At 36.3% G+C, this 72,089-nt stretch overlaps 1 long non-coding RNA gene across 1 annotated transcript; it reads right to left on the bottom strand.

Annotated features, from left to right (window-relative positions):
• Window positions 1-2,193: 2,193 nt before the first annotated feature.
• Window positions 2,194-28,322, bottom strand: LOC118593764. Its single transcript, XR_004946304.1, has 3 exons — window positions 28,229-28,322; window positions 14,583-14,639; window positions 2,194-2,334 (listed from the first exon to the last, which is right to left on the bottom strand). It is a non-coding gene; the product is annotated as an uncharacterized LOC118593764 (long non-coding RNA).
• Window positions 28,323-72,089: the final 43,767 nt, after the last annotated feature.

Below are 72,089 nucleotides of genomic sequence, written 5' to 3' on the forward strand. Positions count from 1 at the left end.
GAGCTAGGTTCTGTGATGCTGTATTGCACTTTATTTTGTTGTGTATACTTCTGCCTTGATGTCTTCCCATCTCCTTGTGGTTTTGTTCTTTGTCTTACCAGCACTCTTGGTCCAGACAGAGCTAACAGATTCAGGCGTTTCAGGAAGCCTCTCTTGGTTCAATGATAGGTGGGCAGATTCTGTTTCTCTTGTTTTGTTTGTTTGTTTGTTTTCTTTTCTTTTGTTTTGTTTTTCGAGACAGGGTTTCTCTATGTAGCTTTTTGCCTTTCCTGGATCTCGCTTGGTAGACCAGGCTGGCCTCTAACTCACAAAGATCTGCCTGGCTCTACCTCCTGAGTGCTGGGATTAAAGGCATGTGCCACCACCACCTGGTGACACTCTTGTTTTAATCAGGGCTGGCAGATTCTTTATCTCTTGAGTTAACTCTTGGTCCAATGATGCTTCTTTGTCCAATGAGAGCTCTCTCTTTCTCTGGGCCAGGTGGGAGCTCTCTGGGCCAGATGGCAGCTGTGGGCCAGATGGCAGCTGGGGGGTGGTCACTAAGTCTCTGGAAGTGGGGGAGTGGGGGTGTATGTCTCAGGTGGATGGGTGTGGGGGCAGGGCACATAGATTGCAGGGTCTGCCAGGGGTCTTGGAGAAGGGGAACCTTCCAGAGGGGGCCCTGCCTGATGGCCAGAAACTGGGGCCAAGATGGGCGGGTCTTTCCCAGGAATGGCTGGTGCCCAGGGATGGGACCTAGGGGCAGGCCTCCCAGGTTATGTCCCTAGGTACTCACCTCTGGTCCAGATGGGCACTCAGCTCAAGTTTCTTTTTTGTGCTCAAACATATAATCTTTCAGAAAAAAAAATATTAAAAATTACATACTTCAGCAAGGTAACAACTCAATAAAAAGTGACAATACTGAGAACAAGGACATCAGAGATATCCAAAACCTTCCTTTTTAAAGTTAATATGAAATTTTGACAAGTAAGTTTTCATGTTTGTTCTGAATGGATATCACAAATTTATCTTTTTTGTATATTGACTTTGTTCACTTTGATAAACAGCTAAAATGCCAAGATATGACACAATTATTTTAAACTAGATTAAACACTGCTATCTTATCCACCACTATCTCAAGACAATACCACAGGTATATTTATAACAGCAGCATCCATACATGAGATCAAGACCATGATGGTGGCTACTGCCCCTGAGTTACGAGAAAATTAGCAGCTTCTTTGTAATAATATACTATGGTTCATCACTGATGGAAATATTCTAAATAGTCCATAGTACTATGGATAAATACACTGATTAACTCATAGTGTTTCTATAAATGAAACTTGGAAATAAAAATAATGATTTTATTTAAACATACTGGATTTCCACACACGTGAATAGATCTACCAAATCTCATTTTTTTTCTATTTAATCCCTATGTGTTAAATCTATCAACTTTGAATATTTCTCTTCTTATCCTCCTTAAAGTTGTGGATACAACATTCTATTACCACTAATATATTTTCATTTAGACAGAAAATTTAAAAATTGCTCTAAGAAAATTGGTTGACTATCTAACCCTGTTATAAGGCTAGAGTGTGGTTTTCTTTATAAAATATTGTAGGGCTGGAGAGATGGCTCAGCCGTTAAAGGCTAGGCTCACAACCAGAAATATAAAATATTTTATAAATATTTACTATACATAATATGTGTTGTATATTAACTGTAGATTGATAGATAATAGACAGATGATATTCCTTAGATAACCAAAGTTTGCCTCTCTAAACTCAAGTTTCAACCCTTACTCTATTTTATTCATCATATTCATGCATCTACTAGTATATCTCTACCACCTCAGGAGGCAGAAGGCATGAAAAGAGGAGAAGGAGAAATGAGATATGTGAAAAGAAAATACAAAGAAAACATGTTTTCAACTGCAAAACATTAGTGAATGGTTATCTTAGTCTATCCTAGATTTAATTTTTTATTATCTTTGGATTTCTCAGATCAGCTAAAATTATGCTATACATGTACCCAATGAAGCATCTATTTGGGGAATGAATTAATATGTTGCTTATTTAATTTATAAATTTAGATTGTTATTGTTTAGGTTTTTATTGAACTAATTTGACATAGAATGTATTATTTGCAAACAAAAGAACAATAAAGAGAGATGTGACAAACTTGAAGCATGTAAAATATGAATTATCTTTGCCATCTTGTGTGTTCTTAGATAACATTAGCTTCTCCGTCAGAAGGTCTTCACTGGAAACATCTGTCCTGGGCCTTCTTGGTAACTCTGCACCTCCACAATTCTATGCAGTTTTCTCCTTCAGCACCAACAGCATACATCTGTGTGGGCAGCATTTAATTAACTGTTATTAATGATTGTAGCTATTGTTGCTGTTTTGAGTCTCACTAAGGCAATGCAGATGACAGCCTCAACTCTTCTGTGACCTTAAATACCTCGCTCGGGAGATTGCTTCATCATGAAGCTTTATATCATCCCCCGATGAAGTCCTGCCTTCCCATATCTGTCAAAATGTACAGCATCTCTGTGTTTGAGATTGGGAAAGAGTTCGCTTGAACTGTTGAATCAAAATTAAGCACACCTGTCCCCTGAGCCTGGGATGACCACCAACTTTGCCTCAAGTCACTCACTTTATCAGTTCTAGCTTTGTCACGCCTCTGTTTAGTTCTTATAGATTTCTCTTGAATATACTTCCTAATTTTATTTTCCAAAATCTGTATTCATGTTTAATATGCAGGTACAGTGATTTCTTGGTGAGTGAATCCAAATTATAATTATGAAAATTAAAGGGATGGGGTTAGAGTTGTATGTATACACACAGGGGATCTTCAGTGATCTCTGTCTCTTTGCTCACTTAATCAGTGATATACTTGTATGTATAACTTCCATTGCCATATTTTGAGGTAATTTTATAGGATACCTAGAAATGCCACTTTTTGATTCAATTATCTGTATTAAAATGCTACCACCAGCTTGAGTCAGATGTCTCTGCTTTTCTCCATAATAATCTTAACCTCACATGCTCCTGCCTGTGATCCCTCCTCCCTCTTTAACTGGAGTCTTAGAGCTCAACCAGTACTTGGTGGTCGATCATTGCATCTGTATGTTCTATGATGACAATTAAGGTAGTCACCAATCTGATTATAGGGAAGGTAAGTTCAGGCACCCTCTTCATTATTGCTAGGAGTCTTAGAGAGGAGTCATCCTTGTGGATTCTTTAGGATTTCCCTTGCATCAGCTTTCTCCTTAACCTCTTCATGGTTCCCTTTACTAATATATCTCTTTCATTGTTCTCCCTCTCTGTTCCTTCTTCCACTGGACCATCTCAGCACATCCTGCTTCCATTTCCCATCCTGCCGTTCTACCCCCACATCCCAGTTTAACTAGGAGATCTTAACTATCTTCCCTTCCTGGGTCCCTCCATGTGTGACCCTCTTAGGGACCTCCTTTTTTATCTAGCTTCTTTGGAGTTGTGAATTGTAGCCTGGTTATCTTTTGCTTTGCATCTAATATGCATTTAACAGTGAGTACATATCAAGTTTGTGTTTCTGGGTCTGGGTTCTTTCTAGTTCCAACTATTGCTTACAAATTTCATGATGTCATTTTTTTAAACCTCTGAGTAATACTCCATTGTGTAAATGTACCATATTTTCCTTATCCATTCTTTAGTTGAGGGGCATCTAGGTTGTTTCCAGGTTCTGGCTATTACAAACAATGCTGCTGTGATCATGGCTGAGCAAATGACTTTGTGGTATGATTGAGCATCTTTTGGGTTCATGCCCAATGGTGGTATTGCTGGCTCTTGTGGTAGGTTGATTCTCAGTTTTCTGATAAACTGTCATACTGATTTCTGGAATGGCTGTACAAGTTTGCACTCCCACCATGGGTGACTGTTGTGTGACTAGATCTGTTTGGCGAATCTCTGGCAGAACTCATCCTGGTGTATGAAATGGCTTTTTTGAGCATATTCCCCATGATGAGATATCTTGCTCAGCCTTGACACAGAGGGGTGGTGATTGGTCCTGCCTCAACTTAGTGTGCCAGACTTCATTGACTCCCCAGGGGAGGCCTTAACCTCTCTGAGGAGTGGATGGGGAGTGGGATTGGGAGACATGTGGGGGATGGGAGAAGGGGAGGGAGGGAGAACTGGGATTGGTATATAAAATGAAGAAAAAAAAAACTTTTAAAAACTAAATTAAAAATATATACTATAAAAAGGAATTTAAAAAGTACTACTTACCTTATAATTTATCTAATATATTAAAAAGTAAATACTTGCCATGATAATGTTCTCTTTTTAATTATGTAAACTGTTGTGTTGTTTATATTCATTGTCGTTGTTTTTAAAACAGATCTGGAAATGATTTCACTTCTACCTCCTATTCCCCTGCTCACTCAAATGTAAGTTTTCTTACAAAATGTTTAAATTTGCACAAGACAGCATTCTAAATCATTGCAACAATAAATTATCAGTTTGAACAACAGGGCATTAGGACATATATCATGTTCCCATTAAAGCAGAAATCTTAGTTCATCTAGCCACCCAAGAAGTTTTAATATAATTTGTTTCCTAAATTTATTATATGTGTCCCAAAGTTTTTATCAGGCATGTTTACATTATAAATAAGCCATTTTTCTTACCAAATAAAATAAATTTTTTAAATGATAGATCTCTAATAATTCATCTGAATTAAATCCTTTGCACATCTAAGATCCATTCTAGATCTATCCTGTGTTTATTGATCTCTCTTACAGAATACACACTGAATATAATATGCCAGGACTAGTGCCTAATAACAATATACCAGGAAGTGAGGTTGAGTTCCTGTGAAGGAATTCAATAAAGTATGGTTGACAAGGATTTTGTGTCAACTGGTTTTTATACCATGAGGGCAAACACTCCCTCCAAAACCTCCCATAAAGCGACTTTGACTCATGGGACAGCCTCTTAGCCTTTGCTCTCAGTTTCCTCTGTCTTCATCTGGGGAAGACACAAGAACACAAAAGCTACACTGATTATCAGGCTACAGGGAGAGACAAGAGCTTTCATTGTCCTCATAGAAGATGATTATCTGAAAGGGAATGCCTGTGTGAATCCTTGGTAGTCATATGAATTCAACCCTCACATACCACAAATCTCACAAGAAAATGATCTGGAGAGGCACGTTCAGCTTATGTATTGATCATGTATTTCCAGCTTGTTTTAGAGATAACAAATGAGGATCATTTACTCTGTTAATGCTTTCGTTGTCTGTCCTCTGCCATCCAGTTTCACAAGTAAAGCACTGTGAAATCGCAAATTGAACCTTTCTTTATTCCTTCCTTCCTTTCTTCCTTCCTTCCTTCCTTCCTTCCTTCCTTCCTTCCTCCTTCTTTCCTTCCTTCCTTCCTCCTTCCTTCCTTCCTTCCTTCCTTCCTTCCTCCCTCCCTCCCTCCCTCCCTCCCTCCCTCCCTCCTCTCTCTCTCTCTCTCTCTCTCTTTCTTTCTTTCTTTCTTTCTTTCTTTCTTTCTTTCTTTCTTGTTATTTGAGTCCTAAGACTCTGAGTGTATAGTCAGCAAATTGATGTTGAAATCTTAAAGCTAATGTTCAAGGTAGGAATAAATCATGTTACCTGTATCCAGCTACAAAGAACTAGCATTTAATCTCTCATTATTTACTGGACAAGTCTAAATTACAAGTTAATAAAGAATGCTATAACTAATATTATTTACTAGAAAAGTTAAAGGCAATAAATAATACTGTGACCTGTGTATTAGACAGTAGACCATACTGAAAATAGTTACTGGTGAACACTAAGTTAAACTAGATTTTGTTACAGAAATTTCTGAGATGGTAGAATTAGCCATGATAGAAGGGTATTGCTGACAAAAAAGTTAAAATTCATTAATTGACTAATAAAAGCACTCACAGTCATCCAATACTAATAGCTTATATGCAGAATGGGCATCTTTAGCTGCATGGTATTTATCCACTCTATTTGTCCTACTTCCATCCAGCTTCTCAATGATTTACGAGTATATTATCCAATACTGTTGTCCCATCTGCCTCAGTACCATTAACACAAATCAGCTGACTACACTACTCGATGGTTTTCTTAATAAGAGAGATTTTTATAAAACTACAAATAAATATATATGTATGGACACACAAACAACCCTACTGGACAACTTACGGGGATTATTATTTCCCTTCTTCACAACATGGAGCAGAAACTTATTGTGACTTCCTCCTTATATTACATATCGAATTTTATTACTTGTTCTTCAAGCCTACAGTTTTTAGAGATTTTTAGTAATCATTTCAAGGTTTCAGTTGTGAACTTCCTTACCAAACACAGTCATTTCCTTAGGTTTGCTTATCAAATTATCGTAAATTGCATTAAGAGAATCAGAGACTGATCTGGAGACAGAAATTCCAAGAATCATCAGGGTCATTCTGATCCCAGGAGCATGAGGAGGGGAAGCCATTCTGCACTCTTTCGGCTTCTAGTGGGAGAGAACCCATCACTCAATTCTCTCTTCATTGTTCCTCTGCTGTCTCCTCTTTTGTAGGTGTCTCTAACAGATTAACACACACTTGCATTTATCAAAATGTTTACCTTAATTACAACCAAAATGATCTTTTGTCCAAGTAAGTGAACTTGCACTGGTTCCTTGGTTTTGATGCAGTTGTCTTGGAGGGGGTGTTACATCACTGACCACATCAATAGGACACCATTGAACAATGTTTTACTTGCTCTATATCAAAGGAAAGATATTAAATTAAAACTAGTGTTACATTGGAAAAGGTCACATTAGTACTCCAGACCTTTCTCAGGGATATAATTAAAATATTTATGGAATAGACACTAAGGACTAGGATCAGGTCATGGGAAACTAGCCAACCACAAAGCCTTTTCCACTTATGAGAATCATGTGATCCACTGCAACTATCTTTGTGAAGTCTGAATTGGTTTCCTACTAGGTAGAACTGAATGTTTGTAGACACAGGATGCAAAGTTAAGGAGAATGAAAATGAAATATGAACATATATGAAAATTGTCTCCAATAAACAGATACTGTCAAGTGCACTGGGGAATTTTATAATAAAGGTTTAAGTAAACTGTAAATATGTAGACAAGCATTCATAGATTACTAACATCACATCTCTATTCTCTTTCCAGGTTTATATCTGATTTTATATGTAATATTTTTCAGTCCTAAATGCAACATGGATCAAGAATCTCTACTTAATTAAGTACCTATACTTTTGAGATAACTTTTAGCTTTGGATATTGTAATATTTTTTTCCCATTTGGTATTTTACAATTCTTAATTATACTAAGAAGCAATATTAGGATAAATGAGCCTTTGATTCTGACAAGCTGTTCCTTGGCAAATTTTTGAAGAAAAAATTACACTAACAGTAGTTTTAGACATTTCTTTTTTCTCCTTTCAGGGATGACATAAATTAAACACACATTATTTTGTTTCTTAACTTTTTCCCTCAGGGATTTCCATTTAACACTACTAATACAATTTTTTTGTGTTTATGTATAGGTATATACATATGATTTTACATATATGCAAATATGTGTATCATACAGTATTATTACTGTCAGAAATCATGTATTAGACAATTTAATTAAAATATTTTGTATCTTCTCTTCCTTTATTCATGTTATCACATTTACTTTAGATTAGCCTTTTTTCTAAATGTCCAAATTAGGAAAGATGACTGATTACACTTCTGGGCCAGAGAAACAACAAAACACATTGATCATAAGCAGTTATCAAATTGTACTTTTATAGGAGAAATGTTTTTCAGTGTACAGGTGGCACAAGAATAATCTGAGCTTGAAAACATACTAATGTGGTAAGTGATAATTTGATTAATCTTGGGAAACAGCTGGGGGTTCTGTATTCTCTACCATTTTCATGCAGCTCAGAAGCAAAACCTGATATTCAGACAGCTATTGCCTGTGTGAATAAATATTATTTCTGTCTTTGTTCAGTTCCTGCTATTACAGGGTTCTCAGAATATTGAGACTCTGCGTGAATGGCTTCGAAAAGTGTTATTTTGGCTTTTCATCCAACAGTTTCAACTAGATAATGTATGGCTGTGAGAATATCACATTAGCATTCAAATTATCCATCAAATCACTTTTTCATAGATCAAGATTTTTAACTGCCAGCAATCGTCTTGTATCTTTGGAGTGATGGACATGTTGATTTTAATGAGTAATTTAAGAAACAATCTTCTTGAGCTCATTGTGGGAGGTAATCTCATCAGCTTCCTAGCAGCTCTTATTTGATAGAGATTATTCTTGTTCCTCCAAAAATGACCAATTAAATCAATGAGATGGTGTTCAATTTCAAGTTTATTTTAAGGAGTAGCAATGAAATAAGAAGTGGTATTGAGTACTCAGTTTAAATATTAAATACTTATTATTTCATTGGTCTGCTAAATCCAAAGACTGTTGCTTTCCATGTTTCCTATCTTACAGATCCTGTATGGATAGGTTTTCTGGAAAAATGAAAAATTCTAGCCTTGTTTACATTAGGTAATCATTTCTTCTCCCAAAGTAGGATTAACACCATCTTGGTCACGTTTGCTTCAATACTCCCGTGTGAAGGGCTGAATAAACAGTACAAACATGAGCTACAGTGTCTTCTGTATCATTTAAAATAAAGCATGTGAGAATCTCTAAAGTGACTTTGAGAAGCAAGCAGGAAACACCTGCAAGTGTAGAAACCAAAGTGTCATGAAACAATATTCACGTGTAGATCCAGCTCCTTCACTGCCACCCACACCAATCATCTCCTAAGATGCAGCTCCAGTGAGGTTTCTCATTTGGATTCCAGACCCCTTGGTGTCTTGGAAGAGCTTTTTCATGTAGCCTTAATCTGTGTTTGCTTAGAACCACACATGCCTTTCCTACTAACACTGCAGAAATGACTAGGTTCTCCCCCTGCTGTTAAGTTTCCATACTTACTGAATTTTGAGATGAGCAAGCCTAATATACTTCCTAGGTTCTTTACTGTACTTATACAATATTGAGTAAATTTTAGTGAACCTAAATTTAGAGTCTGCAAGAGTGTGTCAAATTGGTTACTGAATGGAATATGAGTTAAAGCTGTTATTTAACTTTGTGTCTTAGTTTACCAACCTTTGGAGTGTGTTTAATAACATCAACTGTGTATCTTCACTATTTTGAGGCTTAGAGGTAATGAACTCTGGACCTTGAATTTATTGAAGCTGTTATTATTAGCATTACATATTATGAAGTGACAACCTGTTTTAATAGGGGAATAACTATTCATTTTTATTTTCTGTTCTATGATGTGCTTGAACTGTATAAATACTTCATTTTACCAACTGGGAAACTCTGAATATTAATCACTGCTATGCTCTTGAATTAATATGCTCTCACATTTGATTTTGAATATGAAAAAGAGAAGAAGTAGCATTTGAGGACAATAAGGTTTAGTGTCCTCTTTGGACACTGATATAGAATGGACTCTGGAGAAACAAGAAATTTTAGCCAGAAGAAAATGCAGGAATCATGAAAGCAAAATAGCATACAAGTAGTCATGGGAAGATGGGTTGTAACTCTGCTGGATTCCCTTCTGAAAAATTTAGTTCATTTAAAATTGTGTGTGTGCTTGTGTGTGTGTGTGTGTGTGTGTGTGTGTGTGTGTGTGTGTGTGTGCAGGTACCTATGGAGTTCAGAGTTCTCTGATCTCTATGAAGCACTAGCCATAAGCTAGTGTGGGTTACCTGAGTGGGTGCTGGGAATAGAACTTGAATCTTCTGTAGAGCAGTAGATACTCTTAAGCAATGAGCTGGATTACTTAACCTAGTTAGAATCAGTGGAATTATTCTAGGCTATCCCCAAGTCCTATCTAGCTACGGTCTCAAAGATCCTCCATATACCCAAATCCCCTCATTTCTTTCTTTGCTATGCCCAGCATTGACAATTGAATGTCTGAGTGGACAAGCTTCTGTCAGTTCTGATCCCAATTGCTGTACTAGTGACATGGACCTTGTAATATGCATTTCAGCATGCCTTCTCTGTCTCTGTGGGGAATTCTCCATATGTGTCCAGAAGGGACCAAGCCAGGTAGTAATGGAGGAAGACTATAATTATATGGGTACTTGGGAAGCAGCTTAACCATTCATGAACCCCTGAAAGGGGAGAGAAATAAGTGGTGACACTCTAAGGACTTTTATGTTATTAGTAATTCTGCATTTCCGCTTTGATTATGTATTCTCTGATTTATTTTTTTAAAGAATAGGTCTGTTGGTTTAATGGACCACTTTTGTTTCCAGGGGTACAAATTCAGTGACCTTCTTGGAATCTCTGTCCTTTAGACTGCTCTGCCCTGCTTATAGAGCAGAGAATTCCTGGCCTCATTGGTTCAACAGTTTTGGCATATTGATGTCTGAAATTGGTTGAAAGTGAAACAGCGGTAAGTCATAAGTTATAGAAAGCAGTTAGCATAGATCAGAGCGAGTCATAGGTAATCAATAAGACTGTGCATGTACCTTTGTGACCAATTCTGACCTCATCTTGATTTTATAATTTTGGACTCTTAATGATGTAATAATTCCCAATTAGCATACCAGGCTGAGTTCAAACTCAGGGTAAGAACATAAAATTCATAATGTTCCTTTCTTTTCTTTTTATTTTTTATTTTTTTTGAAGCTGTGATCATTAAGTGAAAGCATTTAATTTTTTTCATGCTCATGCTTTGTGAGTGACAGGAATGCCATATTTAATCACTTTTAACTCTGTAAAACACAAAGCACATCTAAGTTGGTCTTTTTTCACCATTTTTGGCATAGCAATAGGATGCTCACAATCTCTTCATACCTGTGTTGATTGTATTGAAGATACAGGAACTGAGAAGACCCTGGGAAACTCCTTTTGTTACTCTTGTGAGATGTGACAATGACAATTAACATTTTTAGTTCACCCTTTATAAGCTACTGATGCAATAGACTCAGCCTACAAGCTGCTTTTTGTTACTACAATCTGATTTTTTGTTTTTTACCTTACAAACAATTTGTCCTTCCACAGTGGGTGGAGGGGGGCAAAAACAAAACAAAATAAAACAAAACACAAAGCCTTAATTCAGAGAAAGGATATGTAAATTTGAGGCTTCAATGTCTGTATTTAGATATCGACCAAGTTTTTTATTTTGAAAGTAAATTTGATGTTGATGTCTCATTTTTCTTTTCTTTTCTATTGGTAATTGTCAAGGTATGCCCTGGTTTTGGAGATCTAACTTTGCTTGAAATTTATCAAGACAAAAATCCTATATTCACATAAAGAAAATGTATAAGTAGATACTCACATCTGCATTCAGTTTCATGGATAACAGAGTCTAGGTGACTGAGAAGACTAGCCCAAAGAAAGGCTGAATTGTCAAGTCTAAGTTAAGCAGAGCAGCCCTAAGTTTTGTTTTGTTTTGTTTTTTTTCATTGTTTGCTATTATGGGAGTTTTGATAAACATAGAAATATTTTTAAAATACTCATTAATTTTAAAATTGTATTTGACTTAAATTTTTGTTTTTCTTTTTTCAACCTTTCTGCAGATAGACCAAGAGCGATAGGATAATGAATGTTTTAAAAAGCAATAAAAAGGTCCATCAACTTCTCCAGTGTGTACTACTTACATTCCAGGCGGGCATAGGGAGACTGGGAACTTTCATATTTCTAGGAGCCATTTTTATATGATCCTGGTTCACTTTAATTGACCTTTTCTTTTATTTTTTAAACCTCAAAAGTTATTTTATTCATTTGACTTTAGTTAATGTTCAACATTTATACTGTTATTGCTATTACACATTTTTATAAGTTTTTTTTTATAATTTAATTTAATTTTACACATCAGCCATTTTCAACTTATTTAAATGAAGCTTCTGAATAGCACATAGACACTTGGTTTTATTATTGCAATTTAATTTCTACCTGCATTCCTTGGTAATTTTCTGTGATAAAATGTGATCCCATCTCTTCCATAGCTTAAAATCTTAGAGCAGAATAGAGATATCACAATAAAAAATTTCCATTGCTTGGTGAGATGAATCAGGGAGTAAAGCCACTCTAGCCATTGAGTTCAATCCCCAGAAAACACATATAGGAAAAGGAGAGTCAGCTTCTATAAGTTGTCCCATGACTTCCACAAGCATACCATGGCACACATACTCACACACACACACACACACACACACACACACACACACACACACACACACACACACACACACACACACACACACACACACACACTAAACAAATAGTTATTATAAAAATATAAAATGCTCCAGTGGTCCCTACACATAAGGAAAACATAAAAGAAAGAGGCAGGCTTCTTGTAAAGGAAGTCTGCAGTGGAGGAGGAGGAGGAGGATGAAAGAGGAATAGAGGGTAAAAACAGCTAAGCTCATTATGGAACTTGTTCTAGCTTGCTTCCCTAATGCTATAATGCAGTACTCTGCCCAAAACCCACATTGGGGAGGACAACGCTGTTGCAGCTTCCACTTTTGGGTCACTCTCCATCACCCAGGTAAGGCAGGGTAAGTACTCAAGCAATAGCAAAAGCCAAAACTATGGAGGAACAAAGCTGGCCAGCTCATTAACTGGTTCATGCTGAGATAACCTTCTCATTCATCCTAGATCCATCTGACAGAGGATGGCATTCTACACAGAGAAATGTGTCCTCTCAGTTTAATTATGAGTCAAGACAATCTCTCACAGACGTAATGAAAGGTCAGTCCCACTCGGGAAACTAGTCAATTAAGGTTCCTTCTTGCAAGGTGAGTTGGGGTGGTATCAGGTTGATGATAAATCTAGCCTGTACACTCATGTAGGAAAACACCCAGCAGTTGAAAAAAATATTCCTGAAATAGTGTACAGTTAAGTGACACTAATTATGCCAGATTTTGGAATCTGATAATTTTTTAGCAGTTTAATATGTAGAAGTAGTTTGATAATATACATTTTTAAAGTGTAGAGGAAGACAGAGATCATTTGAAAAGTTGTTGATGTAAATAAAGGACAGCTAAGCAAAATGAGTCAATAGCCAAATGAGTGATTTTATTCAAATGTACACAGTGGTAAAGAATGAACAGCCAATGAGAGAAGAACATGGATCAAATGGTTGCTTTCTCCTCATATTGCCTCATGACTATTACTCCAAACATCATTCTGACTTTTCAAACAATTTCATTCATTTCAAATAAATTAAATGCTATATGTATTGCAGTTGAGGAGACAACTCAGTTTGGCGTGTCATATGTGTCTAGGGGACACAGAGGTATTTGGACTCACAGAAATGCAGTAGGGGAACCTGGAGTGTTAAGGTCACCTTTGCAATGTGTCTGGCTAGAAACTTACCAGTACCAGATTCTCCTCCCAATCCTTCTTATAAACTTATTTTTCCATCATTCAATATATAAAACTCATCTTGTGGAAAGTGTCATGTCTTCTATATTTAGTTTGCTTTGTTCCTCAAAGATATTTAAGTACACTTTACTGTGCACAGGGGTTTGGGACAATCATCACAAAAACAGTATTCACCAAGTTGTGTTGTGTTTAAATAGGTCAAAATTAAAACACTGGGAGTCAGACTCCTGAAGTTTGAACTGACTCTGGCTGCTGAATCATGTGCTGAAGTGACTTCCTGTCTCCCACACTCATTGCTCTGCTCTTTGTGAAGGTGGCAAAGACCTGTACATATGTGCACATGTATACAGGAACACTTGTACACATGCAAACACATGTACACATATAAGTCGCCTTTATAATTACACATGTATGTACAGACATTTCTCCTTTTGCTCTGTAATTTTCAGTAAACCCATTATAAATTTAGAATATTTAACTTGAAAATACATTTTTTTTCAAGACAGGGTTTCTCTGTGTAGCTTTGCACCTTTCCTGGAACTCGTTTTGGAGACCAGGCTGGCCTTGAACTCACAAAGATCCGCCTGCCTCTGCCTCCCAAGTGCTGGGATTAAAGGCGGCGTGTGCCACCAACGCCCGGCTTGAAAATACGTTTTATAGACAATACATTAAATGTGCTACCTCACTTTAGGCTACTTCAAACATACTCAGAAAACTTACAATAGCCAACAATTGGACAAAACTATTTAAGACATATTTCAAGTTCTAATGATGTATTGAATATCTCCTGTAACATATGGAATACAGCTCTGAAAGTGGAAAGCAAAATGGTAATAACGGCACACTTTTGTAAACAGATGAATAATTGTCATTTAGGGACAGCTTGAATATGTATGTACTCAAGTACACACACACACACAGACACACACACACACACACACACACACACACACAGTTATGTAGTAGTAGGAATTGTGTTAAGCTCCTTGCTCCTCCCTCTCAACTACACTAGCATGTTGTCTTTAGAAATCACTATTTTAATTACTTTTTAAATGTTTACATATAAAGTTCCTACTAAACTGTTATCTTATTTCTCTTGTTTAAATTCATTTATACACTTCTTATTCTCCCTCATAGAATTTATAACTACATTCTTGTGAGTCAGAGGTTCTTACCCATGGGCAGTGATCTCCTTGGGGTTCAAATGATCCTTCCACAGGGGTTTCCTAAGACTATTGGAAAACACAGATATTTACATTATGATTCTTAACAAAAGCAAAATTACAGTTATGAAGTAGCAATGAAAATACATTTATGGTTTGTAATCACCACAACATGAGAAACTGTATTAAATGGTCACAGCATGAGGATGTACAGTTGAGAACCATTGTTGTTAGAAATTGCTAACACAAGTCAAGAACCTTTCTCTCACCTGTGAATTTCTTCGGGGTATATGTATTCTCTTAATGAAAGAAATGGAATACTAAACTTTCTTTCCATTCCCCCACTGTAGTATTTCCGTATGACTTTCTACACGGACCTGTTAGCCATTCCCCACTGGATCTCTCTCCTGAATTGTTTCATTTGACTCTTTATATTACAGACTCTGCTTTTGATCTTCTATTTCTTTGCACCTATCTGGGGTATAATATCTTCAGATATGAATCCCATGTATGTCTTCATGTCTTGTTAACTGACAGATGGCACAAACTAATAGAACAGTATAAGTAGGTTCCTGAGAAGGATGCTGGCTTTCTTGCCTCAGGTGAGCAATAGCTCTGGAGGGAGGAGGGCTGGGATAACAAAATTAAAGTCCACTAATGATACCTAGGATCAAAGGCTGCCATTTCCCTTTTCTGAGAAACTCGAGAGATGAAAGGTGAGTTTTTAGCAGTTTCTTGCAGGTTCATAGGTGAAAGCTGAAGAAATGGGAAGCAGGCAGCTCTCCTGTATGGCAAGAGCCTATGTGAAGAAAAAGAAAGCCACTGGGATCATTGTCTGAACTTAACATGGAGTTAGGAGTTGAGGCATGCAGGGCAGGGTGGTCTGGACAGTCCAGTTGGCTCATCCATGGGAATTCGAACGTTCCTTATTATCCAAGGCATGTGGAACGGAGTTTGGGTCACACTCTCATATATAGTTTTCAAGTAGCTGTGTCAAGTGGGAAGAAATATAACATGAAAACAGGTCAGGGGTCAGAGCCCTCAAATGTTTTTGTCTTTTGGCCTCTAATCAGGACAGAAGCAATGATAAAATCAAGGTTTCTACCCTTGAACTGACTGGCTAATGTATTCCTTCTGTTCTCATGATAAAACTCTCATGTGTTTTAGTGGCTTTATAAAGGAAAGATCATTTCACACCTACTTCATGAGTTGATCTTTCTGGGTTGTGGGGAATGGCTGCAGATTTCCAGATTCCTTCACAGAATTTTCTGCTCCTGCTAGGCAGCCATATATGACAGACTATAGAAGACATTGGCTTCCTGTAAGCCAGATGTGTGAGTTCATACTGTCTGCTTTTATGGACTTGTGTCTTGTCTTTCTTGTTGCTGCTTCCTTTTCTGTTTATTCCCACATCCACTGAACTTCAGAACTTTGGAGTTTCTACTTCATTGCAATTCGGCAACAAGTATTGTTTTAATATCCTTGATGATTCTTGGATTCTTTATGTAAACATATTATTTTGTACTTTTTATCATGAATGTGAATTACTGTGCAACTTTAGCACTTGAGACTTGGTGTTAATTATGAATTATTAGGAGTTTTCCTGTGCAAATTGAGAAACGATGACCCTACTGGCTGATGGTCAGTCATAGGATATTCTGGGCTGTAACAGCCAGAGTGACTCCCAACGTTTCTTGTTTCTTAAGCCACAAAATCATCTCCCATTGAAAGCTACTGATGCAGAGACACCATATTTAGTAATTATCCTTGCTGCTGTACTTTGCAATGGTTTCCTATGTTGTAGATAGGTTGAGTGGGTTTTCTCTTGGTTTCTTTTTTAAATTGCTGTTGAAAGGAACACCATCATTAAATTATCCTGAGAAACATAAACATTTATGCTATTATTGTAAATTATAATCCAGCTCTTAAGATTTACTGTTTGAGGTTGGAGAGATGGGACAGTGGTTAAGAGTAATGTCTGCTCTTCCAGAGGACTGGCATTCACCCCTTAGCAACCACACAATAGCTTACAACGAACTTTAATGCCATATCCTGGAGATCTTATACCTTCTTCTGGCCTACACAGGTATTCCATTTATGTGTTCTCCAGGCAGACTTGCACGCAGAGCACTCTTATACAAAAATTAAAAATATTCCTTAAAATTGATATGTTCTACAGAGTTCTCAAAGAATTATTAAAAATATTGCATTGCATTTTTTTCATTTAAAGTTTTCAAGATATCTTTATTTATACCAAGAATCCCTTCATACATTTTTTTCTATTCCCATGGGCACTTACAGTTCTAGTGCAACATTTATAATTATTTTAATTTAAAAATAATTTCATTAAATTGCTCTTTTTGAAAAGAATGACCTTGGTTCTCATAATCAACATTCTTATGCTCTTTTGTATACTGTTTAAATACATTGATTTGCTAATGTTGTTTTAGTTCACCTATTATTAGACAAATGTGTTGCTTCATTCATATGGAAATATGCATATAAGCATACTCAGTTGAGTTTATTTGTATTTGGGTAGATTCTTGAAGACTATATGATCTGTAACACTATGAATTTGAAAAGATATAAAGATGTTTTAGTCTGTTTTATCTCAGAACATATATTGTACACATATTTAGTGACTGTGCTAGAATTTAACTGAATAGAAACTGTCACTAGGCATGTAATTTGTATTCATTTCCACTGTTTTCTTTATTTTAATGACTTTTTAAATTTTAATATGTACAAAACATGAACATATATAAAGCTTTACATTTTAAAACACTTTATATTTAAAATACTTTAAAAAATTTTTAACTTGCAAATTAGGATTATTCCAAGAATCTACTTTATACAATACTTCTGCTTTCTCTACTCCCTTTGCTATTCCATTTTATTACAGTTACTCCACTTTTCTACTTTTTAAAATAACATAAGTATGGATACATTTACATGTGCTCTCCTTCTAAGTGTCCTGTTATTTATATTCCCAATCCTTTTTATATCACACATGTCAGAAATTATTCATAGCAGTCTATGGAAGTCACTTCTTTGTTGTCTTAACACTAAACTGTGTGGAGCTCTTGGTGCACTGAACAAACTGAAAAATAGAATTTCCTTTCTAAAAATAATTTTAAGCAGAAATTAGACATTATAAACATCAACAAACTAATCATCAAAACATGTGAAAAAAGAATGTCTAAATCCAAGGACTTCATGAAGTCCTTCTAAGAAGGTAGAAATAGAAAGAATTGAGTAAGGATGATGGAAGCCAAATCATGCCATCATTGCTGTGTTAACAAGGGCAAAGTTTCTCCTCCAAGTAGAGGAAATAGGAAGAATGATGAATGTTTACTAATGTGCTCATCATATTTAAAGGAAAAAGAGTTGATCAGTTTGCTTAATTGCCAATATACCCCATTAATTAAGTTTAATTTGTGAATCAAATTGACTAATTAGAAGTTTAATTATAAGAATAGATAGTATCCTTCAATATTGTCTACTATAATTATGTCAATATTTATAGCATATGATAAATAAATTGAAGTTCTGATTTAGAAATCTGCAGATGTTAAAGAAAGCGGTCATTTACAGACATTTTAAATTGTGATTGCATCAAACTGATATGCAGATCATGCTATAAAACATTTTCTCAATAATATATATTGGTAGTATAAATTGGAGTATGGGTAGCAACAAAATAAAAATGCTACTGCTTTTCCTATCTCCTAATTTCATAACATGTTATATTTATAAGGTAGATTCATTGGTGTACTAGCTATCAGCTTGTGTGAAGCTGGCAAAGCTTAACATATACACATAAATTATCAGACATGGGTTTATTATTGGTTTGGAGACAGCCAGGATAGTGATCCAGTCCACTTTGACTTATCAAAGCTACTCAGATTGCTGAGACACATCTACTCACACTGCATCAGAGGAATGATAGGAAATAGTCCACACCAGGGGCCACAGGGCATTCATATTTCTAGTGAGGAAGAGAGCCCAAGATCTTGCAGTTTGTCCTTCCTGCTTTCAGTAAACAATATTGCATTTCTGGCAGCTCTGCAGTTAACTCATGAGAACAAGTGGAAAATGGAGGTCAGCTGATTCTTTCTGAGTCCACCTAGACAGGACCAAAACACTCTGCACTGTCCACAAGTTCCTTGCCCTGATGTTAGCACTCTTTTAAGTACCATCTTCCCTCTGCTCTTGAAATACTTTTCTGGACACTTTTGATTCTATGGTCTTGCCAGAAGCACTTCAATTTTAGTCTTAAATATTTAGCTTTAAGAATTGTTTTGTTATTCTTCTTTTTTTTTTTTTTTTTCCGATTTTCGAGACAGGGTTTCTCTGTGTAGCTTTGTGCCTTTCCTGGATCTTGCTCCATAGACCAGGCTGGCCTCGAACTCACAAAGATCTGCCTGGTTCTGCCTCCGGAGTGCTGGGATTAAAGGTGTGCACCACCACCGCCCAGCTGTTTTGTTATTCTTTTAAGCATCACATCAGCAGAACACTGGTGCTTAATTATATTTCATTATAGAAAGCAAGTCGATTATTTAAAAAGTTTTCTTTACTGAAAGAGCAAGTGAAAACTTTGAACCAATATTAAATCTACATATACATGTACATAGTATAATTTACCTATATTTAGCTGTTACAAATCCATAAGCTGTGTCCCACTAGAAAAACAATAAAGAATATAAAACTTCTTGGTTGGAAAAAGTCATTTGTTTCTCAAGTATATCGAAAGACATTCAACTTCATAAGTTACCAAGGAAATGAAAATGAAACATGATATCTTGATTCATATCAAAACATTAGTATGATTCAAATGATGAGAAGACCCTCAGAAAAGGTTGGAAATTTTTCCTACAGGGCTTGATGGGATTGTGTGTGAGCAAGATAATCTAAATTGATATTTGTAAGAACGTTCTAAAATCCTGAATTCTGTTAATTTTCAGCAAATACTTATCTTAGTCAAAAGACTCGAAGCAAAAAATAACTGACATCAGAAAAAAAATACATATAAAAGGAAATAGTTAAAATTGCTCCCTATGGTCCACTTCCTGCATTTCAAAACTCATATCACTTCCATTTATGTGTTTACTGGACATAATTATCTGATTCTAATAATAGAATAGTAATGGTTTTGGATTCTGAAATTAGATTTTGAAAAACTGTGACTTCCTCTCTTTTCACACTTTTTCTCTGGCTTTCATGCTGTGTGGCTCAGATGAAGCAAGATACCAGCATTCTGCTGCTCATAGGCAAGGAACTGAAGGTAACAGCCAGCAGACAGCCAACAACTCAAGCTCTCAGCTTAATAACTCATGAAAGATAATCCTGCTGAGAATGATTAAGGAAGCATGTATGAAATCTTCCTTTTAGTTAATCTTGTAGGTGACTGGAGCCAAGGTTTTGAGTGGCACCCCAATTTGAAGAGTCCCATTCCTAGATTCCTGAGCTATATAAGAATACAAAGGATTCATACTTAGTAACACATGTAGAGTACCTGAAGCTGCTAATTTTAATGTAGGAATAGATAATTAATAAACTTGGAAAACTGATGGGTGATGTTGCTCTATATGCTGTGAATGTGTTCCTCTGATTGGTTGATAAATAAAATGCTGATTGGCCAGTAGCCACGTAGGAAGTATAGGCAGGTTAAACAGACCAGGAAAATTCTTGGAAGTGGATGGCTGAGTTAGAAGATGCTAGCCCTGTCCAGAGAGCAGCATGTAATGGTACACAAGTAAAGCCACAGACCACGTGGCAACATGTAGATTAACAGAAATAGGCTGAGTTTAAATGTAAGAGCTAGTCAATGGTAGGCCTGAGCTAATGTCCAAGCAGTTTGAAATAAAACAAGCCTCTGTATGTTCATTTGGGTCTGAGTACCTGCAGTGTCTGTGGGGCTGGGTAGGACCGGAACAAACTTCAGCTACAAAAATGATCTTGCTGTAAAATCCACTGAGGAGAACATGCTTAAGTAACAACAAGAAAAAGCATTATTTGAATTTAAGTATAAACACACACCCCCCCACACACACACACAACACATGCTTTGCAAACAGCCACAAGAACAATACTGATTATTACTATTTGTACAATAATAAAACAGTTCATTTCAAATTACTTTTCAGGTACTTTGATCTCTTATAATTTTAATAATGGATTGATTTAAGTTGCTACAGTAAAGGAAGACAAGATAGAGAAAGCAAATCTTCTGCAGTCCAGCTCAGCAGTGAGCACACATTTGGAGCTTGGTAAATCGAGGGCAATATTTTGTTGTTGTTGTATGAATTTACACAAATTCCCAGGAGTTTCTTTAGACCAGTGCAGTGTTTGAGTGCAGCTATTTCATCTGTGTCAGAACATTGTTCTGTGTTTCACATTTTAACTTTAATTTTTTTCCAGATAGAGTAAGCCAAAAGAGCATTTATATCTCAATCTAGGCAACAGTAGCAGAAACGTTTACCCAAAGAATGTCTCTCTGTGATTTACATAAGAATGAAGCACATTATCCCAAGAGGGAAATGATCCCTGTAAGCTCTGAAGATGAAAGGATGTGAAGGAAGTTCCTTGGAGGAAAGGCAACACCAGAGAGGGGTTGCTCATGTATAGCAGAAAGGGCACTTTCCAGTGCTGATTAGTGTAATATGCCAAACCTATTTCACCTTTTAGTTACATTCAGCTTCCTTAAAGGTCTATATTATGAATCATTTGGTACACTCTAAGCACACTATCTTGAGACTGTGGAAGAGACAACTTACCTTGGAGGCAATGCTTAACTTAGACAATTCATCTCTTTAATATATCTAATAATGCAGTAGTCAGCCATAATGAATTACACAGCTTTATGTATTTGTAAAACTACAGACTAATTTGTGCATGGTATTCACTCCTGTGGATTCTGTTTTTTCCAGCCTCTCTGCTTGGTGAATTCGAATGTGGCATGCCCTGAAGACATGCTGTGAAAACATAAGATGCTGCCTTGTATACGTTATTAACATAGAACCTCAAGAATTGTTTCTTTTGATGATTTCAATGAAAAATTGATTAAATTAAGAATTGAAATAAAGGAAGACAATTTAGTTCAGTGGTTACAACTTTCTGCTTCCAAGTTAGGAGCCATGGATTATTTGAAGAGGATTTGGGTTGCATTTTTTTGTTTGTTTGTTTCTTTTGGTTTTGAAATCAGACAAGGGCAAGCTATGAAGTTCATACTAGCTCTACATTTCTACTCCTCTTGCATCAGCCTCCCAAGTGCTGACATTACACAAGTTCAATACTATACCTAGGCTCTTTACAGTGCATTTAAAGCTAACACAGTAAGCGGCAGAGTGCTTGATGGGCATCAATGTTAGATGCATCTATTTACCCAACTCTGTGTATATTACACACACTCATTGTTGTACTGATTTTGTTTAGCTTCTTTTTCTGATACTTATTGAAACACCCACCAACTGCCTACCACCAAGTCACAAGCTAAAATTATCTCTTCACAAATGACTGTACTTACTTTAATTATATAGCTTAATGTGACTCTAAACATTGCAAATTGTTTTTATTCTGATTTCAAAGATTCTGTTTACGTGATATGTGTCTGACTTGATTTGTTTGTAGGGATTTCTTGGCATTGGTTTTACATTCCAGCTATGTTCTTAGGACATCGGTAAGCTGAACTGCCAAAGTTTTTTTGCCTCTAGAATAACATAGAACATTTGAAAAATGTATCTCCTATACTATTTATGTGCCTCTGTTACCAAAGCACCCTTACTTGAAACAGTGCCAGCAGCAATTTTGCACTTTCTTTTAAGATCTTCTGATAAGCACTAAATAAATTATAGGAAAGTAATGAAGGTGCCTGCTATTCTCCTTTCTACTGCGAAATCCAGTGAATGCAGGGTGTCTGTATTTGGGAAAACTCCTGATGGTCCACCTGTCTTCTCGCTGTATTTATTCCAGGGCATAAGACAAGCACACTTTTTAAAAGTATCTACCCTTGAGTCGCTTTTCTGGTGTGCAGAAGACACAACTTTTATTTTCTTTTCTTTTTTTTTTTTTTAAGCAAAGTCTATCTTTTGCAAAGATGCTTCTTAAGTACCTTATTCCTTTGACCTAAATCATAAATGAACCAGAGATCTGAGTTTGAATAGAGATGCTGCACACCAACACAAACTTTTGTTGTTTCATAAAAATCCCATTCCAGATCACCTGTCTTGAGAGACATAGAAAGGAAAGACCACCCTGCCTGCCATTGCCCTAACGCTTAAAGAGCAGGTTGTGGGAGGGATGCCTAGAAGTCATAGACACTTTCATGTACAGAGACTGCCCAGGTGGTTTGGTAAGAACACTTGATTAGGGCAGCGCACCTGGCCTCCAGTCTGAACTCTGCCATTACCTGGTTCCATCAGTTCTGCTGTCTAGGCTCGTAAGCTTTGTTCTCACAATATAAGATAAAGAAGTAGGGTAAGAGTTTAGTTTCCTTACTCTACTCTCTCCCCCCCCCCATGTGTTTAAAGCCAATACTGTTTGTCTCAGTCTTTATTTAAGAAGAAGATGCTGAGCAGCTCACGATTTTATCCGTTCTTCCTGGAAGTCAGATAAGCTTTGCAGGCTGCCTCAAGGGCCCTACCTGTGGCAGAAACTCCCTTGTGGCAGTTTCAGGTTCTTTTCAGGTTTCTGTTGGCATCCCTACAGGTTTCCCCTCCTCTCTTGGCATTGCTCTGTATTTACAGAAACTCTCAGTAGGAGTTTTATTGCCTAACAGATCACCTTTACATACTCCTGTGAGCTTAGTGAAAGCTGATACACACTCAGTATACTGATGGTCCCTCTCCCAACACACCATGCTTACCGATTTGTAAGTGCATGTCAAAAGTCACTATACCCTTGTTGCTTGGATTGTATTAGCCCTACAACCTCACTGTTTAGACAGACATAATAATGACCATGTTGTGTGCCCTGTAGTGGTATTATGGGCACTTTATTGGAAAATACATACAATTTTAAGTAGAAGATAATTCAAAATTTTGGGAAAACCTCTAGGTCTTTTATCCCACATCATATTACCCCAATAGTAATCATAACTTTACATTTTGGAAAGGATCCTAACAAAATGACTATCAAGAGCTTCAAATACCCACTGAGGATCAAGGAAAATGTCTGGCTTTACTGGGGACGTCATCAGCTTGGGTGCACAGATCTCAGTGAACATGGCAGATGTAGTGACTTTGAACATTCTCAGGAAGGATATGCTAGCCGTTCTAGTAAAACCAAAGACACTTTTAGGGAGTTATCTGTAGTTTCTGGAAGCAGGGAGTAGAATGCACTAGCAACTTCAAAGAAAATTATGCCCTTTCAAATTAGGAATTGGATAATCAGTTTTCTGACATTGTAACGAAAAAGAACTTCATATACACTGAGATGGCATGAGTATGTTATAAAACATTAAATGTTTTACAAATATTCAGAGGTTTTAAAATGTAAAATGAGAAGAGCTTGTACCTTATTAGAGGTTCACAAAAATATCAAATGTAACAGAGAAAGATATATCAGAGTTGAAAATAGTAACCTCTTCTTTTCACATTGCATCACATTTTGCAAATTATGTAGCTTGTCTTGAGAAAAACAGTTTTACCAAAACTAACCACAAAGGGAAGGAAATTCTTAGAAGATACTGTCAATGATAGGAAAGTTAGTAATGAACTTGTAGCATAATTATGATATAAACACAGCACTCATGTGTGAAATTATCAAAAAACAACTAAATCAAAAATGTATGGGAGTGAATATATGTGTGTTTCTGTTATGTTTTTTTTGTTTTGTTTTGTTTTGTTTTTTGAGACAGAGTTTCTCTGTGTAGCTTTGAATCCTTTCCTGGAACTCACTCTGTAGCTCAGGCTGGCCTCAGTTTCACAGAGATCCACCTGCATCTGCCTCTGCCTCCCAAGTGCTGGGATAAAAAGTGTGTGCTTTTTTTTTTATTTAAGTGGAGACTATATGATCCTGCAAAATCTTTATACACAGTAATGTTTTATTTTTTGATCTATAATGCATTGCTTATAATGTAGATGCACTCAGCACTCAGCTTGGTAATACTAATCAAAGTCAAACTCTCATTGGCAACATATGAAAAGCAATATTAATTAAATACATTTTAATGTGTTAGTGCTTTGGATACATGTGTACATAATTATTAGCATGTATTCATGTGTTCACATGCTTGTGGGGGATGGATATTGACACTGTAATTCCTTTTTTTTTTTTTTCTTATACAGGGTTCCTCTATGTAGCTCTAGTGCCTATCCTGGAATTCGCTCTGTAGACCAGGCTGGCCTCGACCTCATAGAGATCCTTCTGCCTCTGCCTCCAAAGTGTTGGGATTAAAGGCATGTACCACCACTGCCCAGCTTGGAATTTCTTCTTGATCTTTGAATTTCTGTTCACTTTAGAGACTGAAGCAATGTCTCTTAGCTGCATCCAGAGCTCACCAATACAGAAAGTCTGGCAAACTAGCCTGTTGAATGGAATTTCATCTCTGTCTTTGCAAAACAAGAATTAAGTTAAGTTAAGCCATCATACCTATCAGGCTTCTATGTAGGCCAAGGAGATCAGAACGCTGCTTCTCATGTGCATACATTAAGAGCTTTAGCCATTGAAACATATTTCTAGTCATATTCAAGTTTTAAATTTTCTTTTAGAAAGCATACAGTTGAAATATTTTGTCCTTTGATGATTACTGTGTGGCATCGTAAGTTGGAAAATGAATAGGTGAATGAATTAATTAATGAATACGTAAATAAGATATCAAATATTACCCCTTATCTCTTGTATTTCTCAAACAGTAATTTTCCCATGACACTTGCCTTTGATTTTGGAAGATAAAGATGAGCCTTCAAATTAGTGATCATGATTAAAACAAAGTCCCACTACACTACACAACTGAGCTATATCTTAGTTCTGTTTTTCTAATTTCAATGCTTAAACAGATAATAGTTATATTTTTCTGCGTTACCGTCTGTGGGATTGAATGAAATGTAAATTACAGTCTTTCAACACTATAAAGAAGTCAAAGCTTAATTCATTCACAGTTTTAATCACTTCAGGTGCCAAGACATTAAAAAGGAATCAAACATCTTCAAAGTGAGACAAGAAAAAGTTCAAACTTTTCCCCCCAGGGCCTAACGATTCAAAACAAGTGGAGGATAGAGAAATACTTTCCCATCACAACAGTATAGCTTGAGTCATGCTCACAACCATTTCAGGATGAGCCTGGACACATTTCTCATTTCTTATTTTTTCTTGGTTCATATGTATCTTATTTCTTTAATTTATCAAATAGCTGAGCATAGAAACATATCTGTGCCCTGGTACTTTGTCTTACCTAATTTAAAAGGCATTAATTTCTACAGAGAAAATTTTAAGCAACAACCAAGCACACCATCTTAGAATATTGTGAACTTATAAATTACTACATGGTAGATCTATGTTTGATTTTTTTTTCTAGGTTGGGAAATGGTAAGGTAGCTGCCAGCTTTTATATATTACATTTTCCCAGGTTTCTTAGACATCCTTGGAGACTCCTGTCTTATTGACAACTTACTTATTTTTCATTTTAAGGCTAGAGTTTTTTTCTAACCTAAAGTGTTCAGTAGAATAAAATGTCATAATTTCTGTCACTTGAATTGGCTAGTTACATGTTTGAGACCACCAGAATGGATAATACTCTATTACATATATGGGTAGGCTCAGTTCAAAATAATTTTTAAAAATTTAAATAAGAAACATTTTGAGCAACTACTACATGCCAGATACCCCCAAACCTCTGGGCCACAAAATGCATGACAGCCAAGGACTTGACCCTTTAACAGTCTGTGATGATTGGGAGGCAGATGTATAAAGTCAACAGTTAAAACACTGGACCATGGTGCTATTGGAGTGCATTTCTAGCTTCTTATGGACAGAGAAGTGGTAATAACTCAGGAAGATCAAAGCTCTTTGAAAATGATTTGAAAAATGAAATGTTAGAGGGACAGAATGAAAGCAGATTTTATTGAGGACCTTCTCTGTCATAAATGTTATACATGTATTGCTTTTGTTCTTAACTTTATTCATGACAAAAATATGAAGATTGTTGTGGGATAATCCTTTTGTACACTGTGAAGATGTGTCTCTGCTAAGGCACCTTCTGATTGGTTTAATAAAGAGCTGAATGACCAATAGCTAGGCAGGAGAGGATAGGTGGGACTTCTGGAGAGAGTTAGGAACGGTAGGAGGAATGTGGGGCAGGAGATTTGCCAGTGAGACATGGAAGAAGTAGGACATGTAATGAGCCATTAAGCAATGAAGCAGAAAGTATATAACTTTTATATATGTATGTATATGTATATATATATATGATATACATATATATGATATCCATATGTGTGTGCATGTGTGTGTTAATTTAAGATGATTAATTTAAGATATAAGAGCCAGCTAGGAATAAGCCTAAACTAAGACCAAGCTTTCATAATTAATAAAAAGTCTCCATGTTATTATTTGGGAGCCAACAGTCCAAAGAATGTCTAACTACAAAGATTCATGAAAACACAAAGGTCAGAGAGTTAATTTCCTCTGAGTTCCTCCTGGATCCTCTTGGTTACTTTGTTGATAATGTTTTCACATTATTTACAGAATAGATATTTTTATTACTGTTTTATAAAAACTATAATACATTATTGTTTTATGTGTATGTGAAATATATATGTAAGTGCAGACTTGAAATATGACACAGTGCAAGTGTGGTGATCTGAAGACATGTTTTTGGATTTGGTTCTGTCCTTCCATTGAGAGATCCAGGAATCAAACATAGAAGGTCAGGCTTGTGAGACAAGGACTCTGGCCCATTAACCTATCCTGATGGTCTGAGAGAACTTATTTTTGCATACAGTTAAGGAAGTTCAGTCTGAAATAAAAATAACTACTGTGATGTTTTTGAGTTGTTTCACATAATATAGGATGAAAAGAACTATCTTACATTTTAATTACAATAACTAGCTGACAATTAGAAAGAAAAGTTAAAAACTGTATTAGAGCTCTAGAAATCCCAAGTGTCACATTGAAGTAAACACAAGTATTTTATTTTTAGTGTTTCATCATTTAACCAGGTCAGGAATGTTTTTATACTATTAAAAAGTTATTTTTAAATATTTTGTGTCTATATCTACTATCATCATATTTGTTCATGCATAAGTGTACAAACCAAGGAAACTATGCTGGCTCCACGTGTGTGTGTGTGTGTGTGTGTGTGTGTGTGTGTGTGTGTGTGGTCTGAAGGCTTCAGATGAAATATCAAATTCAAGTTTTTTAGCTGATACATTCACTGTGTGGATCTGACTGGCCTGGAACCGGGATATCAGCCTATCTCTGCCTATGGAGTGTTGGAATTAAAGGTAGATGCTGCCAATGCCCAGTTAGCTCCCAATATTTTTAGCAAGGACATCAATACCCTTTTAAGGCAATTTACAGCTCCTAAACCTGGCCTTTGGAGCCACAACAGTTTCTATGGTATCCATAGATCAAGGCTGGAGTAAAATTTATATTAGACTGTGAACAATCGTTGTAGGGAATAGCACATTTTGGAGCTTTAGACCTTTTCATTTACTTACATTCTTGCCATGGTGCTCATGCAGTCTTTCTGCCCTGACAGTGGCTTTTTCCAGTGAGTTAGTGACAGGAGTGGAGATGACTGGCATCCCAGAAGCTAGGTTTCACAGCTCCAGATTGAAGTGAATGTCTGAACATTTGGCCACAGCATACACTGGTCGACTCATGCTCACAAGGCACTCTTTGTGTCCTTCTCCTCCTTCTCTTTCACAAATGGCATTACCTCATTCCTAATTATAACCACAGCATTTTTAACTCTTATCATTCTGGGTATTGCTATCTGGGTACCATTTCCCACTATTAATTCTCAAAAGTTTATCAGCCAAAAGACATTAATTTGCGGTTGAGCTGAAGCCTTCAGAACACAAAGTTGAAATCATATTGCATAAGGTGATTAAAAGTAAATAAGGTAAGGTCTTTCAATGTTATGGTTGAACCTTGCACACTGCTGCAAGGAGAGCACATATGCATTGGGGTATGATAGTAAAAAGAAGACTTACTTTGTGCAATGGTCTCTTCTTGGATGAGAAGCAGTTTCTACTATCAATTTATTTAGCTGAAATTATTGTTGTCATTTATTATTTTCATGTTTAGGTACAATACCACGCTTTTGTAAAGGAGAAGGAAATGCTTGGAAGGTTCTAGAAGACAAATCAGCAACAGGATACATTCCCCTTAAATTCCCCACAATTGTGGGCTTCCTTTTTATGTTTCAAGTGGTAAACACCTTGGGAAATTACCTTTTTACCATAAAATAATTTTTTCTGTGGCTCAGAGACTTCTTGTGGGGCTAGATAAAAGATACGAATGCATTCTTTGAAGTCAAGGCCTGTAACCTGGTGAAATGTTAAAGAGTTCACTAAGTGTATGCTTTCCATTATCTTTTAACAAGGAATTTAGTTTGTTTTCTGTTTTGTTTTGTTTTGTTTTTATTTTTTTATTTTTATGATGCAAGCTTAACAGCAATTACACACTCACATCAACTTTGTTTCTTTTTTTTTTCCTTTCTGCTTTCACTGTTCAGATGTTTTCCCATAGGGCTATAATAGCTGAAAGCTGTTAGATATCATTTGAAGACAAAGGTAATTAAAGGTTTTGCCTTCCTGTAAGAAGCAACACTCCAGGTTCATTGCAAGGGAAATTCCTCAGATAAAACCCCCTGTCAACAAGCCACTAAACATTTCATGCTGTACTAATGAAATGCTTATTTTTTTTCTCTTTAAGAACAATGGCAGACAGATAGATAGATAAATAGGGTGATAGATAAATAGGTTGGTAGACAGACAGAATATGTAACCTTGTGAGTTTATTGAAGGAGATACAAGATGCATAACACATATTATTTTGATCATCTACTGTTAGATTCCTCTAGAAAAATTGAAATACATCTATGAAAATTAGGTGTGGCTCTAGGTTCTATCACATAAATAAGCCATGGTAGCATAGTAGAGCTTATACTCTAACAAGAAACTGAAAATGAAAAAGAAAAAAGAAAAAAAAAAGAATCCTTATTAAAATATGAAAAAGAAAAAGCTTGACGACGTCCAGGAAATATCATCACTAATATAAAATAATATTCATTTCTTCTGTCTCTTAGAAATAATAATTCTCCAATTCTCTCCTTGAGTGTAGCTCTTTACCATACTTCTCTACAGGGCAGAATATTTTCATAAACCGTCCTAAAAAATTCTGTCTGCCATTCCTGCAACCATATCTTCCCTGCTTTCCTTCACTTTCTGACAATTCCTTTCCAGTTTTTACCTTCTATATGTGTGAGACATTGCTCTCTTTGAATCGTAAGCAGCAATTTCTAGTTCTTTAGTCTTGGCATTCAGCCTACAAGGCATATTCCCCCCGAGGGTTAGTGCTTTGTTTAGTGGGGGAAGAAGACCATTTCTTCTACATGCCACTCTTTTCTCTGCATAGCTCTGCTGGGGCAACTCGCCCACTCCTTTGGTCTACAGTGCAATACCCTTGGGTGGTTGCCATTGAAGATTTCTCCCAAAGAGCCAATTTCCCAGGGGGAACTGTGCCTGGGAAAGAAGCAGCAACAGGGTTCCCTTTAGTTCAAAGTTGTGAGTTTTAATTTTTTCAAAGACACACTGCCAACCTGCACCTTTATCTTTCTTCTATTTTAAGGCTAAAACACTTGCAGATATAATGGAAGATCCCTTTCGTTGGCAATGAGAAACTCAGGCTTCCCTGGTTAAGCTGGTCATGAGGGATGTCAGTGTGATATTCTGCACTTTCGCTATGAACAAAGTTTGCCTCTCACAAATGCTGCCTAGAATAGGAAATAAGTGGGGATCAGGGACAGCCAGGTTTGCACAAACCAGAAATTCAACACACTGACTTACTAATTGTCTACATCTCCCCATTTTCTCTTTGTGACTTACTTGAAAGTTCTGTAAAATTTAAACTTCATAGGACACATACATAAAATTGGTCTATCTACCCACATTTAAATGGACAAGAAAATAAAGAAAATACATATTCAAAGATATACATGCATATCCCTGTATTCACACCATTTTTTTCCAGTTTTGCTTTGGTACATAATTTTATATTGGATTTTACCTTAATAATGTATATATACAAACAGAGGAAAAAATTTAAATTACATATATCACACTGTAAACATCAAGCTACTTGATTTTTTATAGTTTGCCATAAATATTAAAAAATACCTATATGAAACCTGTCATGGTGACATGCTTATTATTTCAAAATACAGAAGGTGAATGCAGGAAGGTCAATTTTTGAAACATAAAACATTTAAAGCCAAATGGTGTTATATGAACAACTCTGAAATTTAAAAAAAATAAGCAAGAAAGACATGTATGTTCCTTATTCTCTTACTCCATATATGGAAAGAACATAGAGAACCTATTATTCTCTTTGCTTTATTTGCATATTATCATTTCTCTTTCTTTTTTCTATTTATTGTTTATCCTTGTTGCTTTATCTACTGTAATTCTAGATAACTTGAAAATTCTTTAGTAGCTTGGATTATTTCTATAGGATGCACAAACTTTTCAGAAATTCCTCTTGATTATTTTTGCTGTTAACCATGGTTATAGACATCTCTATGTAATTTCCTTTCTTATTTTTTATTTTATTTATTTCTTTATTAAGAAATGTTTTATTCACTTTTACACACTAACCACAGATCCCGCCCCCCTTTCTTATTCCCATACCCCCAACTTTCCCCCCCACCCATCACCCATTCCCTCCTCCAACAAGGTAAGGCCTCCCATGGGAAGTCAGCAGTGCCTGGAACATTCATTTGAGGCAGGTTCAAGCCCCTCCCACTGCATCAAGGTTGTGTAAGGTGTCCTACCATAGGTAATTGGCTTTAAAAAGCCAGTTCATGCACCAGGGTGGATTCTGATCCTACTGCCAGGGGACCCTTAGCAGATGAAGCTACACAACTGTCTCACTTATGCAGAGGGTCTAAGTCCAGTCCCATGAAGGCTCCATAGCTGTTGGTCTAAAGTTCATGAGTTCCCACTAGTTTGGTTTGGTTGTCTCTGTAGGTTTCCCCATCATGATCTTGATGCCCCTTTCTCATAGACTCCTTCTTCTCTCTGTTCGACTGGACTCTTGGCTGTGGATCTCTGTATCTGCTCCCATCAGTTACTGAATGAAGGTTCTGTGATGACAAGTTATTCCCCAATCAGATGACCTGGGTAAGCCAGTTCAAGTACTCTCTCCACAAAGCTACTTCATCGGTTCAAAACAATAGAAAAAACAAACATAAAGGGTATTAACATAACAAAAGCACAAAAGTCAAACTGCTTTGTAATCACTTTCTCTCTCAGACTTAAAAGTGTGTGTTTATGTGTTTGTGTGTGTTTGTATGTGTGTGTGTGAGTGTGTGTGTGTATGTGTGTGTGTGAGTGTGTGTGTGTGTGTGTGTGTGTGTGTGTGTGTGTGTATGTGTGTGTGTGTGTGTGTGTGTGTGTGAGTGCGTGTGTGTGTGTGTGTGTGTGTGTGTGTGTGTGAGAGAGAGAGAGAGAGAGAGAGAGAGAGAGAGAGAGAGAGAGAGAGTTTGTTACTAAAATGCGAAACCTTTAGGGAATTTTGAATGCTTTAAAATGATAGTTGATGGACCTTTTGTAGTACAGAGACATTAAAAATGTCAGTGAATAATTAAAAATATATTTTTTAAATTAAACATTGTCTCACTACAACAAAATTTTTATTTCATATAAACATGGGTAGTTTGCACTTAATAAACATTTATTAAATTCCTACTACTTCAGGCATAGTGTTATAAGTAGCATATATAATGTCATCATAATACATTTTAAGTTTCACAGTTTAAAGGGAAGAAAAGTATATTTATTTTAAATGTTATGGATGTGAAAATATAAAAATATCCAAATAAATTCTAAATCCAGATGAGTAAGATTTGAGACAATGGGATGTCATAAGATTGCAGAGGATTTGGTAAGTTTTGTAGCTCTGTGCTTACTAAATGTACAATAACAAATTGTACAACATCAAGACTTGTAATCATGTGAACTTCAGACTTGTAGGGATATACTCTTGTCCCTGGATCAGGAGCCTTATAAGGTCAAACTCAGAGAATTGTAACTGGATCTGTTAGTAGCAAATGTTACTCCATTGAATGAATGAGATTATCATTAAATAAAAAAAGTTAGAAGGAAGAACATTTAAAAATAATTTAAAAATCCATATATGTAAGTGTTTTCATCTCTACAGTTGTCCATAGACATCAAACTCCTGATCTGCCAGCCTTCAAAATCAAGCTTGTACCAGTAACAGTGCAGGAAGTTTTGACACCTTTGGCCTTTGACTAGGACTGTATCACACCAACCTCTTTTTCTGAGAATTCAAATTCATCTTAACAGAACTGAGACTGTTTTACTCAGTTCTCCAACCTGCAAACTGACTGTGGGGCAGTCCGCCTTTGATCATGTGAGCCAATCTAATAATTATATATGGATTATCTATTTTATTTTTATCTGGAGAATCAAGCAATAATTATAATAAACCATATCTTCTGGATGCTTTTAAAGTTTATGATTATATTAAAACATTTTGCAGAAAAAACATATAAAATGACTAAATGGTAAGTGTTCAAAGATGTATACTTCTGTGTAATTCCCATCTAGACCAATAATTGTTATTTCTAATACCCATAATTTTCTTATAACCCAACACAAAGATGATACTCGTATCATTGGATGTGGTGGTAGTTTAATTTTTATCACTACACCAAATTTTTGTATGAATATACAATTCATTTGTTCTTACCACTGTGCACAAACTCTTGTTGCTTCTGTACTTGGGTTTACTCTATATAATTCAGTTATACATATTCTTTGGCTCACTTTTTTCAATTCTAGTTCTTTAGACCCATGTGGCTGGGTTTTCCTCATGTGTGTTGACTGAGCTGGATTATCAGCTGGAGATTCTGAGGGGGATGTTTTCTCTGAAACTTACTGCTGTTAATATCAGTCCCTTGTTGGCTGTCAGTTGAGAGCTGCTCTGAACCTACAGACTTCCTGTATTCTCTGCCATCTTGCTTCATCCATTTTTAAACTGCCTTGTCAACGTCTTCTATTTGAATCTGTGGCTTCTCAAGTCCCTCTAAAGCCAGGTTTAAAGGACTCTTGTTGTTTAGTGAGGCCCACAGACTCGAGTTCCATGCCTTAATCTCATTTTAATTTTGATATTAATTATAACTGCAAACTCATTTGTCACATAAATTAAAAAATAATTCCTGAGAATTGTATCTCACAATATATTCAAGTTCAGGCTACATTCCAGGGGAAGAAATTGTAGAGAGATGAGAATCAATTTAGAATTCTGAAACAATATTCTCAAATACTTCATATTTGTCTAGTGAGATGATCTCATTATATATTCCTCTTTTTGTGATTAATCCAATTGACATTCTTAAAATAGACAGCTTCCATTCAAAATCCATTACGCTTGTTGTAGCTTGATGAATTTAGGTTGCTATGTTATTTAGAATATTTTCATCTCATGAATATAGTCCAACAGTAGTTCCCTTGGACATTGGAAAGGTGTTCTGAGACCCCAAGTAGATGCCTGAACTGTGGCTAATGTCTAACCTAATATATACTATGTTTTTTCATATATATTAAAAGCCAGGAATCATAATATACAAGAAAAATAGCAATGAAATTTAAAAGTGATGACAAAAGCAATATGAGCAAAAAAAATGTATAAAAACACCATTGAGTTTGTTTTGTGTTGACCATTTATTATCAGGCATGAAACCTACCCTTAAGTGTGGTTTATATCCAGTGTGACTCAGATGGAGAAACTAATCTTTTGTAAGAGGTTGTCAATGCTGAGACCCCATCCAGCTTGAACTGGTACAGGTTTTCTGCATGCACATGCCACAGTCTCTGAGTGGAGATGTGCATCAGTTTTTGTACAAAAATTCTTACAGATATACTCATATCATTTGTAACTTTGGCACAGTAATATATTAATAAGAGTAAAAAACCTAGCAAGATGTGTGTTAATATTCTTTGAATATTATTAAATATTTACTTCTGGAATTTTCCATTCAGTATTTTTAAATTACTCTTGACTATGAGCAACTGGCACTATAGATTATAAGATTACAAACAGGGGAAGGCTGCCATATTCATTCCTTATAATAACTGGTCAAGCTTTGCTATCACAATCTACAGTTTTCCTTTCTTTGTGTGTGTAGTGTGCATGTGTGTATGATGACATACTGTTTGTTTCCATGTTTGTGTGAAAGTGTGCATGCAGAGGCCTGAAGTTGATGTTGGGTGTTCTCCTCAACTGCTCTCCACTTTATTTATTGAGGCAGGGTCTTTCACTGAACCTGCAGTTCTGTGTTATCTGCTTATCCAGCTTGCTTTGTCTTTACCCCTGCGTACAGGGATTATAAGATGATACCACTGTCTTCCTGGGGTTTATTTGGTGCTGGGGACCTAAGTCCTATCCAAACCATAAGCATATTTTCCTTGGAGCTGTCTCTGCAGCCTGTATACTGCTAAAGAAGAGGAATTGGGTTGGCTTTCTGATTTTGTTTCTCATGAAACATTTTGTACAGGATTTCTGATATGATTTTTTTAACCTTTATAAATAATTAAGTAAAACAATGCACTATATAGGAGAATTACTTGAAAGGAAGAAGGGGGCAAGTGAGAGGGAACTGGGGTAGAGGTGGGAAGGTTGAGTAAGAGCAATGTCAAACTAGAGATACACACCTATGTATGAAAACACCATAGGGACAGCTGTCATTCTGTATGCCAGCTGCCCAATATTGAATAATATGAGGACTTTGACTTAATCAAAAGCACCACAAACAATAGGAGAATGGATTTATATTTTTAAACAAATATAGTCCCTGTATATCTTTAAAGATAATAGGTTTGCCCTGTTCAGATGTGCTGTTTTTTTTTTTTTTGTTTGTTTATTGTTTTTTCAAGATAGGGTTTCTCTGTGTAGCCTTGACTGTCCTAAAACATACTCTATAGAACAAGCTGGCCTCAAACTCAGAGATCTGCCTGTCTCTACTTCCTGAGTGCTAGGATTAAAGGTGTGCATGTTTAACAATTAAAAAGGTGGCTTTTTATTTTATTGTTCCTAATATTGGCCGAAGTGTATTCTTTCAAAAAATTTTTATTATCATCTATTTTTTAAGATGTAAAGTTAGGTTGTTTATAGTGGTCTTATTCCCTATGTATGCCTATACAATCTGTTGAAATCTCTTATTTCCCAGTCCCAATTGCATTAATTTTTTCTTTCTATCTTGATTAGAAAAATCATTCTTTTATTTATTATGAATTTTTCTTCATTATTGTTTCAATTTTACTTATTTCCTTTATAGACAAGATGCCCTGATGTAGTTCTGGCTAACCTGGGTTTTGTGGTCTTTGTTCTTTAGCCTTGAAGTGCTGGAAAAAAACATAAACCTCAATATGACCAGCTTTGATTTATCAGTTTCACTTCTGGTTTTGCTGTTTTTCTGTCAACTTTTATTTTAGTTTCTCATAAGTTATTGAATATGTGCTGGATCATCATATTTTGCTAAGAACAGAAGTCTTCAAGATAAAAATTACAATCCTATTCACACTCCAGCAATAGTGACCTCCATCTGAAACTGAGTGTTTAATTGACAGCCCAGTTTTCATTACAAATTTCTATCTTTTATCTATTTGCCCTTGTATCATTTTCAGATTCTTCTTAAAAAGCAACTTCTATTACATTTGGTATTTGAAAATTTCATGCATGTATGTAATGTAGTCTGATTTTTCTTAACCCAAGTATTGACTCACCCTTTGTCTACTATTCCCTTTCCCCAAACCATGTTCTTTAGTTTGGTTTTGTGAACCACTGAGGTTTGGCTTGGTCATTAGTGTGACCATGGGTCTTGGTCTCCCTTTATCTACACTGACTCAGTCTTATTCTGTTCTTGTCCTTAGGCCAAACTCATGGGCCTATGAGAACCTGATATGAATTTTTTTGAGTAAAATTTTATTTCAGGTTCCTACTAGTTCATAATAGTGTTCTTATTTTTAAATATTTAGGTGTATGTGTGTTTGTGTGTGCATATATGTTTGTTCATGTCTTTATGCTTGCATATGTGCACATTTGTGTGTGTGATACAGTCACACACATGGCATGGCATGCATGTGGAGAGGGGAGAGGATAAGCTCTTTTGTTCGCTCTCACTTTGTGAGATAAGGTCTCCTATCTTTGACTTCCATCTCCCAGTAGGAGCACAGAAATTACAGATGTGTGGCCCTGTACCTGGCTTTGTATGGAGCCTGAGTATTTGAACTATAGCTACCAATGCTTGTACAACAAGTACTTCTGCTCACTGATCCATCTCTCCAGCTCCCGATCTCGACATTCCTCATGAAGTTATTTTCTAGACCTCATGGATTTTTTTCCTAAAATTAAATCTTATTCCAATTGTCATGACTACAGCGCTGGGCTCTGTAAAACATTCAGTAATAATCCTTCCTGATTCAACACGTTTTAGGCTGTCTTTAGACTATGTTATTAATTTCATCTCTCTCAAATACCAATTTTATGATACATTTTTGATTGAAACAACAAAATAAATCTATCCCATTCTTGTTGCCAGCTGCTTTGTATTCCCCTTACTAATATCATTTCTCTCCATTTCCCTAATGATGCATATTTCTTTATTTGAATAGTTTTTAACTACCCTGTTCCTGTGATCCAAGTTGATTGCTTTTCTTCATGAAAAAGACTCACATATTTAGTTTCCCCCAGAGTGAAGTGGAAAGCTAAGCATGCAGTTAGATCAAAACAATGTATATATTGATTGATTATTTAATAAAAAATCAGCATGTAATATTATTTGAACTGCCATGTAGAGATTCAGAACATGACATACAATATTAAAATAAAATGTCACAGATGGGGTTTGACTTCAGAAGAAATCTTTAGAGAAATTATAGGTTGTAAAGCTTCTGTAAGTTGTGGATTAAATTAGCTTTGCTCTAAATCAGTCACTGTAAGTTGTGGCATGTAAGTTGATGGTGTGGCATGAGAGTGGAGTAATAAGGGGTAAAAGGTTTAATTTTCATTCATTCTCCATCTTGTCCTTATAGTAGCAGAAGTCCTAAGGTGTGATCCAATAGTTATGGCAAATCATAAAAGTGACAAATATTTTTTTTATTCCAAGAGCTAAGACTAAGGGGAATCCAGGAAGTCTCTTCTGTCTGGATTAAGTTGAAAAAGAAAACTTGGCTTTGGCCGTACTTTATGCTAATTCTTTGCTCACTGAGAAAAGCATGAATGTACTCAGCTGTAATATTGTCTTCCCTTTTGATTCTAAAGTAGGAAAGTCTGACATATTATGTGGGAATAATATAAACTTCCAGGAATTAAGTTTGACCTTAAATGTCAGTGCTAAGCAGCATTCTTAACATGGCTGAGAAAAGGAAGATTCCAACAAGTAGATATAAAAAGAACCTCAAATTAAAAGGGAGATCATGTTTGGATTGGTCAGGAACATTAATTAGAGAAAAAAAAAAGAATTCCTGTGGATGGGTGACTGCTTCTAATCCTAGCAAATATTCACATATTCTCATTGGCAGATAGTTGGATGTTTTCCCAATTTGGGTGCAATTGCAGTATGACAATAGATGCATTGTATATAAAATAGATTTTTGAAGTGTGGGGAATAAATGATTATTAAATGCCTAAAGGTGAAGAGGCAGCCAAAAATATATTCCTGACACACCGGAGAAGAATGCATATGCAATGGGAAAAACACCAGTGTGAGCTGGCAGAGCTGGATTAAAGACACACTGATACATTACCTAATGAACAGTGATATTGAAGTCACATAAACTCAGCTTGGAAGAGAGCACCCAAAAATGTAAGGTACTATGAATTCACTGTGGCTTGTCTGTGTTCTTCAAAGCTTTGAGTACTGAAATCTATCTCCTAATGTGAAGTTTAAATAGTAGGGGATGAAAATTGACTAGGGTATTTATGGGGTTAGGCCTTTGAGAGCTGTTTAGGAATAGGTAATGTTATCAGAAGACAATACCCATATTGCCCCTGGTCACTTTATAAAAAAAGGAGGTGTTCAAAAGAAGCACAGACACAAACACTGTTACCATGTGGTGTTATGTTCTACCTCGGTATTTTGCTACCCAGAAAGGAACAAGAAGACAAGCCTGTCAATGTTACTTCTCCAGAAATGAGTAAAAGTTAACTATCTCCATTTGTAACTCAACTACTTTTTAGCAAGACATCATCAGCAATAAACGTGAACTGATACATATGCTCAGTTGATAAGGACTGTAGATAAACCTGTTAAATACTAGATCTCGGTTAAATCTTCTGGAAAATCATGATATTATGATCCAACTTTGGAGTCAGAATAACTATTTTTCCTCTTATGGAAAACAAACCTCCATGCATATTAATCATGTATCATACTATTGAGCCACACTCCTACTAGTATGCAACTATAGCATGGGTGTTACTGTTGATGATATTGTACATTTTTGTCACTTTCAAAACTCCATTGTTAAATTACTATGTCATTAATGGTTAGAAATATTGATATTAAAGAAAGCCATATAAAGTTAAGGAAACTTCCTTAGCTTAGATGTAATCAGATGAACAGACAGTTAACAATAAAATGGGTGACAACCAGATGCTCAGAGAGACAGACCAATTAAATTTAATTTAAAAAAAAATGAGCTAAAAAATAATAGAAAAGGTAGGAGAGTTAGGCTTGGATAAGGGTTAGAAAAATCTGACTTTGGGGATCCACATATGGTTGATGGAAAGCTGAGTGTATATAGGGACATGTAAAACTTAACAAAGAATAATCGTGTTCTCATTCTACTGTATTTAAATTTTAGCAGAGTGATTCAGGGTTTTAACTGGCCATTTGGAGTTACTGTTAACATCTCTTTCTCAGGTGTGTATTGATATATAAAGCATTTGTTTCATATCACTGTAGGCATTTTACTAGTCTTGTTTATTTACTGTCTAATTTTTTGAGTACCTACTGTGTGTTAAGCACTATATCCTTAAACAAAATATATAATAATTTCTATCCTCTAATGAGTGGATGGTGATATATTGTGTACCCCAATAAAGCTTGACTGGGGATCAGAGGAAGAAGCCAGGCACGATATTGAGCATAGAGGCCAAGCAAGCTGTAGCTCACTCCTTTAATCCAGGTATTTGGGAGGCAGAAATCCATTTGGATTGCTGTGAGTTCAAGGCTACACTGGGAACAGAGCTAGGTATTGTGACACATAACTTTAAACCCAGCACTAGAAAGGAAGTAAGATGGCAGGGCACCAAAAGGTATATAAGGCTTGAGTAAACAGGAAGTCTCTCTCTGGAGGCTGAGGGTGATGTAGAGGTAAGCTAGTGGCTGGCTATTCTCTTTTCTGATTTTTCAGATTTCACCCCAATATCTGGCTCTGGTTTTTTTTAATTATTATTATAAAACCTTTTAGGATTCATGGTACATGACTGTCAGACTATGGTCACAATAAAATTTTCAAGAATGAAATATGGATGTATTCCAGTCTGTACAGCTATAAACAGAGAGACAGATTGTTCTCTTTGATGTACACATGTTTAATGGGCAAAACGTTTACCAATGCTAAACAAGATCTCAAACAAATGTAGACGAAGCAGTTTCTTTTCATGTTTTTTTATTTATTGTAAAAATAAAGTTAGCAACATTTAAGAAATGAGTACAAAAGGCAATTAATATAAATACTGATTTTTCTACCAAAACCAGATATTCTTCTCAATCCCAATGCTCACTGATGGTTCAGATCAGTTCTTTTTGTCTGTTATGGGAAATATACAAAGGAGTTTTTTTATTTTTGTTTATTTTTCTACTAACTTAAATACCCCTCTCTATGTACATATGAGTTCACGTAACTCTAGAGACCAGAGAATCTTATTCTGGTGATTGTTCTCAGGTTCTCATCAAGAAAAGTACATGCTCTTAACTCTGGAGTCTTATCTCCATCCCTGGTTTTTGTTTAGAAGAAAGGAGACAGAATACCCTATCCCACTACACCTAAACATTAAGAAGCTAGATCTTCAATTCAAAAATTTGAAAAAAAGCTTAATCCCAAGAAAGAACTATGGGACACATCTCATCTCCAAAAGCATGAGGTTGCAGTTAATCACAGACTTTAGTTTCTGGCAATGTAGATCAGTGATAATGCTCACTATAACTACCTATAGCAGTTTTACTGTGTTAGTGTACTTTCTGTTAGTATGACAAAACATCAGAAAACATAACTTAAAAGATGAAAGGTACATGATTCTGACTGTCAACAATTAATTTGTGAACTGTTTCCACATTGTGTTTTATTTTATTTGGCATACTTGTCTGTGTTTTGGGCCTATTCACAGTAATGAAATTTGACAAAAATAATTGAAATTAAGTATAACTGAGATTCGGACAAAAGTGTCAGCTGTACAATGAGTGCATGTCGGTGCTTGCCTATGATCACCCTCAAAGGCAGCCTTCTGTGCCTTTACTTTTTACACCCACTTCCCAAACATCAAGTGTGAATTTCTTGATTTTCCCACCAACAATGATCAGCCTTGTGACTCAAAGACCACATCACAAGCCATACCAACTGTAGGTGGCCACAGGTGACCACTGGGCCAAAGATCTTAAAAGCATCCGTTTACAAGAAATCACATCTGCCATGTGAGAGGGACTTGCTGTTGGCACTGCTTCAGACGGGATTAGAGAGGAAGGTAAGTTCTAGCATCTATTATGCTGTTGAGAGCGTGTTGGCCTCTCTTGTGATGAAGCCACAGTCGGACCCTGATACCACATACATCGTCATGAAGCAACAGTTCATTTTGCTTTACTGTCTCAGGACCCAGTTAGCTGGCGCCAATTGTCCTTGGTCATGTGGCAAGGCAGAAACAATATGACAAAGCAGGGCAGTAAAGAAAAACATCTACCTCATTGCAGTTGAGAAGGAGTGAGAGGGACAGGCTGTGCTAAGGACAACAGACTCCCTTAAAAGGTAATCATCCACTGAGGCACTTTTGCCAAATAGCCGCCACCTTCTGATGGGCTATTAATGTATCAATTATCCATTTATCTATCCATTGATAAGTTTAGTGTTTTAAAGGTCTACCCATCACTCAGTTGTGCTACTAGCTGGGAGCAAAGTCTGTAACACACGGGGCTCTCTTTGGGGTGTGAGGAGACACTTCATATCTAAACTGTAACAGGACTCATGATGGGAACTGCTGACAATGCTTAGCGACTTTCCAGTGTTCAACATATATATTTAAACTGAGGAGCACACGTACTGATGGTGGTTACTTACACTTCCGCTGCGCTTTCATTCTTTGACCACTTACGAATCTCCTACTTCCCATCATTTTAGTTCTGGCATCTCCTCTCTAAACTGTTTTCCTCCTTACGTCTCTGCAGGGCAAGATCACCTCATTTGTCAACATTCCTTTTCCTTCCTGGTGTCTTGACCCATCCATCAATATCTCCTCTCTTCTCCCACATCCCTGGTGTTATGACTCCATTTAACTTGCTTATTATTCTCTAATAGTATAAACTCATATACACTGACACTGCCTGGTCCTGCTTTTGCAAGAGTGATTGTGAATGGAAGCTTATGTTGTGCACACCAGTGTCTCCTTTGATACTAAGAGGCTATCAGATTCCTTCCTAAGCTAGTTTGTAGTCAAAGCACCTGCAGACAGGAAAGGTGTTATACTGAAGGAGTGATGCAAAGTAACTAGGCAGAGGCAACATTTTGTTAAGTTTAGTAACATTTGTTCAGTTTGGGGCATAATTGTAATGGCTCTGTTAATTAGACATTAATTTGCAAATAAAATATTTAGCATGGAAATGCCCCCCTTCAACTCACAGAATCATGGAATTTTAATGTTGTAAGGGACCTTAGTAAGCAAACCCAGTGCAACTCAACTCACTACTGAGAAAAAAATGCGACAATGGTGAGTTCATTGTTCATGGTAGATAAAAATAAAGCTTGCAGAATGGTTGGGATAAGTGGTCCTCAACTACAGACTATGTTGCATACATTTGAATATACCAGAATACACACACACACACACACACACACACACACACACACACACACACACACGTATTATGTAGCAGGAATCTTAAATGGTCTTATTAATAAAATCAAATCTGAGGTCAGTTATTGGGGTGAATGCTGGAACATCAGAGACACAGAACAAGCCACAGCTACCTCACCTTGCTAGTTCCTCACGTGCTCCTGTTTCCTCAGGCTGGAAGCCTCGGGGAGTCCTCATCCAGAATGGGTCTCAGCTGAACTGCTGCTAGAAGCCTGAAAGCTTAACCAGCCAAATGCTTAACTAGCTCTGGTTCCTGGTTTTCATGCCTTATGTATCCTTCTGTTTTCTGTCATCACTTCCTGGGATTAAAGGCTCGCTTTCTGGGATTAAAGGTGTGAGTCACCATGCCTGGCTGTTTCCAATGTGACTTTGAACTCACAGAGATCCACCTGGCTCTGCCTCCTGAGTGCTGGGATTAAAGGCGTGTGCTACCATTGCCTATCCTCATGTTTAATATTGTGGCCGTCCTGTTCTCTGACCCCAGATAAGTTTATTTGGGGGAACATACAATATTTCGGGAGTACCACCACAATATTATATATCATACATGTTATGATATATTTATAAGACATTTTCAAGTATATGCACTTACTTGACTATATCTGTACTATTTGTCATTTATTCTGCACCTGGCCAAAATGAGCAAAGTGAAAGTATCTTTTTTGTAAGCATTAGTCAGGTTCTATTATTTTTCTTCTTGTATTAAAATTTAATTATGAATGTGTATGAATTATAAAAACAAGAGAGATTCTCCTCCAACCTGAAAAACCAAAAGGAAAAAGAAAGAGTGAGAGTTAGCTGTGACTAGCCTCTGAACAGCCACTTAACAAGACCTGATGTCTCACTGAAGCTTGTTAGATTATTTGCTGGCAGTATGAGTCCCTTTGTCCCTATATAGGCACAAGGAAATAGACCTATCTTATCTCTCTATAGGAATACTTGACATTTCAAAGCATATCACATTTCAATATAACACTTTTAATAATTTCCCAGAAAGGTGAACACACACACACACACACACACACACACACACACACACACACACACACAGAGAGAGAGAGAGAGAGAGAGAGAGAGAGAGAGAGAGAGAGAGAGAGACTTTATGCATGTGTGTTGTCTGAGGCATTGTTAGTGTAAGTAAAACCTTATAATTGAAATGAAGTGCTGGTCACTTACATAGCACTAAGAACAGATTGTTCCTTTTACCCAGTGAGTAAATGGAAGCTAAGTTGACCTAGCAAAACTTCTTTAGTTTCAGCAAATAAGGGATTTCTTTTTCTACTCTGTGCCTGCTTGAATTACAAACAACTCCTTGAAGCATCTGTTTTCACTAAATTTGACAGCCAGGAAGGATGGTCATAATTTCAGCAGCTGTTATTTGTTTTTTTTTTTTTTTTTTTTTTTTCCTTTACTGAGATGAGCAGCGAGACCACAGTGTCTAGAGATGTGTTTGATTACTCAGCAGGACAGTAGACTCTATAGCAGAATAATGATAGGAAGCCTAAGAAGAGGGAGGAAGGCATGCAACAAGCGAACATCAAAAAGGCACGGCTTGATAAGCAGGATCCAAAAATAATGTCTGTAGTAATGACAGGCTGACCAGTGAGATGTTTACTGATGTAAAACAGCTGAAGTCAAGAACAGATTTTTTGAGGGCACTAAGTGAGAGATTATAGCAGCTGAATCACAGACGTCATTATTTTCAAAGCAGATTTATGTATTATTGATTATGAAGCTAGTAAATGCCACCCTTTGTGTGACAAGTATTGATAAGTTGCAAAGTAAGACAGCATTTGAGCCAAATGTCTTCAAGAGAATGCATGGGTTGCCTAGTTCAACAAGTGATGAAGAAGACAGGTTTGAAAGCTGGGTGGGAAGATCCAATCCAGAGGTAGAGAAGAAGCAAAGGAGAGCAAAGTAGGAGTCCTAGGAAGGTGGGGGACAAAAGGAAGATGTCAAGTCATCATCACAAACACTGATGCAAATGAGTAAGAAGGGGAGGAAAAAGAAGAGAAAGAGGGGGAGAAACAATAAAAGTCGATCATCTTTACCATTGGCCAGAATATGGATAATGCTGAGCAAAATGCCAAGCTAATGACTTAGAAGTCCCAAGTACAAGATCATAAAATCTGCGTCTGTGCCATGGCTAATATCGAGACAGAGACAAACAGCATTCCTTTGTGTAGATTAGAAGAGTAACTTAAAATAAGGAAGGGTTTCCCACAATTAAAAGAGAAAGATTATCAGCAAAATGCACTCTCCTGGAGATGCGACAATGAATGCAAAGAGACCTTTTGCTGAGCAGTATCCTTACAACACATCTGTTGTATAAAGAATCCTATTTAGAAACACTTTTAAACAGAGCAACTGATAGACGTGGCAGCTAGTGTGAGCCAGGATTCAGAAAGAATGCATAAGACTGAGTCTCTTTTGCTGCTATCATGGAATTTCCAGAGGACTGAGTGAACTATTTAAAAAGAAACCCCAACAATTATTCTCCATAATTCTAAAGAATGGGATGTCCAGCAACAAGGTTACAGCAGATCACTCTCTGATGAGGGTTGGCTTCCTGCTCTTTCTTTTTGCTTTTTCCTCAAATTTCAGAAAAGGCTAGGGACTGCTCTGGGGTCTCTTACAATGGTATTAGTGGTCCCATTTATTACAGCTCAGCATTCATGTCCTGAGTACTTCCCAAGGGCCCTCTATTCAAATGTCACATTTGAATTTGGTTTATACCTACAAAATCTGTATGTTGAAAAGAGAATTAAATCATGACATCCTGGTCTAGCCCCTTATTGTCATGTTTTTCACATATGCAAAAGTATTAGTTTCTTCTCAAATCTTACCTTGTTAAGGCACCAGCTCTAAAGTTCGTAACTTTAATATCTAAGTCAAATGTAGTGAGACCCAATATCTGACTCATCCTGAAGCAAATTCTTTTCCAGCTACAAACCTGTGAAGCCAAACGTGCTCCGTGCTTTCCTGAACTTACAAGCATAGACAAGTCATCCAGTTCCAAATGGGAGAGATGGGAAAGATCAAAGGGGGACAGGTCCCCAAAACCCTAAAACAGAGTTTTATTTTTTATTATTAATGGATACAGAATAGCCCCACAAATTGTGGCTGTATGAATACATACTCAAATGGTTCTGGGTTATAAAGGAAAGAGAGCTAAGTGTGAGAGAACCAGAGTGTGAGCCAGCAAGAAGCATTCCTCCATGGTTTCATACTCTGGGTTTCTGCCTTGAATTCTTGGTCTGACTTCCCTCAGCAACAAATTATAACTCCCAAGTGGAAATCAAAGAACCTTTTCTCCTCTCCAGGTTGCTTTTTGGCCAGTGTTTTGTCATAGCAATAGAATGAAACTGAAACAATTACCTTTGAAAGACTAAATATTCTGCCTTTCTTGGGACTCCATGAGACGGACATGGATTTCCTAAAGCATTTGAACCAAAGGTGGCCTGATGTTAAACTATTCTGTAACCTGGACAGAGACACTGGGTCCCAAAATGAAATAAACAGCCCTGGTAAGTTTTGAATTACATTTGGGTCATTCTTCAATTGTCTTGAGTGATAGCCCCTGGATTCTTTCCCATGAGTGTCTAGTCTCTTTATCAAACACAATTTGGGACATATAATTTACAGTCTCTTTGAAAAGGTAGTTCACAATATTTTCAATAATGATTGACTGAAAACTGCCTACATCATTATTTCGTGTTTATTTTTGCTTACCAATTCCATCTTTAAGTTAATTTTGCTCTTGACTTTGGCAATAAGCAGTCAATAGCAGGCAGGTGAGCCCTGTAACATTTTACTTAGAGATCTCTTTGGCCAAATATGTGGCTTTGGCATCAGCAAGTGCTATCTTGCACAGAAAACTAGAACCACAACACTCTTTAGCTATTCCCAGACTGTTTTATGATAGGACAATCTTCCATTAACTGCTCAACAATGCAGCTTTTAAAGTTTATAAATGATACCTTTTCAGAGTGAGCTTTATTGTGTTATACACATGTGCTCAGAAAAGCAGAAAAGCATGGTGATCCTTTCTGCTGATATTTTTTTTTTTTGAATCCTCATCAGTATTGTCCTTTAGGAACACAAAAAGTGAAAGTCTTTCAGGACACAAGCCTGAAATCTCCTTCAGCCTCTGCACAATGCACAGATCTCAGGACACATCTATGAGTTCATATACTTCTTATAGGACTGTCTCCCCTTATTGGTACAAATGTATATGTTCCTCTATTATCACTGCTATAAAAGAACAACATGGATGGCATAGCTTAAAGAATAATATATTGGTCAAACTTTTTGTCGCTGTGACCAAATAGCCAACGGAACAATTTAAAAGAGGGAGGATTTATTTTAGCTTATGCGTTCAGACCTCTAGTTCAAAGTCTTTGTCTCCATTGGCTCTACCCAAGGTAAGTGAGGAGCATATGAAGGAGGGTGTTCTTAATGGTGGCTGGAAATCACAGAGTAAGGAGACTTAGAGCCAGTGATAACATCACTATATCACTTACAGACTTCTGCCTGCTGCTCTTTGGTTTGCTCGTTTCCACAACATTCCTAAATAGTGCCCTCAATTGGGAACCGAACTGAGCCTGTTGAAAGAATTTCATATACAAACCACAACACACAGACACCTATTTCTTACAGTTCCAGAGGTCAGCAATTCCAAGATGAATATATGTGCTGTTGAAGTTTCTGACAAGGGTCTGTCTTCTGCATCATTGAAAGCAAGCTTTCACTTCATATTTTTCTTTGTTTGCTTTTGGCACACAAGTCTACATTGCTAAAGGGCTCATAAAGATCTCTGAAGTACCATTTATAAGGATATAATTTCCTATATGTCACTATCCGCAGATTTCATCATGAAAATATCACATTGGATATTATGATGAAGGTATGGATTTTAGAAGGGGAAGTAAACTGAAGCCGGCCATGATGGCTTCAGTTTCTTACCCAGGAGCATTGTGAAGATCTTAAGACTAGCATTTCTACATGAATTTTTGAGTATAAAATTAAGTTTTGCTAACTAGATCTTTTTCTTCAGTAGTTGTCAATTTAAAATTTAAATGAAGTATTTTTTTTTCTTCAAAAGAGTTATTATTTCATTTTCAGTTTAGGTCATAGTGACCCCAATTATTTCTTCTTTTGAGAACAAAAGACTATTCAGTTCCATGTATAGAAACTTGTAGAAGTTCTCTCCTGTTCTGTATTTGAGAGATCTTGAATACAGAAGAATTCCCAAGACAAAGATGGGTTTTAAAACTATTTAAAATGTTACTGTACATATTCTGCAGGGAAAGATACAGCTTGCATTTTATCAGTTTTTGACACTTGCTTGACATAATTCAATTTATTGGTAAATTAGATTGATGAACTACATGAGCTAGTTTTATTCCCTATTCAAATTTTTATTATTTTGATTATAAAAATATTATTCAAAGGTCATCTTGGTTTTACAGGAAAGTAAACAAAATAGAACCAATGTTTTCATTAGTGAAAAAGTGATAAAACCCATATTGGTGAGGCAATGGAAAGATGGAAATTTAATAGGACTGATGTTGATGAAACAGGTATGCTTCAATTCAGATGGTTGTGTTCCAAGACAGAAAAATAAATTCAGGCTCAGCAATCAAGCATGTCAAATGTATTTAGGAGAACTTTGTACACATAAGATGTCGGAACTCAATTTTGGAAGAGATGCACTTTGAAATGTTGCAGATATGAAATAACATTTTTATGAGTTGTGCAAAATGTTCAAAGGATAGAGCATCTGGCAGGAAAAGGAAATTCAATGAGCTTACAATAATTTCAAAATAACTATTTAAAGTGCTATTTACAAATTTGTGTTTTGGTTTTCAATGAGCTAATAAGGCTATATTGCCACTTACATTTTTAAAAATTGCTATCTTATATTTTAGTAAAATAGAAATGTAGATTTCTGTCTTTAAGAAATAAAAAACCCAAGACCTTAGCATGAATAAGAGATGCCAGATGCATTTTTCAAAGTTCTGGTTACAATAAAAAATTTCTGAAGCGATATACATTTATGTATTTAAGAATTCAGCTTCTTTTCCTTTCTGTACCCCATCTGAGAAGATGGTAGTTCTATCACAAGACAGTATCCTGACATTTAAATGGAAGCTTCTTATGTGGTCATTTCTAATCATTTGTTTCCTACACATTGTTTAATTATTTCTTTATTATTGCAATTCAATTCTTGTAAACCCTGCTTCTGGTATATAGGTTTGCCACAAATTTCTCTGCCTTCAGGTTTAATTTAAAATTTATATATGGTAAGAACCAATCCCTCTTCCCCTCTTCCCTCTCTCTTTCCTTCTCTCCCGCTTCCCCCATCCCTAACTCTAAGAAGAATATCGCAAAGCAGTCTGACTGTTTATGTATTATTGTGAAATTAGAGGTGACCTTTATTATGTACTATTCTGCTCCTATTTTGTTTTATTATAATCTTAAATTTGCTTTGGGTTAAAATAAAAATCTGTAAGATATTTTCAGTTTTCTCATCATTGTGCTTTGTCTAGTTCTGAAGGTTTGGACTTACATTTTTCAAATTAATGTTGTTTACCATGAAATAATAAATGATTTTAAAAGACTAGACTTTTTCTGCATAAAACAGCTAGTTTTGCTCATAAAAAACTGTTTTCCACATACACACACTCAGTCATCTTAATGATGAATAAATACACACATTCACATATATGCACACACACATACAGAGTATCACATGCTTAAAGCTTACAGCTTTTAATTATACACCTATTAAGCACTGATTAGCAAAATATTCAGCATGGTTTTAGATTATTCCCAAATAAATAAACTGTTCTGTTATATATTAACTCAGATAATCAGGGAGAGTTGTGTGATGGCTCTGAAAATATACTTCATAGAACTGCAAAATATCGTTGTTGATTTTTCATTGTGAAAAATTAGTTACTAGGTTCCTTGGTATGTGATACTCTAATAACATACAAGTCGGCTGCTTAGCTTAAAAAATAAACGGCCTCACATTTGTGGAGTCTGACAAGGTTAAGATCAAGGCAAGACCATATTTAAGTTCAAATGAACAACTGTTTATCCCCAGAGGAACATCTTTCCACTGTATCTTTGCATGGCCTAGAGAGGAAGTAGGCCTCTCATAAACTCCTATAAAGAAAACGATTCCATTGATTCATTCTTTTGATCTCACCTAATCCCGATCACTTCTCAAAGATCCTATCACTTAACCCTGCCAAATTAGGAAAAAGGCATTTGAACTCAAGGATCTCAGAGTAGGCTTAGGTAACAAGCACGAACATTTAATAAAGCAAATATCAGCTTCCTAGAAGGAAAGTGAACCACTTTTCAGTGGTATTTTAGTTTTCATGATAAAAGAATGTATAGGTAATAATAATAGAATCTAATAGGCAGTGGCAATGAAGTTCAGAGACTTAACGAGTAAAACTATATTTAAATTAATATAATTGGGTGAGTTATGGATTAGTATAAAATAGGACTAATCAATAAAGGTACAAGTTGTAGGTATTGTTCATTAATTAAAAGAAAATTGATGCTATTGGGGAATTAGAAACAAAAATCAATGACTGAAATATATGTACATCAAACACGGTTTAGTAGAGGGAACTAATACTTCACATTCGCATGCACACATGCACACACACACACACACACACACACACACACACTTTCTGTATTTCTTCTGAATTCGAACATGCTTATTTCTTTTAAAAGGATGCCACTGGCAGGAAAAGGAAATTCAATGAGGAATCTACTTACCGGTGAGAGATCGGGGTGTGTGTGTGTGTGTGTGTGTGTGTGTGAGAGAGAGAGAGAGAGAGAGAGAGAGAGAGAGAGATGAAACTAGGAGCTTTTTCAGTTTATCATAATAGTTCCCTGTGGGAGCCATAGACTGTCTTATGATATAGGCTGCACATCATGTATCCTGGCAGACCTCACTAAACACTTTTCTGTGGAGAAGTGATTGCTAAATTTATATTACATTTGTTTCTCTGTGATTACATGACTAGCTTTTTAACCAAAACCTGTGAAAGAGTGAATTTTGTAAAGTATAAGTAAATTATTGCAAACTGGGAGGAGTGAAAAAAAATGTTCTTACTTTTAAATGAGATCTTGCTGCAATTTCTATTTACCTTCATACTATAAACACTCATTAAAATGCTGCAATGAAATGTATTTTATAATCCAACTTTTATTGCATGCTGAATTTTCTGGTAGATTATTAATGACAAAGCAGATTTACTAAATTGGCTTACACAATACAGGCTGAGTAATCCAACCATGGATACCTGTACATTAGAGGATCTAAGAACCTAGGAGATACTCAGTCAATGAGGCTGGATGCCTCAGAAGACCCATCCCGGCTCCAAAGGTTCAGATTATTCCTGGAGAGCCCCTAGTCCTTTGTCTCCATTTGACAAGCCATAGAATGTGGTCCAATGGTGGGTGATAGCAGGAGGAACAGCTCCTAACTAGACGTACTCACTAGCAAAACATGAGAGCACCACTTCAACTGGTACCAAAAGCAAGAGTACCAATGCTTTTCTCTCTGACATCTTCATATCTGGACCTCTACAAGATGTTTTTCCTCTATGGGGGATGGTTCTGTCTTCTGTTAATCCTTTCTTGGAGTACCCTCCCACACCTGGCATTAAGAGGCATGTCTCTTAATTGATCCAAGATTAGATTAAGTTGAAAAACAAGATTCATCATCATATATGTTTAGTAGAAATAGTAGTGAAAAAGATTATAGGAGAATATCCCATAATGAGAGCAAGGACAAATACTGGCTACGAGTATAGCATAGTGCTACTTACTGTGTTTAGCAAGTCTAAAATATACATCCTCTCACACAAATGTACCAGTAATGGAAAATGCCAACACCCAAAACAAGTCTTCATCCAGAAAGGAATTCTGGGAACCATATCAGTAGCCAAATACTAAAGTATTTTATCTAATGTGATCATTTCATATATAAACACTTTATATATGCCTTCCTGGTACAATGAGATTATAAGGAAAATATATTAAATCACTCCTATTGAAACTCAATACACAGTGTACAAGACTTGCATCCTTTCTCAGTTAGGGTTTCTATGAGACACCATGACTATTACAACTTTTTTAAAGGAAAACATGTAATTGGGATGGTTCACTTACAGTTTCAGAGGTTTCCTCCATTATTATCATGGTGAGACATGGTGGCTTGCAGGCAGACATGGTGCTAGAGAAGGAGCAGAGAATTCTACATCTTGATTTTCATGCAACAAAAGGAGACTGCATGCCATAAATGGCATAGCTTGAGCATATAAGACATCAAAGCCAGCCCCACATTGATACACTTCTTCCAAAAAGGCCATACTCCTAATGGCGCCACTGCCTATGAGCCAAGCATTCAAACACATGAGTCTATGAGGGTCATTTCTATTCAAACCACCGCAGATCATTTGCAATTTAAGACTTAATTAAGAAATAAAGTCATAACAGCAGTACCACACATCATAAGAACTGCATAAGACAACTCATGTTGCACTTCCTCTTTCATTCTTCTGTTAGACCCATAATGTAACTATACGTGATCTGTCATCTCCATATGCTGATCTAAAGGTGCCATCATTGAAGCTAAAACAATTACTGAACATGTTGGCGACACCACCTTAGACTTTCCAGCTCCCAAGGCAATGAGAAATAGATTTCTATATTTCATGCTACCCAATTTTCATGGTTTTAATAACAACAAAAATGGAATAAAACACTGGACATTTGTTCTGAAAAGGGGAAATTATACTGTTGTCTGTGTGGGAGGCAAAAGGATCCTTCAGAAATGAAGGGAGGCAAAAGGGCTAAGAGTAGTGGTATCTAAGGATCTTCCCTTGTGGCTGAGCATTTCTAAAGAATCATCTGTTAATTTTTATTGTCTATTGTTAATCAATAGTTTTCTTTTTTTATTAAGAAATTCTTTATTCATTTTACATACTAATCACAGATTCCACTCTATTCCCTCCTCTTGCTACCCTCAGCCTTCCTCCCCCTCCCACTCACCCACCTTTCCCTCCTCCAAAAAAGTAAAGCCTCCCATGGGGAATCAGCAAAGTCAGCCCCTTCCCCCTGAATCAAGGTTTTGCATTCATGTCCTACCATAGGTAATGGGCTCCAAAAAGGCAGCTTATGTATCAGGGATGGATCTTGATCCTACTGCCAGGGGTCCCTAAAACAGATTAAGCTACATAAGTGCCTCGCCTAGGTAGAGAGCCTAGTCCAGTTCCATGGAGGCTCCACAGCTGATGGTCTAAAGTTCATGAGTTCCCATTAGTTTGGGTCAGTTGTCTCTGTAGGTTTCCCCATCATGATCTTGATGCACCTTGGTCATAGAATCCCTCTTCCGTCTCTTCAGCTGGACTTCTGGAGCTCAGCCTAGTACTTGGCTGTGGATCTTTGCATATTCTTATGTCAGTTACTAGATGAAGGCTCTATGGTGACAGTTAGGGTATTCACCAATCTGATTACTGGAGTAAGCCAGCTCAGACACTCTCTCCATTATTGCTAATAGTCTAAGCAGGGATCATTATTGTGGATTCCTAGGAAAATCACTTGCCCCTAGTTAATCCCTCTCCCCATGATGTCTCCCCTATCATGGTATCTCTTTCATTGCTCTCCCACTCTGTCCCTATTCCAGCTCAACCATCCCATTCCCTTATGTTCTCATCCTCTGTCCCCTACCCTCTTCTATTATCCCCCTCACCCCCTGTTTACTCATGGAGATCTCATCAATTTCTTCTTTCCAGGGCGATCCATGTGTCACTCTTAGAGTCCTCTTTGTTAGCTAGCTTCTATGGAGCTGTGGATTGTAGTCTATTTATCCTTTGCTTTACATCTAGTTTCCAATTATGAATGAGTACATACCATGTTTCTCTTTCTGAGTCTGAGTTACCTCACTCAGGATGATACTTTCTAGTTCCATCCATTTGCCTGCAAATTTCATGCTATCATTTTTATTTTAATGCTGAGTAATAATCCACTGTGTATATGTACCACATTTTTCTTATCCATTATTCAGTTAAAGGGCATCTAGTTTGTTTCCAGGTTCTGGCTATTATGAATAATGGTGCTATGAATATAATTGAACAGGTGTCCTTGTGGTATGATTGAGCATTACTTGGGTATATGCCTAAGTCATGAGGTCGATTGATTCCTAATTTTCTGAGAAACCACCATATTGATTTCCAAAGTGGCTGTACAAGTTTGCATTCCCACCAGCAGTGAAGGAGTGTTTCCCTTGATCTCCATCCTCTCCAACATAAGCTATTATCATTGTTTTGTTTTGTTTTTTGTTTGTTTGTTTGTTTTGTATATTTTTATCTTAGCCATTCTGACAGGTGTAAGATGGTATCTCAGAGTCCTTTTGATTTGCATTTCCTTGATGACTAAGGATGCTTAACAATTCCTTTAATGTCTTTCTGCCATTTGAGTTCTTAAGTTGAGAATTCTCTGATTAGCTCTGTAGCCCATTTTCTAATTGGATTATTTGGTATTTTGGTGGCTAGTTTCTTGAATTTTTAAAATATTTTGGAGATCAGCCTTCTATCAGATGTGGGATTGGTGAAGAACTTTTCCCATTCTGTAGGCTATTGTTTTGTCTTATATTCCTTGTCCTTTTCCTTACAAACATTTCTCATTTTCAGGATATCTCATTTATTTATTGTTGCTCTCAGTGTCTGTGCTACTGGTGTTATATTTATAAAGTGGTCTCCTGTGACAATGTGTTCATAGCTACTTCCTACTTTCTCTTCTTTCAGGTTCAGTGTAACTGGATTTATGTTGAAGTCTTTGGTTCACTTGGGCGTGATTTTTGTGCATGACAATAGATACAGATCTATTTGCAGTCTTCTACATGTTGACATCCAGTTATACCAGCACCATTTGTTGAAGATGCTTTCTTTTTTCTATTGTACAATTTTGGATTCTTTGTCAAATATCAGATGTTCATAGGTATGTGGATTAATGTCAGGGTCTTCAATTTGATTCCATTGGTCCACATGTTGGCTTTTATGTCAATATCAAGCTCCTTTTATTACTATAGCTCTATAGTAGAGCTTGAGGCCAGGGGTAGTGATTCTTCCATAAGTTGCTTTATTGTACTGGATTATTTTAGCTAACCTGGGTTTGTTTGTTTGTTTGTTTTTTTCCATATGAACTTGAATATTGTTCTTTCCAAATTTGTGAGGAATTGTGTTGGGATTTTGATGAAGATTGCATTGAATCTATAGATTGGTTTTGGTAAGATTGACATATTTACTATGTTACTCCTACCTATCTGTGAACATGGGAGATCTTTCCATTTTCTGATATCTTAAATTATTTTCTTCAGAGACTTAAAGTTCTTGTCATACAAGTCATTCACTTGCTTAATTAGAGTTGCCACAAGATAGGTTATATTATTTGTGGCTGTTGTAAAGGGTGATATTTCTCTGATTTTTTTTTCTAGTCTTGTTTATCATTTGTAAATAGGAGAGCTACTATTTTTTTTTAAGTTTATCTTGTATCCTGCTACATAACTGAAGGGGTTTATCAGTGGTAGGAGTACTCTGGTAGAACTTTGGGGATCACTATGTATACTGTCATATCATCTGCAGGTAGCAAAAGTTTGACTTCCTTTCCCATTTATAACTCCTTGATCTCCTTTTGTTGTCTTATTGCTCTACCTAGAACCTCAAGTACTGTATTGAATACGTATGGGGAAAATGTACAGTATTGTCTTGCTCCTGATTTCAGTGGAATCATTTTGAATTTCTTTCCAATTTATTTGATGCTGGCTTTCAGCTTGCTGTAAATTGTTTTATTATGTTTAGATATGTTCCTTGTAGTACTAATATCTCCAAGACCTTTATCATGAAGGGGTGTTGGATTTTGTCAAAGGCTTTTTCAGCATCTAGTAAGATGATCATTTTTTTCTTACAATTTGTTTATACAGTGTATTAAATTGACAGATTTTTGTATGTTGAACCATCTCTATATCTCTGGGATAAAGCCTACTTGATCATGGTGGATAAGTTTTTTAATATTTTCTTGGATTCTGTTTGCCAGTATTTCATTGAGTATTTTTGCATCAATGTTCATGAGGGAGATTGGCCTGTAATTCTCCTTCTTTGTTGTATCTTTGTGTGGTTTGGGTATCAGGGCAACTGTAGCCTCAAAAAGAGTTTGACAATGTTCTTTCGAACAATTTGCAAAGTATTGATAATAGCTCTTCTTTGAAATTCTGGTAGATTTCTGCAATAAAACCGTCTGGCTCTGGGCTTTTTTTTTTCCTGGTTGGGAGACTTATAATGGTTGTTTCTATGTCTTAGGTATTATAGGTCAATTTAGATTGTTTATCTGGTCTTGATTTAACTTTGGTAACCATCCAGAAAATTCTCTTAGGTTTTCTAATTTTGTAGAGTACAGGTTTTTGAAGTGTGACCTGATGATTCTCCTAATTTCCTCATTGTTTGTTCTCATCTCTCCCTTTTCATTTCTGACTTTGTTGATTTGGATATTCTCTCTCTGCCTTTCAGTTTGTTTGGATAGGGGTTTCTCTATCTTGTTGAATTTATCAAAGAATAAATTCTTCATTTCATTGATTCTTTGTGCTGTGTTCTTTGTTTCTATTTGATTGATTTCTGCCCTCAATGCAATTATTTTCTGGCATCTACTCCTCCTGAGCTTGCTTCATAGGTATTTCCTTCTTTAAGACTTTAAAGTCTTCATCTATGATTTTGTTGAATATATTTTCTGTACCTTTGAGTTGGTAGTCTTCTCTTTGTTCTATCCATATTATTCTTGGGTTTGGCCTTTCCATGGTGTTGCAGATTCCCTGGACATTTTGTGTTATGACTTCTTTGGTTTTAGTGTTTCCTTTGTTCTCATATTCTGCTCACTTATTCCTCAAGTACATCCTACTCAGCTGTAGTGGGTAGCCATCCCAGCTTTGCCCTAAAGTTCCAACCACCATTGAGGCTTCTGTAATGGTCACGCCCACAATGTGGGGCTGAGGAGGAAAACTTAAGATCCAGGATTGAGAGAAGAGGCTTCTCTTGGTTCTTGGACCCTGGACGCTGGAGGTAGACTGAGCACCAACGGACTGTGCCATACCTTTCCCAGACCCTGCAACCTATCCCTTCATTTGTAAGTTACCCCACAAAATAAACCTCCCTTTTAACTACGTGGAGTGGCCTTAATAATTTCACCAATACTCAGCTGTCCTTCCCCTAGCTTTGAAACTTAGATGAAAGCTTGAAAATATTCTAGGAGTTGAATTTGGTCATTCAGTCTTAGTCCTTAGCTATACAGAAAATAAAAGTGAGCATATCCATCATCCCTCAATTCTGTTACCTACTCCAGCTCTAATGTATGGAAAACACACTCAGATCACAGGGCAGAAAGATAGAAATTGAATGTGAACATGTTTTAGTAGGTGTTATTTCCAGCTTGGGAAAGTTTACTTGTACTTTCTACATTTTGCTTTCTCCATCATCAGTGCTAATTTTCTCCTCTCCCAACATGCCACCCTGAGTGCCATTGGTGTGTATTTTTCTGTAACACCATGTTTTAACTTTGTAAGTTTTATTTCATTCTGACTTGCTTTCCTCAGTGTGATTATTATAATTTTTTGTTATTTGACTTATTCTCATTCTTAGATAAAAAGTAACATTTTAAGCAACTTTTTGCACCCTAAAATAAAGATGACACGTATATATGTATCTATATAGAGATATATTCATACACATACATACATTAACCTTATCTTCATTTTCTTTGTCTTTTTTTAATTTGTTTTGATTTTGAGGTTAAGCTCATATTAGGATATTTTACATTTCTATTGTGCTGGAATTTTTTTCAAATTTGAAAATACTTTTCAAATTTAAATGTAATTTTTATATTGAAATCTCAGACTCAAATATGGCAACACAAAACTGGAGATGAAGTAAAAAATACATTAAATGCTTCAAGACAGTAAGCTATTTTATGATTTTATTTTGGCTTATGAAGATTGGTTGGATTCATGTGACAGTCATATCTTCTGTGAATTGGCCATGTTCATTCCTTCCACTTTCCCCCTTCTCATTATCTCTCAATGTTCTTAAACCACAGTTTAGAAGAACTTTTAAGCATTCCTTTGTGCTAGAGCTTTATCAGAATTCCCCTTTGTTTGATAGAAGTTCAGCTAACAGTGACCTTATTTAATTATTGGTTTATGACTCCCCACCTTGTCTTTCTACATCCATTACTACAGCATAGTTACCAGTTGGAGAATTGTATCCCTCCCCCAAGTGTTCTTGTTCTCTTATTCAATATCAACGCTCTTTGACAGTGTCCAGCCTTTATTGCTTGTCATCTGTCATGTGGCATTCTCTAAAAGAAGCAATCTGTCTGCATTATTTTGGGGGCAAATTTCTTCTTTCTAATAAGCCACCTAAATAATTAAATAACTGCCTTATTTTAGTTGTTTTCAAAGTTTTCTTTGAAATGATCTATTCTTATGCCAGTATTTCCTTATACTTTGTCACATCACTAGACAACAATTTCTCAAGAACTTCCCTTTGCAGCTACTGCATATATTGCTTAGGAGAACAGCACCCTGGAAAGAGAGTTTTGTTATCCATAGTATTATAAGATAAAAGAGAAATTATTTCTCTGGACATTTTGAGTGCCTTATAAATATAAACTATTCAATTGTTTAATAATAATACACAACTTATGGTATTAAGTCATCAACCGATTTATAATTTATATTTCAAAGCTCTTTGTCCTTTATTTTAGCATTTGCAACATTTTACATAAAAAGTATTCATTGAAGATATATTTGTGCCTAAACATATTTGTCTAAGTATATTAAGAAAAAAATAGATGAAACTAAACTCTCTCTTTCTCTGTCTCTGTCTCTGTCTCTTTCTCTGTCTCTCTCTGTCTCTGTCTCTCTCTGTCTCTGTCTCTCTCTGTCTCTGTCTCTCTCTGTCTCTCTGTCTCTCTGTCTCTCTCTCTCTCTCACTCTCCCTCATGTCTGATATGTGTGTTTCCTGCCTACCTTCTATCAAAACTATTTTGAGGACCCTAATATACTAATTACTACTCTTATTCCAAAGTTATGAGTCTCAAACCTTCTAAGTTTAATCAACTTATATTAAAATAGTGATTTCATTGTACCAAACATCCTTTCCAGAACTGTTGGAGCCATGCCTTTTTATGGAAGGCAAGCTTTGAGCTTCTCAAGGTCTGAGCATATGCATTATAAATTAATGTATTATGCACAGAATGGGTAGAAATGGACTATTTTAGTGAACAAATGGCCCTGAAATTTTTACTAATATAAACAACAGTATTTGCATTCTTTATATTCTAACTAAAATATTTCAAACCTCTAAGCTTGTAAACATGGAGATATTTGTTCTGAAGGGATCATAAACTTGCTTATTGTAAAATGGAGAGAAAGGCCTAGGCAATTTTTGCAGATAGACAGTAGATTGTACATTTTCAGGACAATATTTTTGCAAAAGAAAAGTGAAATTCCTGTTGCATATTAGATCATATAAAATGCAAAAGCCAGGAGAAGCAAACAAAAGCTGTCTGCACAGTTGGTGAAGTAGCTCTGAGCAACAACACTTTATGATTTCTATGCTGACTTAGTTGTATCCCAGGGCAAAGAGTGATTATTAATACTACTGTTTGAATTTCTGCAGATGTCTGCATGTGAAATATGACTAACAACAATGATCACCCCCACCTTTGTATATATACTTCACAAATAACTTGCTAGTACTAACTTGCTCTCTTTTCTAAGTGAAGATTATTCCAAATGCAATCTTGTATTTGGCAAAGGTCTACAAATGGGTGGTGGTATTCAATGTTTAAAATTGACATGTGTGTGTCAATAACAATTTCAATTAGACATTACATGCTCTCACTTTGATGTACTTTGACATTTTTCTTCTACTGGAAAGGTAAATGACAATGCTATGTTACAGTTTAGATAATAAATGTTCCCCAAAGGCTAATCTCTTAGGTGATGACACTTTGGAGATGTGGTGGAAAGTTTGGAGGTGGAGTATCACATAAACAAAAAGGGAGACTCTGGGTGGTATCCCCTTCAGGAAAATATTGGACTCCACATTCACCTCTCTCTATACTTCCCAGTGGATGTGAGATGAGCACCCTCTGCCATGATGCCCTGCCTAAACAAGGGTCCAAAGTAAAAGGGCCAAGCAGCAATTGTCTGAGACCTCTGAAACACCCATCCAAAGTAAATATCCTACCATTCAGTTGACTGGTTTTCATCTATATCATCACAGTTTTGGAACACCAACCACTACAGGTTTCAAGGGAAACAAAAAACAAAGACAATGGTGATGGTTGAAAGCTTGGGATTCTTACTATTTCATCCTCAGTGTATACAACAGAACATGTGCCCCCATTTTTTAAGCACTGGGCAGAATTTTCCATATGTGACTGAGAAGGTAAAAATGTAACAGAGTATGTGGAGGATTTTATTATGAATAAAAATGCACAAGGAGAAAAACATTCCCCATTAGGTAATAAAGATGCTTGTAGCTGTGCACAATAAAGAATGGCTTGCAATTCTTCACGCAAATTAAAGCACATTTTTCAGGAACAGAAAGAGGGGAAACTGCATGGTAATTGCTCTAAGGAAGATAGACTACCAACTTTGTTCACGCACATGGTGTAAAATCACTACATTCCTGAATGCTCCTGATGAGAAGACAGTGAATGTCTCGTCTACAAATAGCTCTACTGTGGCTTTCTTATTATACTTTAGGAGTTTAATTCTCTGATGCAACTAAATAAATGGCAAAAAGCTACAGGGAAAACTGAGGAAGGACATGTTCACTTTCTTAATAGTTTGAGGCATTAGTATGGTCCTCTCTCTAATCAAGCTCTGAAACTCTGAAGTGTTTTATAAAGTAACCAGAAAGGAATGACTTTGGTTTTCATTTTATGAACAATCTGTCATTTTTCATGTCAAGTTCTTACTTTCTACAACTGGAAATTCCACAATTAACTCAGCATGCCTTATAGAATCCTATTTCTCTAATACTGGAACTTAGTGGTTGTATGTGAGTCTACATTTATCAATGTCCATGAAATCAAGACACACTTCTCTGTTGCTTTTAGTACAAATTAACCACAATATTTTCCAGTCTTATAGTGTTTAGGAAACGTTTCCATATGTTAATAAGGATTAAACATTAGATAACTTACCTTAAACATGGTTAGCCCGGGACTACATCTCTGCATCTAAAGTGAATTAATGTAGATTCAACATTCAAAAAAGCAAACTTAGGACAAAAGTTTATTCATTTAGTTTTAGTTTTGTTTTGCTAAACATTTAATGGCTTGGACTTCCTGTTACTTAATTGCAGGCAAAACTTGCTTTTGGTAGGTTATGAAAATACAGCAGGATGACAGAAATTCAAATGTTATGCTGAAATTTATTAAAATGTTATTACTTATAAGAGCACAGAGGAAATTACTTTAAAATTAACAATCAAGGATTGTTTCAAAAGCATGATTGCTGACTAATCAGACTGAGAACAAAGCAGATTAATATACAGCTCAGTGGAAGAAGGATGGGCTCTGGGTTTTGTTACCCAATATCTTAAGGAACCAAAATGAAAACAGATTATGATTCATAAGTCTGCATAGTTCATATCCATTGCATCTTGGCTATTTTCTTTGTTGTAATAAAATACACAACATGAGCAAATTAAGGGAGAATGGGTTTATTTTGCCTCACCATCCTGGGGTGCAGTCCTTTATGACAGGGAGTCATGGCAGAAGGGCCTGAAGAGTCCTGCTTATGTTGTGTCCCCAATCAGTTAATAGGTCATACTGAATGTTGCAGTCAGCTAGCATTCTACTTTTGATGCAGTCCAGGGAAGGCCCAAGCTCAGAGAATGATGACAGGTATTCTCAGAACGGGAGAGTCCTCTGCAGGTATGCCCAGTGGCCCATCTCCCAGGTGATTGTAGATCTTATTGATTTGACAGTGAATTTATATATCACACATAGTGAAACCCAAGAACATTTAATGTGTATTTGTTACCTGTCATTGATGTATCTGTTATCTTTATCTATCCATTGACTAATTGATTCCACATACTTGGCTATCAGTCACCTCTCTATCACTCACCTATCATCCAAACTGATGTTTGATGAAAATGGGAAGCAGAATAAGAGTAAAGTTAATACTTCATTTATTGCATTTTCTCTGTGATAAATTAAAGAACTTTGTTGAGAAGGATGGTTTTAGTCTTGGACTATGAATTGAAAAAGGCATAAGGAAAGCATATAGTATATATTGAAGGAGCTGGTTTTGAGGATGGAGATGAGTATGTTTAGGGTAATGCAGTAAATATAGCCAAATTATTAATAGCTTGCAATGTTATGTAAGAATATGTTTCATCAAAAAAGGCATTCTTTTGCTAATTAACAGTAAAAGGTGAAAGGCAACCATGAGATTGGAGAAATTTCTGGTTCTAGGGTACAACCAGTTTCTGGAATGCTATTTTTAAATGTTTAAGGAAGAGAAAGTATTACATCTCATAATTAATGCCAGAGAGAAAGGCAATGAAAACAATACCAGAATATTAGAAATTTTGGATATGCTAATGGTACTAACATTTTTACAGTAAAAACAAAATAAAAATGCAACTCACTGACCTTCTTTTCCCCCAAACAGTAATAGGCTAGATTATCACTGGAAGATTGATGCGTGTAGGCTTCTTGAAGCTAAAATAAAACCTTCACTCAAACTAATGCAATAATTTCACTAAAATCTGAAATTAATACAACTTTTTAAGAGGTAAATTTTAAATAAGTATAAAACAATTATTAGTTATTTTCTCACATCAGGAGGGATTCACTGATAAGCTGAATAAAATTATGAGCATTCAGCTGAGGGAGAATTTGCTAGTATGAAGCAATTGTGGATGATTTGCTATACTAAGAGAATGAAAAAAAAGAAAAGAAAAGAAAAAGAGCATTATAGAATTATTGGTTGTCTTTCTCATTTCAATTAATTATCTAGATGCACCATCAACTTAGCAGGCTTCCTTTAGAATCCTCTTTTTGATGGTGCGTGCCACAAAGCAGACCATTTAACTGGATGGTTTCATTAAGAAGCAATTAACATTTGGACCCCAAAAAAAGCATGGAACTAATTTTTCATTTAGAATGAGTAAGGATTGCTACATAAGTCTTCCACAGCAAGAGTCTGATTGAGGAGCATTGGTAGGCAGTATACTTGGGTTGCAAGAAATCATACTGCAAAGAAATAATGAAAATCCTCATGTGTGCAGGAAAATAAATTTGATAGTACAAAACCTATAACCTATGCATTTCAAAGACAAAGTTAAGAAGTTATGGTACCTTTCCCCACCATTTCAGGAAACACAGGAGAGGAGACTCTCCTTTAAGTTCTGACTGAAGTCTTGCTCCACATGGGTTTACAAAACTGAAACTCCTTGTAGAGCTACATGACATATGATTTCTGAAAGCACTTGTAATTTTTTTACTTAGAGTTTGAGTTTATAGTTCTGAACAATTTTGATTAGAAATGTTTTATAAATTCAGAAGTGAGTTGGGGAGAATTATAGGATGGAAATGTTGCTAATTCCCTATGAATTTTGTTAAAAATGTCTTCTGTAGCAGAACATTTGTCTATTTGTGAAAGGCATATCATCACACATAATTTTTATGGAGTAAGTATAAGGATTATGAGTCAATTTAATGGGTATCATGCATAAACATTGTGGGAGTATAATATTTGGCTGGGTAAACAATTCATTATCTATTGATTTATATGAAAATTATAAGGTTATTAGTCATGCTTCCTATGCTGGGCCTTGAATTATAGAATCCCCTTGAAAATTTCCTGTTGAAACTGTCTTCAATTGCCATGGTAATGAGATCCATGGCCTTTTGGAAAAATGATTAAGCTACCTGTGTGAATTGACTAATGTCCTTAACAGAAACTTCATGATGCTCCATCTTCTTTCCTTTTCCATCAAAGGACAAAGGATATGGCATCGATCCTTCCAAGGGCAAAAAAATAAGTTATTGTGGAAGCAAGGACCATCTTCCGACCTTGCAAAACTGTGACCTTGTTCTTCCCAAACATCAGAAAAGAAAAGTGTGTGTGTGTGTGTGTGTGTGTGTGTGCGTGTGTGTGTGCGTGTGCGTGTGCGTGTGTGTGTGTGTGTTACATGATAAGTATATAATCAGACGTGGGGATGATGACTAACAGAGGATATAACAGTTTTGAAGTGATTATTGGAAAGATCCTCCCTTTCTGTGAGCAGACAATTGATCATTTGCAAACTGGGATCAGAAGAAAAAAGAGGGCTGTGAACAAAAAGGCTCAGTACTAGAGATCTTTTGATTTCTTTAAACTGAGTTTATAGAGAAATTTAGGTTAAAGACAACTCCTAGGCAATCAGAAAAGAAACATGGTTTTCCTTTTTTTAAAATTTATTATATTTGTGTTTTAATTTTACACATCAGCCATGAGTTCCCCTGTCCTCCCCCCTCCTGCCCCCGCACCCACCTTCCCCCCCCTCCTTTCCCCTCCATTCCCATCTCCTCCAGGGCCAAGACTCCCCTGGGGATTCATTTCAACCTGGTGGATTTAGTACAGGCAGGTCCAGTCCCCTCCTTCCAGGTTGAGCAAAAAGCTCCAGGAGTCCAATTGTCAAGAAAGAGGAGGGACTGTAAGAGTGTGAATTGTTGAGACCAAGCTTGGAGAGGCACAGGGACAAATAGCCAAACGAATGGAAGCACATGAATTATGAACCAAAGGCTGTGGAGCCCCCAGCTGGATCAAGTCCTCTGGATAAGTGAGACAATTGAATAGCTTGAACTGTTTGGGAGGCATCCAGGCAGTGGGATCCGGATCTGTCCTTAGTGCATGAGCTGGCTGTTTGGAACCTTAGACAGAAAAGAAAGATTTTTTTGGTGGGGGGAAATAGGAGAATTCCTAGTTAGCTGTGAGATATTATAGCATGCTGACTATGTTATGGCTAGGACATGTCTTTACTCCTTCTATTTCAACACAATTTTCCTTCACCTCTTCAGCTGTGTTCAAAAACTGGCCATGTACAGCTGATTCCACTATCCCAGCAGGCACAAGCAGCTAGCTTTTTCAGCATGCATGCAACGTTGTGAGTCAAGGTGCTCTCCACCTATATTTCAAAGGAGGCCTCAGAGGGTTTTGAGGACTAGAGAGAGTTCTACCTTGGAGATGTGACCACAGCTGCCCACTCACAATCCTTACTAATCAGATTCCAGGGAAGTCTCAGGATTGAGGCAGCCCAAGAAGATCCTTGTTGGTGCATAGGTAAATGGATTCTTAGTATCTGGACTTCTTCCAAAGCACTGAGAATTATGGAGCCACATACTTGTAAAACTTTCCTCCGAGTTTCAGACACTCACTTCTAACTCTAGTGAGATATAGAGCCGTACCCACAAACAAAACATGAAGGCATAGTTACTTACAGACTTGGTAATCAAGTCCCCAGGGTGAGGTGTTTGTAACCAGACAAAGCAAAGATTATTTATAAATGATTACACTCTCAATCTAGGTGTATTGAAATACATGCCATTTCAGCACTGGAGAGATCAAGGCAGAAGGATTAGAAGTTCAAGTTTATTCTTAGTGAGTTTGATGCCAGGCTGGGGTATTTGGCACCTTGTTACAAAATATTTTGTAAATGAATGACATTACAATAAAACAATAATTTTATCATACCTGTTTTACTCTCTCTCTCTTTTTTTTGGAGCTGAGAATCGAACCCAGGGCCTTGGGCTTGTTAGGCAAATGTTCTACCACTGAGCTAAATCCCCAACAAATAACAAAAAGTCATGTGGCCTGAGATATAGAAGCCACAAGTAAGTGTATGACAGTGGAATATAATAAGGTATATGAAACTAAGGACTCTGTGGCAGAAGTAGCATGAGTATCAGGTTGAGCATGCCTATTAAGTTAAACTTTTAAAAGCCTAATGAAAATTCTACATGCATGTCTCTGGCTGGTAGTCAAAGGAATTCTGGGAAAGCTATGGGCTAATATCACTGATAGTTTCTTGGTGGATGTATTGGTTGCAGAAGTCCTTAGCAGAATGGTCTTATTACGCATTGCAAGACTGCAAGAGAAATATTTTCTATTTTGGAAATAAAAGTAACTTTTGGCTGTAAAAATGGCTCAATCCCATTCCTTTGAGGCAAGATAATAAATCCATATGAATTTGTCCCTGAGGAAAAATTTTCATTTTCAGAGCTCTTTGCCATTTTTATAATGGGAGATAGAGCAATAAAATGCTTGTGGAAATACAGCAATTCAGAACTGCACTTTGACTTCTTTTGAACCAAAGTTGATGGTGTTAGTAGAAATTGGTCCTCTCATTTGGACCTTACAGAATGCATAATATTTCCATTTTTCTATTAAATGGCATAAAGATGTTTCAGCTTTGGGAAAAAGAAACATATACAATTGTAATATAACTGTGACTTCAGCTGTCATTTGATTGACATCAGGAAAAATATCATGTTTACTAAGAAAATCTGATGTCTATTGGATCATTCTTTAGAATGATAAGGTATAAATCTTTTATCACAAGGAAACTTGATAATATAAATAAACATCATTCCGAATTATACCTTCCACTCCCCTGTTAGATATACATGGATCAGTGAATGAGTCATTTAAATGTTGACTACATAGTATTTGGAAAACGTAAGCACAGTTTTCTATGCTGTTGCTAGCATTTTATCCAGAGGAACATTACTTTGCTCATCACAGATGGTGGCTTTACACTTGGAGAAAGGTGAATTCTTAAATGCTGGTTAATTATGAAAAAGATTTCACTGTCTCTGTACATTCACAGATGTAGGTCTGACCTTACAGTTCTTTCCTAAATCTGTGCCTACTTGAATTTAAGTCACATGCTTTCTGATGTCCCCATAAACAAGAAAGACTCCTTATAATCATGTATACTTCTGAACCTAATCCAGCCTCAGCCAAAGGCTTTTCTTTAGTATTGAGAAGGTGAACAGATGAATAATATTCCTGTCTTTTTCTTTTTCATTGTCTCATAAAACAAATGATCTGAAGGTTTATCAATTCTGATCCTATTTCTAAAAGATTTCAGAATGCATAAGCATAATATTATTCAAGAGTAGCTTTCTTTCTACCTCAGACTAACAAGAATATTTTCCTAGCTTTGTGCTGGTGTACTTAGTTTGCATTCATTTAGAGGAAAAAAAGGTATTTTATTAATAAATGAATTGAAAGTGATATAGTATTTCTCACTGGGTCCAGCATAATTCTGTTTGATAATTATGAAAGGTTTAAATATTATCCTTGAAATTCTGCCCTCAATTACAGTCAATAGAAATGGCTATAGAATGTAAGAAAATTCACTATGTGTACATGGAAATTGCCTTTAATAGATGATTTGAAACATTTGCCTTAAAGTCAGGTAACATTCACAAATGCATGAAGATTTTCAGCATCAATGTTAGGCAAATGATATTCTCATATCTTTAAGTTGTTACATATAGAGACTTTTATAAACTGTGTTTATTAACCCCAAATGGACATTTTGTTTGCAATACACAATATGTTCTCTAGCTGTAGTTGAGTTCAATGATCTAACACAACAATTTTATGACATATCACACAATAATTTCTAAGGTAAGTAGTATGACTCATAGTTGTAATCACAGTGCTCAGGAAGGAGAACTTGTAAGTTCAAAGCAGGCCAGTACAATCTTTATATAAGGCAATACATAAATTGGTGCTGGACTGTACACTAAGAACTTGTCTCAGAACCCCAGGACAATATTGATATATGTATATTTATATTGTAACATTTTACAGCAACATTCATATACAAATATTTAGTGCTTTTATCAATGATACCTAAACATCTTTGATTAATAATTTAATTCTTGAAAATCAAGAAATATTCAATTTATTACTATTATCTGTATATATCCATTAGTAATGAGAAATCACAGCATATGCATTGAGAAGAATACATGTGTGAGAGATAATGTTCCCACTCTCTCACTACCTATGTATCAGTTTTTGCTTTGATCTTTTTGTTTTAATGAAAAAAGAAGCTCCCACATTGATAAAATATAATGACTGCAAGATGGAAAGGCTGTCCATAGTTTTGAAGATGGTGTGGTGCTCAATAAAAGTACATTGACCTTATTTCTATTAATACAGATGCTATCATTTTTATTAACATTCAACATCAAAGGAAAAGAAAGAACAAGTACTAGCAAGACTTAGAGCTGAAAGAGAACATAAAATGTTTCTAATGTTCTTTTGAAAAACATATTAATGTTTCAAGTCATTAAAATCATTAAACTAGCAATTTGAAAAAGATAAAATTATATATATATATACACATGTACTGTCATTATGTTTTACTAATGAACTTTTAGAAAGACATGTAGTATATATACATCAATAAAAGCCAGGAAAACACGTCTGCACTAGAGCTGACTAATCCTACTGCAGTAGGCCCTAAACCATGCAATAGAGTTGACGCACAAGACAAGCTTTTAAAACAGATAATGTGAATATGGTCATGGACAACAAAGAGGATATGAATAAATTTATGAAAACACAAAAAAAAATGGAATCACCTCAGAAAACTCAAACTGAGGGAAATTGCAATGAAATCAATTTTAGTACAAATGGAAATGAAAAACTTAGGAACTTGAACACCTCAGTCAAACCTTACCATCAGATACAAGAGTTGGAGGAGAGAATCTTAGGCATTGAAGACAATAGAATAATTAGATACATCAGTCAAAGAAAATGTTAAATTAAAAAAAAAAACAGGCACAAATCATCCAGGAAATCTGGTAAACTATGAAAAGACCAGATCTATAAATAATATGAACAGAGTAAGAAGAAACAGATCAAAGACACAGAAAATATTTTCAACAGAATCATAGAAAAAAAATAAATTCCATAACCCTGTAAAGGAGCCTGTCAAGACTCAAGGTAAAAGAAACATACAGAACTCCAAACAGACTAGACAAGAAGAGAAATTCCCCATGACACATAATTATCAAAACACTAAACATACAGAACAAAAAAAAGAATATTAAAAGTTGTAAGGGAAAAAGACCAAATAACATAGAAAAGCAAACACTATTATAACACCTGTCTTTTCAATAGAGACTCTAAAAGCTAGAGGGACCTTGATGGGCATTCTATAAACTCTAAGACACCAGAGGTGCCAACTCAGACTACTATACCCAGAAATCTTTCAGTCACAATAGATGGAGAAAGAAAGACATTCCACAATAAAACTGGTTTTAAATAAAGTCTATCTACAATTCGAGCTGTACAGAAGGCACTGGAAGAAAATATCCAACCTAAAGAGGTTAACCCCACCCAAGAAAAATCCAGGAATAAATAGCATTCAGACCAGAAAATCAAAAGAATGGGTGTGCAAGGGAATCAACAAACATTGTTCACTGATAACTCTTGATATCTGTGGTCTCAATTCCCCAATAAAAACACAGACTAACATATTGTATTTGAAAATAGAATCCATCTTTCTACTGTACCCAAGAAACACAAATTCACATCAAGGATAAATATCACTTCATGATAAAAAGAATGGAAAAAAGATATTCCAAGCAGGCTGACCTACAAAGCAAGCTGGTGTAGCCATTTTAATATCTGACAAAATAGACTTCAAACCAAAACTGATGAGAAGAGATAGTGAAGGAGACTACATATTCATTAAAAGAAACATCCACCAAGTGCACATTGAAATTCTATGCACCAAACATGTGGGTACCCAAGTTCTAGATGTCGGTCAACAGATAAAGAAAATGTGATATATTTACACAATGGAATGCTACTCAGCCATTTAAAAAATAAAATCATGAAATTCTCGGATAAATAGATGTAACTGGAAAAAAATCCTCCTGAGTGAATTAACCCAGACTGAGAAAGACAGATATGGTATGCATTCTCTTGTATGCAGATGCTAGTTGCGAAGTCTTCAATAAACAAAGTACAATCCATATAACCTCAATGGCTAGGTACAGAGCACAGGATTAGGAATAAAAATTGTATCTCCATTGGAAGGGGAAATAGAAGAGATAGCTATGGATGGATACATCTACAACAGGAACAAGAAGATCAAACATGGATTGGGAGGAAAAAGAAGTCAAGGAAGGGACTACTAAAATTAAGGGCTATTTGAAGAGTCACAAGGAAACCTAATACAGAAGAAGTCTCCTAAAGTACATATCCATAATGTATTTAGGATCTCGAAATAAAATTGCCAAATCACAGGGGAGACTGAGCCAAAACTGGACATCTCTCATCTCCAAAGGAAGGTTCTAGTAACAGGAATGGATTAAGGTCAATGGAGTTGTTTGCCAAAGGGGCACCACTGGAATCCCCAGAAACTCAGGGTGTTGCCAAGGCCATTGGTTGTGTTCACACCTTGATGGTAATGTCCTATAGCTAGAAACAGCTTCACAACTCATTGAACACTGAGAAGTCAAGCTGGTGCCTATTTATAACCTTCTTCCCTGTGGATTATTGTTCATGGTACTGGAAGGAGGCTCTCTGAACGCTACCAAAGGAGAAACAAAAACCTACCCAGATACAAACCCACTGATCTACAATGGTGACCCATCTGTGAGATACACTAGTGTAATAATGGCACAAAATTTGTCAGACTAACCAACCAATCTGTTTGGATTTAATGCACACTCCATGAGGTGGAACCTCTCCCCAACTCTGACTGGGTAGCCAGGAAGCCTAGAACAGACAGGCCAGGGACCTAGGACCAAAGGGACATAGGCATAAAATAAAGTGACTCCTAACAGTATTCATCTCTACTCATAGGTCAGTGCTTTGCCTGGCCTTCATCACAGAAGTTTCCTCCTGCAGTAGGTGAAGACAAATACGAAGACCCACCCCTGGACAAGATGATGTGCAGAGTGAGACATCACCAGTCACTCAGCCTTCAGTGGGGTGTCACCATCAAATCCCTGCCCTCAGGTCTCAGAGAACTCTGCAAAAGAGGAGGCAGAAAGCTTTCAAGGGCCAGAAAGGGTGGAGCCAAGGAAACAAGGACTTCTAAACAGCAGGACCAACATATATATATGGACACACAGAGATCATGGCACCATGCACAAGCCTTCATTGGTCTGCTATAAATGAGAGTCCCTGTACTGAGGGGAGAAGTGGGCACACACTCCCATCCCTAACCCATAAGCAGTGTCCAATTGATAACTACTCTCAAATGGAAAATTAGCTCTCCCCAATGAATGTCAAACCACTTATAAGGGCAGGCCTCATGCTAGAAGATGATGATCAACACAAAATAAACTGAATGGCATCTATTTTAAGTTCTTCATCTCATAATGTTCTGTCATGGCATGCTTTAATAGACTTTATAATCCTTTGCATGTATTTTATGGTTCATAGTTGTATGCTTTTATGGGATTCCTGAGTGCACAAATGTATGTGTCTCTGAGTTTTGTGTGTGTTTCATGTGCTTTTTCTTTGGCTCTTTCCCTTATGTTTTTTTGTTTTGCCACGTTACACTTTGCCTTTATTTTGATTTATTTTATTTTTATTCTTTAGATGCCTGTTTTTTTTTTTTCTTTTTTTTCTTTTCTTAATGAGAGACCGAAAGTGTGTGAGTTTGGATGGAAAGGAAGTGAGGAGGATCTCAGAGCAGTTCTGGAAAAGCAACCTATAATTAAATGTATTATATGGAAAAACTATTTCAATAAAAGACAAACAGAAAAAAAAAAAAACAAAGACTTGGATGGTAGAATTAATAAAGTGTTTGAATGATGAGATGCAATAAATCCTTATGTTCTATAACTACATGAGGCAATAGTTCGTATAAGAGAAAGTTACCAAAGAACTCAAGAAATTAGACATCAAAGTGCCCAACAGTCCAATTAAGAAATGGGCTATAGAACTAAACAGAGAATTCTCCACAGAGGAAGTTCAAATGGCTGAAAGACATTTAAGGAATTGTTCAACATCCCTAATTATCCAGGAAATGCAAATCAAAACGACTCTGAGATACCACCTTACACCTG

This window comes from Onychomys torridus, chromosome 12, assembly GCF_903995425.1.
Source record: "Onychomys torridus chromosome 12, mOncTor1.1, whole genome shotgun sequence".
Taxonomy (NCBI): Eukaryota; Metazoa; Chordata; class Mammalia; order Rodentia; family Cricetidae; genus Onychomys; species Onychomys torridus.